The 72089-nt window shown below is 39.4% G+C and overlaps 1 protein-coding gene across 1 annotated transcript; it reads left to right on the forward strand.

Annotated features, from left to right (window-relative positions):
* Nucleotides 1-5277: 5277 nt before the first annotated feature.
* RAB3B (RAB3B, member RAS oncogene family) lies at nt 5278-57700 on the forward strand (the record flags this gene model as incomplete). Its single annotated transcript, XM_081308244.1, has 4 exons — nt 5278-5505; nt 43747-43865; nt 47399-47523; nt 57135-57700. 4 exons carry the CDS (start codon nt 5278-5280, stop codon nt 57320-57322), a joined length of 660 nt encoding a protein of 219 aa, XP_081164370.1. The 3' UTR covers nt 57323-57700.
* Between the last annotated feature and the right edge of the window lie 14389 nt (nt 57701-72089).

A 72089-nucleotide genomic window follows, 5' to 3' on the forward strand; every position in this document is an offset into this window, starting at 1 on the left:
GCACCCAAATAATGAAGCCCAGATGTTAGAGAGGCAGTTGAACAAGATTTGACAGCAAATGTGAATAAAAGGGGCTAGTGAAGTAATAATTTTAGAGTACCTCCTATAGGCCAATAAACTCTCAGATTGTTTACATATAGTAGTGCTTACTCTATTTGTACCATTGCTCTATGAAGTAGGTGGCAATTTCCTATTTTAAGGTAATAATGCTCTGACTTAGAGAGTCAATATGACTTGCTTAAGAATTCAACTGATGAGTAGAGCAGATTTTAAAACTTTCCCATAACACTGCAGGGTACTGAAGTCTAGTCTCAGTCATTAGCTATGAGACTTGGGTGAATCATCTTAATTCAAATGGGAATAATCCTTGTCCTTTCAACTTTATTTCCTAGGTTTAGAGGATAAAATAAGATAAAGGACATGAAATTAAAATGAAAATCAAAGCTGTGTTTTAGTGAAGTTGCCCTTTGACCACTTTTTGAGGAAATAATTAGGAAAGTGAACAAAGGTTTATGCAAAGAAGTGTTCACTTCAGGGTTGGGGCTGTAGCTCAGTAGTACAGTACTTGCCTAGCATGTGAGGCACTGGCTTCGATCCTCAGCACCACATAAAAATAAATTTAAAGAAAGGTATTGGGTCCATCTACAACTTAAATAATTAAAAAAAGAGAGAAATGTTCACTTCAATTTAATATATAATAATTAAGAATAGAAACACAACTTAAACTGAAAAACAACTCTCTTCTTAAAGAGAATGACAACATTAAAGAACTGGTCATAGGAAATGATTTTATGAAGAATTTTTAAAGTCTTAGTACTTTTTAAATTATTAAATCCTTTTTTTAACCACACGATTTTATTTTTTTTTAGTCATACATGACTAAATTATTAAATACTTTTAAAATTTAAATACTTTTGCCAAATGATAGCATACCATACATTTTGGTCTATACTTTCTGTGCAGATGATCTCAGCTATTAAAATATGCATAGAAATTATAGACTAGAATGTATGGTATGCTATCATTTACATATAGATAAAAAGTATATTTTTCTATGCTTGTATATGCAAAAAATGTCTCTGAAGGATATATAAATTGGTAACGTGTGCCTCTGGGGAGGGGAACTGGAAGTTGGGAACCAGGATGGAAGCAACACTTACTTTTCAGTATAAGATTTTAGGTTCCATATTACTTATTTTTTGTATGTTAAAAAGTAAGAAAATAATGCAAATTACAGATGATGAAAAGTAATTCTAGTAAATAATGAAAAGTTGATGAATTACCTTCAATGAGTGTGCATTGCCTTTTAAATTAATGAATAAGATATAGTTCTTGGCTGGGGCTGTAGCTCAGTGGTAGAATGCTTATTTAGCACATGTGAGGCACAGGGTTCAATCCTCAGCACCACACAAAATAAATAAATAAAGATATGTATCCATCTACAACTAAAAAAAATTTAAGATATAATTTTAAAAATAGGCATGTATGATGGTACAAACATTTTTTTTGAATGAATATATATTGGAAGAAATATACTATTTTTTTTAAGAGAGAGAGAAGAAAGAGAGAGAGAGAATTTTTTAAATTTATTTTTCAGTTTTCGGTGGACACAACATCTTTATTTTATTTTTTTTATATGGTGCTGAGGATCGAACCCAGCACCCCGTGCATGCCAGGAGAGCGCTGTTACCGCTTGAGCCACATCCCTAGCCCCTAAAATTTTAATAGTAGTCATTTTTGGGTAAGTGAGATATTAGATAATTTAAATTTTTATCTTTTATACATTTGCATAAATTTCAAATTTTTTTATAATGAATATGTACATTCATAGCAGAAATTTTCTTTTGTAAACAAAGACAAAGAAAGACGAATGGAGCAGAGTGAAAGATGGTATCATGTCATTGTGGTGGCTTCCCTTCTGTTAGGTAGAAAAAACAATTCTTTTGAATCACCAGTTCTGTTTTTGTTTTGTTTTGTTTTGGGGGCATACCAGGGATTGAACTCAGGGGCACTGTGGCACTGAGCCACATCCTCAGCCCTATTTTGTATTTTATTTAGAGACAGGGTCTCACTGAGTTGGTTAGTGTCTTGCTTTTGCTGAGGCTGACTTTGAACTTGAGATCCTCTTGCCTCAGCCTCCTGAGCCACTGGGATTACAGGTGTGTGCCCCCTCACAGGCTTGAATCATCAATTCTTGAAATAGGCTTTATATCTTGTATTATGACAAACTGAAAAGTGAAGTCTGTGAAACAATTTAAACAGCCAATTGCACTCTCCTTTCCAACCTCACTTTCTTCCTTCATGTAAATGATATTATGTCTAGCTGAATGTGGTGGTGCATGCCTGTGAGACAGGATGGCGATGTCAAGGGCAGCATGGGCAATTTAGTGAGACCTTGTCTCCACAAAAAAAAAAAAAAAAAAAAAAAAAAAAAAAAAAAAAAAAAAATTTAAAAGAGGTGGTAGAGCACCCCTGGCTTCAATCTCTAGCACTGGGGGGGGGGGGGGAATGCTGTTATCCTACTACAGGGACACAGCCACATCAATGTTTATAGCAGCACATTTCACAATAGGTAAATTGTGGAACCCACCTAGATGCACTTCAATAGATGAATGGATAAAGAAAATGTGGCATGTATACACAATGGAATATTACTCAGCAATAAAAGAGAATAAAATCATGACATTTGCAAGTAAATGGATGGAGTTGGAGAAGATAATGCTAAGTGAAAACCAAAAAACCAAATGTTGAATGTTTTTTCTGATAAAAGGAGGCTGATTCATAGTTGGGAGGGGAAGCATGGAAGGATTAGAGGAACTATGAAGAGGGCAAAGGGGTGGAGGGGAAGGGAGGGGGCATGGGGTTAGAAATGATGGTGGAATAAGATGGACATCATTATCCAAAGTACCTGTATGAAGACACGAATGGTGTGAGTATACTTTGTATACAACCAGAGATATGAAAAATTGTGCTCTATATGTGTAATATGAATCGTAATACATTCTGCTATCATATATAACAAATTAGAATAAAATTTTTTAAAAAATGCTATTATGCCTAAGCCTCCAAGTATCCTGGACATGTTTTATACCTCTTGAGCCTTGTCATGGGACTGATAATACAGGGATGAAGCTGAGGGTCTTATATAAAGGCAGGAAGAACAGAGGGCACTGAAGACTAGTGGTGATATATTAAGAAAGTTTTTTTGAATAACTATTATTAATTCTATATATGTGTCTCATTGTTCTTAAAGAGTGCTTTAAATTTACATTTGAGTATGGTGTGGTAGTGTAATCCCAGTGACTTGGGAAGCTGAGGCAGGAGAATTCCTGCATTCAAAGCCAGGCTGGGCAACTTAGCAAGACCTTATCTCAAAATAAAAATAAAAAGATCTGAGGATGTAGCTCAGGGGTAGAGGACCTGACTATTCCTGGGGTTTAATCCTTAGTACTGCAAAAAACAAAAACAACCTTCTATGTTCATCAGCTTCTTGTCTTTATAATTTATCTGAGAGTTACATAGAGCCAAACTCAACAATCTCACTCCCTTTCTTTTTTTTGGGTGGGAGTTGTAGCTCAGTGGTAGAACACTTGCCTAGCACATGTGAAGCACTGGGTTTGATCCTCAGCACTACATAAAATCAATCAATCAATCAATAAAGGTATTAAAAAACAGGAACTACCAAAGACAATGATAACCTGAACACTTTCTCACATTAGAGGTACCCTTCTACCATTCCCTGATTATTTACCCAGCCCATTTGTACCTAGTGTTAAGCAAGAGGAGAGACTTAAGGTGGAGAAGTAGGGCACTTGATATTTTGAAGCTGTAGAAGAAGCAACTAAAGGACTCACATCAGGTAATAGGACCATTGGAAGGTTGGTGACTCAAAGTAGCCAACTGACCATAGGTCTCTCTTGCAGATGGCTTCAGTGAGCAGTGACAAAACTGGAGTCAAAGATGCCTCTGACCAGAATTTTGACTATATGTTCAAGCTGCACATCATTGGCAGAAGCAGTGTTGGCAAGACCTCCTTCCTCTTCTGTTATGCTGGATCATGGAGTTCAGATTCAAAGTGTTCTAAGAAAAGGAGAGAATGGTAGTAGGCCTAGCACATACTAATATTTGCTGAATGAATGAATGAGTGAATGAACAAATAAAAGATCAAGGCTCAGAAAGATTGGATTATAAGGACTTAAATTCACACAACTGTGGAATTTATCAGTTTATGAAGGTCATAATCATTGTTATCTCATTCAAGCCCTATAATAGCCTCTTGAGAAATGCAAGGGCAGAAATTGTTCTCCCCATTTCCTATATGAGGATATTGGGGCCCCAAAGTGATGAAGTGACTTTCATTAATTCAGCACACATTTTTACTGAGTGCTGTTATGTGTGAGGATTTGTGCTAGAAGCCAGGCATGCAGAAATGGAGTATATTAAATCCCAGATGTTCAGTCTAAAAGAGGGGCCAGAAGAGTAAACAGTTCCAAAACGACAAAAGTACCATTAGAGTGTTGTGAGAACACAGGAGCAGAGTCATATCTCTGCCATGCACAGGGAAGGTGACACCCTACCTGGACCTACAAGGATGAATAGGAGTTTATTAGGGGGAAAAATCATTCTAGGCAGAAGGAATCCATATACAAAGGGACGAAGGCATATTGTGGAGTATTTGGAGTAAAGTGTAATTTAATATTAAGATAGCACAGGTTGATGGGGAGAAGAATTGGGGAACAAAAGCTTAGAAAGTTGATTCTTTGGTTAGTTGGTTCTTCATTAATCTGAATGGTTTGGACTTGATATTTAGAGATGTGGGGAGCCATAAAAGCTTTTGAAACAGGGAATGATAACCCTATACTGAGCCCTGCCTCCTACAGGAGACTCTCCTTGACCACCATGTCTTCCCGTTGGGTTAGGCTTCTTGTGGACTTTCTCAGTCAAGGTTTCCTTGTTCTTTTATTCTAGTGTCTAGCCACCCAGAGATCCGCCACCATGTCTGATTCATATTTGTACTCCTAAACCCAGCAAGGGCTTGCCTCAGATCAACATATTCAGTAAATATTTGCTGAATGGGATTGAAGGGGAGGAGTTGGGTTCCACCCTAGTCCTGAGACAACATTTGTAGCAGGTGCAACGATGGGGTGATTCTGTGTATTTCCTCTGTTAAGCTGGGGTGGAGAGTGTGTAAATGATAGTTGACCATTAGAAGGTTGGTGACTGAAAGTCACACTAGAGGTGTGTTCTCAAGTGACCATAGGTCTGTCTCTCTTGCAGATGGCTTCAGTGACTGACGGTAAAACTGGAGTCAAAGATGCCTCTGACCAGAATTTTGACTATATGTTCAAATTGCTCATCATCGGCAACAGCAGTGTTGGCAAGACCTCCTTCCTTTTCCGCTATGCTGATGACACTTTCACCCCGGCCTTTGTTAGCACTGTGGGCATCGACTTCAAGGTGAAGACAGTCTACCGTCATGAGAAGCGAGTGAAGCTACAGATCTGGGTGAGTCATGGGTATCTTCAGCAGTATTGACCTGAGATATAACTAATCTGCTAGTCTACAGGCTGGGAGGTGGAACCAGCTTGGAATCTTTAGATACCAACATCAAATGTTAATGTGGTTTTAGGTCTGACCCCTGGGCTTCCCCATGCTGGTTTTATGTAAGTTTGCTCTCCTCTGAGGGTTCATTTGTGTCTGATGCTTAGATGTTCAAGAGACTTTATCCTGACTATGTAAACAAGTGACTAAGAAACTAGGCTTTGGAGTTAGAAACTTGGGTTCAGTCAGATTCTATTTCTACTACTGAGTAGCCACAGAAACTTGACTAAATTATTTAATCTCTCTGGGCCATCCTTTCTTCTTTGGAAATTATTTTATTTTTTTTATTGTCTTCTTTGGAAATTATAAGAGCATCTACATATAGGGCTGTTAGATGCTTAGTGTAGTACCTGGAATACAGCAAATACACAATCAGTGTTAGTTACTGTATCAGTTATCTATTGATGCTTAACAAATTATTTTAAAACTTGGTGGTATAAATAAACAATAATAATTTATTATCTCTTAGTTTCTCTGGGTCTAATATTTGGGAGTGGCTTGGGGTTTCTTGCGAAGTGTAGCCATATGCTGGCTTGGGTTTCAGTCATCTGGAGGACTGACTGGGTCTGGAGGATCCACTTCCAAGGTGGCTTACATGTCTGGTGCAGACTGTTGGCAGGAAGCTTACTTCCTTCCTATTTGGCCCTCTTAGTATCTTCACAGAGCTGCTTAATCCTCTTCATTGCATGGTAACTGGCTTTCCCTAGAGTGAGCAATCTAAGAAACCAAAGAGGAAAGGGAAATGTCTCTCATGTAGCCAAGTATTCTCTTGGTCATAGATTCAGTGTGGGAGGAAGTTACACAAAGGTTTGAATACTGGGAGAGAAAGATCATTTGGGACCATATTGGAAACTGGTCACACAACCACTATTGTTGTTGTTTACCAGTGGTACTAATAAAGTTTATATATGCACACAATGTTCATTTATATACATGTGTACATGCTTTATTATATATGTTATATATACAACTTTATTTTATATATACACACACACTATTACATATATACAACTCCCCCTCATGTATATATTTTAAATTATATAATACTTACTCTCTCTATATATTTTGTATGGGGAATTGAATCCAGGGCACTTTACCATTTAGCTGCATCCCCAGCCCTTTTTATTTTTTATTTTGAGATAGGGTCTTACTGAGTAGCTTAGGACCTTGCTGAGGCTGGCCTTGAACTTGTGATCCTCCTGCCTCAGCTTTCTGAATTACTGGGATTACAGGTGTGTGCTCCTGCACCTGGTAAAACGTGTGTGTGTGTGTGTGTGTGTGTGTGTGTGTGTGTGTGTGTGTATTTATTTATTTATTTAAAATTCTTACACATATGGAACACAACTTTTCATTTCTCTGGTTGTATATGATGTAGAGTCATACCATTTGTGCAATCATATCATACCCACACATCAGGGGCATAATGTCCATCTCATTCTACCGCCCCCCCACTTCCTCATGTATATATTTTAAATGATGTAATACCACATGGATCATATACTCATCAATGAATTTGCACTAGGATTGGAAATTTTGAAAATTTGTGAACATATTCAAAACATATTGTTTATTATCTATTTTGCTTAGCATATATATATTGCATTGTACATTTATTTGGACAGTCTATATATAATATTTTTACAGATTGTCATAATCTCACAATTAACATTATGAGGCAGATACTCTTTATATACCCTATTTTACAGAAAAAAACAGACAGTAACTTTCCTTAAGTCAGCCACACAAATGGAGCACAACTTTTGTACCCTCTAGCTAATGACAAGAAACTTCTGTGCATTATTCAAGATTTCCCTGACCTCCAATCGGCTGCCTATGTCCTCTCCCGCAAATTTCTGATTTGAACTCAGATCTTCTGATTATAAATTATATGTTATTTTCTCTACACTGAACATCTGAGGTCTTATAGAGGCCATATTTCAATTTATGATAATGTTAAATGTTAACTTATAGAGATAAGTGTTTATTTTGTTCATTTAAAGGCACTGAGGAATTATAAATCATTAGAAATGAGAGAAGCTATACAGGTTGTCTAGTTGATTGATTATCAAAGTGTGGTTTCTAGACCATCTATATGAGCAACAGTTGGGGATTTTTTTGGAAATGCAAATTCTTAGACCCCATCTCAGATCCACTGAATCTGAAACGCTGGGAGTGGAACCCAACAATCTGTGGTATAAGAAGTCTTCCAAGTGGTTTTAAGGCAGGCTAAAATTGTGAAACACTGATCTAGTTTAACTCTGTGGTGAGAGTAAACAAGCATGTATTAAAAACACCTCTTAGAGCCTAGTGCAATCACTTGTGTTATCTGATGTCATCTTTGCAGCCAATCACAGAGAGGGGTGAGGGCACCGAGTATTTAGGGTATGGTGAGCAATAGAGTGAAACTGAATCAAGGCTGAGAAAGAGCAGGGAAGGGATGTTGAGAGAGAAATTTGCTGGAGAGGACATAGGCAGTCGATTGGAGGTCAGGGAAATCTTGTATAATGCATAGAAGATTCTTGCCATTAGCTAGAGGGTACAAGCCTGAAGACTTCTTGGGATCTGAAGAAATTATTAGAGCTTATTTTTTAACCTATAAATACAAAATAAATTAATGTTTTATTAACATTTACTTTGTGGATTGGCACAGACATCTTTGTTTGATCCCTGTATCAGATATATCCTACTCCGGAAAGAGCTTGTTGTAGGAGGCATTCAGCCCTTTTAAGGGGTTAGCAGCAGTGACTTCCTTGCTCTGTTTTTTCATTTTTAGCCTATCGTGAGCTTGGCAGTTTTCCTGTACCTGGTTAAGTGGATTTATTGATAATACTATTTAGTTTCAACTAAATGAAATCTAGTTATGTGGCCTTTAAAGAGTTCTGTAAGGAAATCTCTGAAGACAGTACCAAGTATAGTAAAACCCAAGTGAGCACAAGAAAATAGCTGAAGTGATATTCTGTGATTCCAGCACAAGTTCATTTTCAGTTTACATTTCGAGGTAAAATCAATAAAGATCTAATTAGATCTGACTTAGTTGCTTTGCTTAAAAAACATTGCTTTGCTTAAAAAATTATCAGAGGGTTTTTATATGTGTGTATGTGCTTTTACAGGGCAAAATTTGTTTTTTTGTGCTGTTCATAAATATATTAAAATTTAAACCTTTGAATATTCATATTGTTAATTTCATTTTTATATTTTTAAACATATTTTGTGTACAAAAGTGGATATTTATGTAATCTAATAATCATATATTATGTACACTATACCTGTATTTGTCTTACTTAATAACTTTTGGGAACTCTATCACAGGTATTGATTGAGGAGCCATTGAAGGGTTTTAGCAAAATCAGTTTTTGCATTTAAAAAAAAAATCTCTGGCTTCAGATGAAACAACAACAAATTGTAGTTTGGATCCAAACTAATCAAATTGTATATGTTAAATATGTATAGTTTTTAATATGTAAATTATATCTCATAAAATTACTTAAAAATTAACCAACTAATTTAATTCAATATTGACCAGAGAGAGAGAGAGAGAGAGAGAAAGAGAAAGAGAGAGAGAGAGAGAGAGAGAGAAAGAAATGCACCAGTGGTTTGTATACATTATAAGGGCCTGAACTAAAGTACATCAGTCCGCTTGGGCTGCCATAACAAAATGCCACAGACTGATTGGCTTAAACTGCAGAAATTGTTTCCTTACACTCTGGAGACAAGAAGTCCAAGATCAAGGTGCCATCAGGATTGCAGACAGTCACTTTTTCACTATGTGTCACATGACTTTTCCTCCACATGTGGACCTAGGGGAGAGAGTGTATGATCTCCTCAGTGTCTCTCCTTGCAATGACACTAATCCTGTTGGATCAGGGTCTCACCCTTATAACCTCATTTAACCTTAATAACTTTCTTATAGCCCTTGTTTCCAAATATAGCCACACTGGGAGTTAAGGCTCCAACACCTGAATTTTGGAAGGATACAAACATTCAGTCCATAACACTAAGACAGTGACAAAGTGACATAAGGGATGGAAATGAGTACAGATTAGAGATTTAGGACCAGAATTTACCAAATTTGATAATCAATTAGTTGTAAAGGGAGAAACTGATATATACTTAACGTATACAATTTGATTAGTTTGGATGCAAACCACAATTTGTTGCTGTTGTTGGGTGTGTATGCCTCAATTTCATCTCTCCTTCATCTGAAGCCAGAGTGGTTTTTTTTTTTTAATGCAAAACTGATTTTGTTAAAACCCTTCAATGGCTCTCTAATACCTGTGATAGAATCTAAACTTTTTACACAAAAGTTATGTGATTTTTTTTTTCAAACTGTAAGCTCTGATAAATCACTTGGCTTCTATGAATACATATCTCTGACTGTAAAATTCTCCCAGGCTTGCTGAGAGGGACTAATGTGGAGCCATAGTATTGTGTTTGGCACATATCAGGAATGCAAGAAATTTTAGATTCCTTCTTTCTCTATCTCCTGGCCTACATGTAAAAGGTGACGGGGTCCTCTCCCAAGGTTTTTCATCTGTGATTCCAGAAGTGCTGGAACAGCACCTAGTACTCACTAGCCATGTATGAAGTATCCATTCAGTGCTTCCAGCCCTTTTGAGCTCTCCCAGGGGATTTTGGAAATCTGTTATTAGTGTGGAAGATGAAGAGGGGAGAAGGGGAGGTTATGAGCATCAGTGAGAAGGACCACCCACAATAGAAGTTTCTGCATCTTTAGGGGATATTGAATGATGAAGGCATTGGGAGTGCCTTGTTCCCTGGGATCCTTACCACATAGGCCTCTGTGAACCTCGTTGGTTTCCTGAGAGGTTAATTATTGTGAATCAGAAAAGAAAATCTTGCTGGAGAGGTGGGGCTAGGGGAAAAGTCTCATTAATAGGGAGCGAGAGCATGCTTAAGTGTGAGGGGAAGGAAACTTAGTAACTTCACAGCAACAGACCCAGCTAGAGGCCACTTACTGCTGGGTGCTGGTTGCCAGGCAACCCCTGAAGACCTGTGGAAAGAGACAAGCAGGAGGGGCTTCCACCACTTCCACATGGGGCCCATCACAGATGCTGGCAGGTTCAATGTGGGTCAGGGAAAATATTTACAGCTCTGTGGGAAGACTGAACTAACCTGGGACTCTGAAGTCTTAGATTCTAGTCCTGTCTCTACCCTGCAGTGGTTGTGTGATCTGGAGTGATCTGGAGTGACCCTTCCCCAATCCTTGCTGTCCTCACCTTATGGGTTGTTGTGAAATTAAGTGGGGGAAATGGAAGGGAAAGCCCATGGAGAGCTATGAAATCTTATAAGAACTGTGGGTATTTTCAGCCATGTGAATTCTTCTATGTGGTTTTTAAACCACTTGTTCTGTCTTTCACACCTTCCCTCAGACCCTGGGAAGTGGGGATGAGGTCAGATATGTCAAGTTATCTATGTGGAGCCAAGTGGAAAATGTCATCATTTCATTTATTCAGTAGACATTTATCTGGTGCTTGCACTGTGCCAGTCATTGGCTGGGGTGGGGATAATTCCTTCCTGCTCACATGCTTTGCACCCCAGTGGAGAGATAGGCACTAAGTACATGAATGAAAAGAATCTCATTTCTTCTGTGGTATGGGTCCTGAAGGAAAGGACAGATCTTTTTCATCCTCAGGCACTGGGACTCAGAGCTTAGGAATTACTGAACTGTGACTTAGATCTCATCCCCAGGCTTGTAACTGGGGTTCCTGCTTAGCTCTATTCACATTTTAAAAGACTAACTTAGCTGATGACCTTCACTACAACAGTTTACTCCAGGCCTGATCCCTGCCACTGGGATGGTCCAGTGACAGGGGCAGCCATCATGGAAAGACAAAATCTCTTCTTTTCTACTCCCACTAGTGAAGCTTTTTTGGTGGCCTGCATGTCAAAGACTTTAAAGACAGGAATGTGTCTGGGGTTACTTGTATAAAGACCAGAAATGCATTGGCTGGTCTTTCCAACAAGCTTGTATTGTGGATTCAAAAACTCAAGAACTCTATCTTTATTCTTAATCTGCCCCATTCCCCACCCCCTGTACTTGGGGATTGAAGCCTAGGCCTCCAGCAGGCCAGGCAAATGCTCTACCACTGAGATACATCTTGAGCTCAAGAACTCTATCTTTGTGAAGGACATACAGGTCACTGTCCTTGATCCTGGGCCTACCTTGGATTGCTGTTTTTCTTCCTCTTTCTTTTCAAGTCTCTCCTCTGAAACTCTCAGTGACCATGCAATTGCATACACCTCTATTATTCCATTTGCTTTGCTATGTTGGCAATGATTTAAAAGAGATAATGCGGGCTCGGGATGTGGCTCAGCAGTAGAGCTCTTGCCTAGTACGTGCGAGTCCTGGGTTCGATCCTCAACACATAAAAATGAATAAATAAAATAAAGGTAAAAAAAAAAGAAAAAAAAAAGAGATAATGCAGGGTTGGGGGTTAAGATCAGTGGCAGAGCACTTGCCTAGCATGTGCAAAGTCTGAGTTTGGTCCTCAGCCACCAACATGGTACCTTAAATCCTGAACAAAAAATAGTTTTTATTGAGATTCTAGGGGGATCAATAAATGGCCTTCCTTTTCATCCCTACCTAAGGTTGGAACCAATTTAGAGACAGATGTGGGAGTCAGAGAGGAAGTCTCATTACTCATCAAAAGTAGGATAAGGATGGGTGCCATGGCATGCGCCTGTAATTCCAGTGTCTGGGGAGTCTGAGGCAGGAGGATTGTGAGTTCAAAGACAGTCTCAGCAAAAGCATGTCCCTAAGCAACTCAGTGAGACCCTGTCTCTAAATAAAATACAAAATAGGGCAGGGGATGGGGCTTACTGGTCCAATGCCCCTGAGTTCAATCCCTGGTACCAAAAACAAACAAATAAGCTAAGATGAAATGCATGACTAAAGTGGTTTGGGCAAGTGGGGCTTGCTAATAATACCTTATCCTGGAATCAGCATAAACTCATCCACAGGCCAGTGTGGACTCCTTCTGCTACCTTTAGGAAGGTGAGCTCTAGCCACCCGAACCTAAACTGGAGATCTAGATAGAGGCCAGTGGACAACACAGAACAGTCTGAAGGCTGAACAGGGTTACTGGGACTCTGACATGTTCCTATGGCTCCTGGAGTACGGAGACAGTTTCTGAGTACATCATCCTTTGCTCAGCTCTTGTGATAATCAGAATTGATTTTTCTAGGCAGCAAGTTTCCTGGTGTGGCTGCAGAGACATGCTGACACTTTCATCTCCCCAAACCCTGTAGGAGCCAGCTGCTGGAAAAAGGTTTAATCTGATTTTAAAAAATCACAACAAAGACTATGGGAAGTCAAATCAGAATTGCAGGCATAGTCTGTCTTGGTAATTTGTAAATGAATTAACCAGTAATCCTGATTGGCTATTCAACGAGGCCTACCACCCACTTCCAACCATTCAAATTGGTGTGGGAGGAAAAGAAATAACCTAGAAGCCCTTTACACATCTGTTCATTCAAAAAAACATGTCATGCACATAGTATGTGCTAAGCTCTATGATAAAAGGGCACATAAACAACTACAATATGGTATAAATTATATAATAAAGAGATGAAGAAAATATTATAGGAACATGGAGCAGAACAGTTACTTCCACCTGGAAAAATCATTGAAGGTTTCACAAAGGAGGGTACATTTGAGCTGAGTCTTGACAAATAAATACAAGTTTTTCAGGTCAATATAGGGAAAAGGCCTTATAAACAAAAGAATAGGCATTTGCAAAAGCATATTTGCTTTTGAGGACCTTTTAAGTGCCTGGCTGTGCTAAGCTCTGCAGGGATTGGTGAAATAACATCCCTTCTTCTAAGGAGCACTCAATGTAGGCAATGGGAATACACCATGTACACAAATATTGATACATTTTAGGCACTGAGCAGTGGAATGACATGGTCTGATGTAGTTTTTTTTTTAATATTTATTTTTTAGTTGTAGTTGGACACAATATCTTTATTTTATTTATTTATTTTTATGTGGTGCTAAGGATAGAACCCAGTGCCTCATGCATGCCAGGCAATCACTCTACCACTGAGCCGCAACCCCAGCCCCCTGATGTAGCTTTTTTTTTTTTTTAAATATTTCTTTAACACCTTTATTTCACTTGTTTATTTTTTTTATGTGGTGTTGAGGATCGAACCCAGGGTCTCGCACGTGCGAGGCATGTGCTCTACTGCTGAGCCACAACCTCAGTGCCCCCTGATGTAGCTTTTAAATAAACTTTTTATCTGGATAATTTTAAATTTATAGAAAAATTGCAATGATAGTACAGAGAAATTCCATATATCCTTTACTTATATATCCCATTTTGTGTAATGTTAACATATTACAAAACCATGGTACATTCATCAAATCTAAGAGACTATTATTGACATAATATGATTTATTAAACTAAGAACTTTATTCAGATTTCAGTATTTGTTTACTATATCCTTTTTACTATCCCATGATCCAACCTAAGCTACTACATTGCATTTAAAACACTTTGACATATAATTTATATCCCATAAAACTGTACTCTTTTAAAGTATACAGTTCACTGATTTTTAGTATAGTCACAAAATGTGCAACTATTACACTACTTACATCTTAATATTTAACAGGGTTTCTCTGAGACAGTGTTATGTCTGTTTCAATAATAAATTATGAAGAGCAAAGGGCAGAAGTAGGTAGAACCTGTCAGGATTTGCAACAATGGAAATGTCAGGATTTGCAACAATGGAGATTGGGAATGATGGTTTCTTCAACAAGGGGGATAGTGGCTATGGTAGGGAAAATAGTTAGATTCTATTCTATTCATATGTCAAAAATATTGCTGACAGGGTTTGAATTGGATGAAGTGGGAGAGTGAACAGGAGGGGTCAAAAGGTTGATCTGAGAGACTGGAAGGTTATAGCCCAGAGATGAATACTGTAGGGAAAACAGGATTGGGGAGACAAATGAAGACTCTGTTTGGTCATGTTATGTTGAAGACAGCTGTTAGAGAACCAAGAAGAGACACAGAATATGCAATTGAATGAATGAGTCTACAGGTCAGGGTAAAGGACTGACTGCAAATATAAATTAGCAAGTCATCATATGTAGATGGTAATTTAAAAATTGTTTTAGTTGTTGATAGAACTTTATTTTTATTGATTTATGTGTGGCGCTGAGAAATAACCAAGTACCTCACAGGTGCTAGGTAAGTGCTCTACCACTGAGCCACCATGCCAGCCCTGTAGATGGTATTTTAAACCATGAAATTTGTGAGGCACTGGGTTCAAGTCACAGTATCAAAAATAAGTAAATAGGGACTGGAGTTGTAGCTCAGCGGTAGAGTGCTTGCCTCGTACATGTGAGGCACTGGGTTCAATTCCCAGCACCACATATAAATAAACAAATAAAATAAAGGTCCATTAACAACTAAAAACAAACATTAAAAAAATAAGTATATAGGGGCTGAAATTGTAGCTCAGTGGTAGAGCTTGATAGTGGTAGGTTTGATCTTCAGCACCACTTAAAAATAAATAAATAAGAAATAAAGTTTAATTTATTAAACTTTATTTGGGACTGTAGCTCAATGACAGAGTGCTTGTCTAGCATGTGTGAGGCACTGGGTTCTATCCTCAACACCACATAGAAATAAACAAATAAAAGCATTGTGTCCAGGGGCTGGGATTGTGGCTCAGTGGTAGAGCTGTCGCCTAGCACATTCGAGGCACTGGATTTGATCCTCAGCACCACATAAAAATAAATAAAATAAAATAAAGATATTGTGTCCAGTTACAACTAAAAAATAACTATTAAAAATTTTAAAAAAGTAGTGTCCATTTACAACTACAAATAAATTAAAAAAGAAAGAAAGTTTAAAAATAAAGAATGTAAAAATAAAAATAAAAAAGTAAATAAAACCCCAACAAGACTGAATAAGACCAATGAGGGAGAAAGTGAAGATGGAGGAAAGATTTTGAGGACTAAGCCCAGAGATATTCTGACATTGAGATGTTGGGGAAATGAGGAAGAATTGGCAAGAAGGCAAAAAGGGTGATTGAAAAGAGAAAGTGTAGTGTCCTGGCAGCTAAGTGAAGATGGTTTTACAAAGAAAGGGACCTCTGTATTGAATGTAGCTGACAGGTTATGAATATGAGGACCAAAAATTGACTACTGGATTTTGCAACATGGAGTACACTGGTAACCTTGATACACGCTGTTTTGGTAAAGTGATGGGAATGAAAACCTGCTTAAGAGAGAGAGAAAAGAAATTGGAGACGTTAAGTAATTCATAGCATTTTCAAGGATTTTGCTGTAAAGAAAAGGAAACAATTGGGATAGCAAGGGAATTGAATTAGAAGAGTTTTTGTTTTTAAGCTGGGAAAAGTAACAGAATCTTTGTGTGCTAGTGAAACAATACAATGGCGATCAACAAATCAAACAACCAATAAAGATACAAAATCACAAAACTGGTATGACATAGGACAGAGAGGAGAATTCCTGGGACAGTATCTGAGAGCTGATGGGAGGGTGAGTCCTTGCTAAGAGCACATCCATGTCATCAGGAGAGAAAGCAGAGGGCTTGGGCACAGGTGTAGCTTCAGGTTGCATGTACTGGTGGGAGTCCTCTTGGATACAATTTTCTGATGAAGGAGGAAACAAGGACATCAACTAAGAGTTAGGACAGAGGAGAAAGATTAGAGATTTGAAGAGAGAGGAGGCTGTCTTATAGGAAAGTGGGAGAGTGAATAGACTAGGGAAATGTAATTTGATTGCTAATTAGCATTAAAGCTCCACTTGAAATTAGTGATCATAAGTTAGAATTCATAAGTTTGAAAAATGGTTATGTTTTTCTCCAGCTATATTTTGCTTTGTGGATACATGCATAAAATAGGCAGAGATTGCTTTAATGAAGGTAAGTAAAGTACAAAAAAAGCAGTAGAGGGCCAAGGGTGTCAGAGGCATTTGTGGGGAAGTTATTGTCATGACTGACTGTAGGATTCAAGCTGAGCTGGGAAGGAGGTAAGGATCAGAGGGGTGAGGGCTGGTAAAGAGATGGTAGGGGATGAACACTATTGAAACAGAATCTCGGAGTGGGCTGGCAATCATAGTGGGCTGAGTGTGGGACACTTGAAATTACTATTGGGAAAGTTGAGGTCCAGGGTGTGACTGTGAGAGTGACGGATGAGGTGGGGTTAGAGATCAACATTTCTGGAGGAGAGAAGTTTAAGGAAATGAAAGTCCAAAAGGTTGAAAGGCTCATCTATATGAGTATTGAAATCATTCCTATCTCCAATTTCTCTTCTCCCTCTATATGGGTATTGAAATCACCAAAAAATTATGGAGAAAGTAACAGTGAACCAGCAGCTGTGCACTTGACAATAGGGGGATGAATGGGTGACATAATTTCATGAGATGAGATTCAAAGCTGGAGGTATTTTGTTTTGTTTTGTTTTTTGAAGGGGGGAATTGATCTGGATACAGGGGTGAGAGGCTACAACATATATCCCATCTCCTGGCCTAGTGATTGAAGGGTGATGAGAAAGGAAGCAACCAGAAATTTGGAAGCTTTGGGGGAGCCATGTTCTCAGGGAGAGCTAGGTTTCATTTACAACAGGATGGGGATCCGGAACAAGACAGGGATGCCCTCTATCACCACTTCTATTCAATATAGTTCTTGAAACACTGGCCAGAGCAATTAGACAGATGAAAGAAATTAAAGGCATAAAAATAGGAAAAGAAGAACTTAAATTATCACTATTTGTGGATGACATGATTCTATACCTAGAAGACCCAAAAGGGTCTACAAAGAAACTACTAGAACTAATAAATGAATTCAGCAAAGTGGCAGGATATAAAATCAACACACATAAATCAAAGGCATTTCTGTATATCAGCGACAAAACTTCTGAAATGGAAATGAGGAAAAACACTCCATTCACAATATCCTCAAAAAAAATAAAATACTTGGGAATCAACCTAACAAAAGAGGTGAAAGATTTATACAATGAAAACTACAGAACCCTAAAGAGAGAAGTAGAAGAAGATCTTAGAAGATGGAAAAATATACCCTGTTCATGGATAGGCAGAACTAACATCATCAAAATGGCGATATTACCAAAAGTTCTCTATAGATTTAATGCAATGCCAATCAAAATCCCAACGGCATTTCTTGTAGAAATAGATAAAGCAATCATGAAATTCATATGGAAAAATAAAAGACCCAGAATAGCAAAAGCAATTCTAAGCAGGAAGTGTGAATCAGGCGGTACAGCGATACCAGATTTCAAACTATATTACAGAGCAATAGTGACAAAAACAGCATGGTACTGGTACCAAAACAGGCGGGTGGACCAATGGTATAGAATAGAGGACACAGAGACTAATCCACAAAGTTACAACTATCTTATATTTGATAAAGGGGCTAAAAGCATGCAATGGAGGAAGGATAGCATCTTCAACAAATGGTGTTGGGAAAACTGGAAATCCATATGCAACAAAATGAAACTGAATCCCTTTCTCTCGCCATGCACAAAAGTTAACTCAAAATGGATCAAGGAGCTTGATATCAAATCAGAGACTCTGTGTCTGATAGAAGAAAAAGTTGGCTCTGATCTACATATTGTGGGGTCGGGCTCCAAATTCCTTAATTGGACACCCATAGCACAAGAGTTAATAACAAGAATCAACAAATGGGACTTAATTAAACTTAAAAGTTTTTTCTCAGCAAGAGAAACAATAAGAGAGGTAAATAGGGAGCCTACATCCTGGGAACAAATTTTTACTCCTCACACTTCAGATAGAGCCCTAATATCCAGAGTATACAAAGAACTAAAAAAATTAGACAATAAGATAACAAATAACCCAATCAACAAATGGGCCAAGGACCTGAACAGACACTTCTCAGAGGAGGACATACAATCAATCAACAAGTACATGAAAAAATGCTCACCATCTCTAGCAGTCAGAGAAATGCAAATCAAAACCACCCTAAGATACCATCTCACTCCAGTAAGATTGGCAGCCACTATGAAGTCAAACAACAACAAGTGCTGGTGAGGATGTGGAGAAAAGGGTACACTTGTACACTGCTGGTGGGACTGCAAATTGGTGCGGCCAATTTGGAAAGCAGTATGGAGATTCCTGGGAAAGCTGGGAATGGAACCACCATTTGACCCTGCTATTGCCCTTCTCGGACTATTCCCTGAAGACCTTAAAAGAGCATGCTACAGGGATATTGCCACATCGATGTTCATAGAAGCACAATTCACAATAGCTAGACTGTGGAACCAACCCAGATGCCCTTCAATAGATGAATGGATAAAAAAAATGTGGCATCTATACACAATGGAGTACTATGCAGCAATAAAAAATGACAAAATCATAGAATTTGCAGGGAAATGGATGGCACTCGAGCAGATTATGCTTAGTGAAGCTAGCCAATCCCTAAAAAACAAATACCAAATGTCTTCTTTGATATAATGAGAGCAACTATGAACAGAGCAGGGAGGAAGAGTAGGAAGAAAAGAGTAACATTAAACAGAGACATGAGATGGGAGGGAAAGGGAGAGAAAAGGGAAATTGCATGGAAATGAAGGGAGACCCTCATTGCTATACAAAATTACATATAAGAGGTTGTGAGGGGATTGGGAAAATAAACAAGGAGAGAAGTGAATTACAGTAGATGGGGTAGAGAGAGAAGATGGGAGGGGAGGGGAGGGGGGATAGTAGGGGATAGGAAAGGTAGCAGAATACAACAATTACTAATAGGGCATTATGTAAAATTGTGGATGTGTAACCGACGTGATTCTGCAATCTGCATTTGGGGTAAAATTGGGGGTTCATAACCCACTTCAATCTAATGTATGAAATATGATATGTCAAGAGCTTTGTAATGTTGTGAACAACCAATAAAAAAAAATAATAGGAAAAAAAAACAAGATGGGGAAAGGAACATTCAATGAGAGATTGACAAAAAGATTTTTTCTGATAACTGATTTTTAGAAGACCCAGGGAATTTTTTGAATGGGGAGGGGAGGAGATAGGTTTAGAAAAGATGATGAACTGAGCTCTATGGGAATCAGAGTATAGTAATTGGGGATGGTCTGGACTTGTTCCCATAATTTTTAAAAATTAATTTTATTTGTTTTTCTTGCCATGATTGACATGAGCAGAGGAACAAAGGTCAAATGAAACGATTATAATAAAGACAGATGGACCCAGGACAGACAGACAGTGGTTTTGTGTTGGGTATGGGAGGATCCTTACTTCTTTTTTTATTTTTATTTTTTTTAAGTTATAGTTGGCACAATACCCTTATTTTATTTATTTAATTTTTTGTGGTACTGAGGATCAAACCCAGTGCCTCACACGTGCGAGGCAAGCGCTCTACCTCTGAGCCACAAACCCAGCTCCTCTTGCTTCTTTTTGATCCCTGTTTTTAGAGGCCCAGAGACTGGATGGACGGGGAGGGGGTGCTATTCTTATTCTGAATGCCACTTTATACATCAGTAATTATTGGGGCAATGAAAAACAGCTACCATTTATGTAAATAAGGCTAATAATCCTTCCCCTAGGGCTGATGTGAACTGGCAGTCACACGGATGTCATGTCAGCACTGTGTCAGTGTTTCTATCAACTCATATCATCCTCAAAATAAACACATGAGCTAGGTATTATTATTACATCTATTTTGCAGATAAGTAAACTGAGGTCCAGAGGAGTTAGGTTACTTACTCAAGCTCACACAAATAGTAAATATCAGAGTCCAAATTTGAATCAAGTTCTCTCTGACTTCAAAATCCTGGTATGCCTATGCCCTCTCCCCTTCTTCTCCTTGTTATAGTTTCACATGGAGTAAGGACTTTGGTAAAGCACACATTAAATGGTGAAAATGTTAAACATTATATTTATATATAGCAACTATATATTTTTCAGATGTTTTACCTCCTTTTTTATCACAATGTATGGTACTCAGAACAGATGAGGATACAGACTCTAAGTTGAGACTTGACCAAATCATACAGACTAGTAAATGGCACAGCTGGGCTTCAAAATTAGAGCTTTCTACTGTGTTCTTATCACACCCAGCTGCCTTCACCATTCTTTCTAATGCGCTGTGATACTCCGAGGACCTCACAGGAAATTAAGAGTCAACACCATAGCTAAAAATTGTAATCTCCAAGCAAACATTCTTGAAAAGGGACACATCTGTTGTAAACTATTACCTGTTAGCTTTCCAGACTCCCCTCCCTTTCTATCAACTCTCCTGTCTCTCTAGTCCCCATGACTTCCTAAGTGATTCTAATAAGCATCCCAGGTTGAGCAACACCGGTGTACAGATATATAATTAAGTGATTTGACACTTAATGTAATTGTCTCTAAGGATCTGCTACACACTGTGGCCCAGGATGAGGGGAGGCATGAGGGACTCAGTTCAGCTGTGGTAGAATGAACACATGGCATAAGTAGTGTCTCTGAACCTGTTTACTCAGCTGTAAAATAGGAAAAGTGTTAATACTTCTTAATATTGTAGTAAAGATTAAATGTGACAATATAAGGAAGAGACCTAGCATGGTGCCTGTAACAGATGCTCGATAATCAAACACAAAGTCCCATAGTGGGAGTGAGGGGTAAGTCAGGATTTGTTTGTTCCTGTCCTATTATGCCTTACTGTTGTGACTGATCTTGGGTGATAGCTATCATTTTTAAGACTGAGCTATGGGGTTGACGATATGGAGTCATCAGCAGAGAAATTAGATGTGCATCTTCCCTCTTCACCCCCATATTCAGTACTCTGCCCCTGCAAATGTCTAGTTGCCTTTGAAGATTGGAAATGATTTAGCTTCCTTAGAACCTTCCTGATGTATTGCTAAGGGCAGGGGTTGGAGTAGGGGAGGCCCTTCAACTGAGGGTTTATACCCCCCTCCCTCCTGCGACTCCTCCTTCCCCCACACAATTGCCCTGCACCTTGAGTTGCAAGGTGACATTAGAAACTCTCATTCTCTCTGTACTCTAGTGCTTCTCACCTTCCTTGGTGAAGTCTGTCAACTCTGAGCTAATGACACAGAGTCTCTGGCTCAGGCCTGGATGAATAGGAGGTCAAGTCTAAGGGGATATCTGTGTTGCTTGTCTTGAGCACCCTCACCAACACTGCCCCCAGCTCAAAACAGGTCATCCTTTATTCCCGTTCCTATTCATTCCATTGTTCACGAGAACCCTCAATTCTATCTCCCAAATTTCTCCAAAACTCATCCCAATTCTGTTCTATAAACCTTTATTCTGTTTATTTGTGTTGAGGGCGGACTGTGAGCCTGGCTCTCTTCTCTCCCCCTTTCCTACCTCAGATTCCCATTTTCTCTCCACTTAGACTATAGCAGCAGCCAGAATGGAGCTTCTTGTCCTCAGTCTTGCTCTCTCCAAGTGTTTTCTGATCACTGTCACTCCAGTGCTTAAAACCTGGGAGGGAGGGGGTCTCCCCATCAATATATAATAAATCCATTAGACTGGCACTCTATTACAAAGCGGCCAGCACCTTGCCAGGGTAATTTTTCCTGCGCAGGAGAGGATAAGCCACCTGAGAAAATAAAGTCTGAAGTAATTAGTGAAGAAATAAAAGACAAAGTCAGAATTATAGTTTTAAGGGAACACCTGATAGATTCTTCTAGTTCTAGAAGGAGCTAGAACAGAACAGTTAAAAAATGGCTCTAAGTAATCTCCATACTGCTTTCCATATTGGCTGCACCAATTTGCAGTCCCACCAGCAATGTATGAGTATGCCTTTTCCCCCACATCCTCGCCAACACTTATTGTTGTTTGTATTCTTAATAGTTGCCATTTTGAGTGAGATGAAATCTTAAGAGTAGTTTTGATTTGCATTTCTATAATTGCTAGAGATGTTGAATATTTTTTTCATGTATTTGTTGCTTGATTGAGGGCAGGGGCCAAGTCTAATCATGTCTACAGCTCCAGCACCAGGCACAGGCACAGGCACAGGCACAGAAACTTGCCAAGAATAAGAGTTCAATAAAGACAGAATAGCTGGTCATGGTGGTGTATGCCTGGTATCCCAGCTACTTGGGAGGCAGGAAGATGGCAAGTTTGAGGGTAGCCTGGGCAACATAGCAAGAGCCTGTCTCAAAATAAATAAATAAATAAATAAATAAATAAATAAATAAATAAATATTTTTTTTAAAAAGGAAATGTAGCTCAGTGGCAGAGTAGCCCTGTGTTTAATCCTCAGTATTGCCACAATAACAACAATAACAATAAACAAGCAAAATCCCCAAAACACTGCCAAAATCAAAGCGAGTGATAAGTCCCGAGTCAAGGTCTCCCTCCTTCTCCATCAGTTCTGGCTGGCCTTGAACTTGTGATCCTTTGTCTCAGCCTTCTGAGGAGCTGAAATTACAGGCATGTGCCATAGGGCTGGGTTTGCTATAATAATTATTTTACATATGACTTCAGGCTGAACTTTTCACAGTTTTCTCAGCTACACTTGGGGAGGAATAGATAATGAAGGTAAGGGGTGGGGGACAAAAAAATCCAAGGTGTTCCTGAGGTTAGACATTGTGTTCAGACTACCATGAGGTGTCATTTTGTGAGGGGAGAAAGTACTGTCCTGCTCCACTGGTTGTTGTCAACTGATTGAGCCCAAAGGCTGGCTTGGAAATTTACCACCAGTGGGGGTAATAAGTCTTTTCATTTCCTTGCAGCAGAAGTTTGTTGAGGCAGCTCCCATCCCAACTTTCTTGGACTCCTCCTTCTGTACACTTTCCTACACCTCCATCTCCCCAGGAATCTGAGACATGGCCTGGAGCTGGTTCCGGGGGAAAGAACAAACAGGGCTGGGGATGTGGCTCAAGCGGCAGCGTGCTCGCCTGGCATGCATGCGGCCCGGGTTCGATCCTCAGCACCACATACAAACAAAAATGTTATGTCCACTGAAAACTAAAAAATAAATATTAAAATTCTCTCTCTCTCTAAAAAAAAATAAAAAAAAACAGATTGAGGGCAAACTGTAAGCTGAATGAACACAACTGATGTTTATACAGAGCTTTAGAGCTGACAAGGCACTGTCACAACACTTACCTCATTTTATCCTCCCAACAATACGGAGAAAAGGATATTATTATTAACACTGTTTTGTGGCTAGTCTGTAGTTGAGAAAGTCAAGTAACTGGTCCAAGGTTACATGTCAGGAAGTGGTGGAGCTGGAATTGGAACTCTGTTGGGCTTCATTCTCAAATCCATAGTCTTTCTGCTGTCCCTCATAGTACCTCTTCATTAAGGTTTATAGTGTTTAATTAAATGACACCTATGTGCTAAAGGAACACTAAAGTTAAGGGAATGATGAGAATTAGGGTAGTTTCAATAGGCTTTTTGGAGGAGGTGATCTCACTCCTGAGGTGAGAACAGAAGTGGGTGCCAAGGAGCATAGTTTTTTTTTTTTTTAATTTTTTAAAAAAAATCTTGTTCCAAAGGAACAAGTGGCAGAGAAAGATTAGATATAGTGAGGGTCTTAACCTTTTTGTTTTCTGTTTGGTTATGATTCTAGCCTGATTCCCCACTACCTCCCTGGTACACTGTTCAAATGATCTCTCAGCTGTTCATTCAAACATTCAAAATTGAATCAAACAAACAAACTAAACCACTACAAGAAAGAGTTTATATGGAGAGTTTATATGGAGAGTTTTTATAAAAGTCACTAGGAGAGTTTATTATCTCATGGAAGAGACAAACATTGTAGCAATTCATGTACTGCTTAGTTAGAAAGTGGGGGGCTGGGATGTGGCTCAAGCGGTAGCGCGCTCTGCGTGCGGCCCGGGTTCGATCCTCAGCACCACATACCAACAAAGATGTTGTGTCCGCCGAGAACTAAAAAATAAATATTAAAAATTCTCTCTCTCTCTCTCTCTCTCTCCTCTCTCACTAAAAAAAAAAAAAAAAAAAAAAAAAAAGAAAAAGAAAGTGGGTAGAACAGGGGTAAGGAAGACTGTCAGATCAGACCATAGGGTTCATCTATATGACTTCAGGTAAGATATTTAGTCTCTAAATCTCAGTTATTTCATACGTAAAAAGAGCATGAAAAAGGAACTTCTCCCAGAAAGTTGTAGTAAGAATTACCATGGTGCCTGGCACACTCTGTTACAGCAAATGTTACCCAGTCATTACTTCTGCCTGTGGGTATTGGAAGAAATGAGTCATAGAGGGGGATGCATTTGTGTTGAAGTCTGATTGATAGGTAGGGACTGGTTCATCAGGGCAGGGGATAAGGCTTTTCCAGGCAGAAGGAACAGCATAAGCAAAGCACCGAGATAGGGGAATACAATGTTTGGAACTTCAGGAGTATCCCATGGTGGTGGGAACCTAGGGAAAAAAGGATGGAAAGGGGTGATATGAACATAAATCCCTGAAACCATTAGGTTAGAAAATCAGGGATAAGTTTAGCATCCTAGCAACCTGGAAGACAGAATAGCATAGGGGTTAAATCCCCAGCTCTAACACTCTTTAAATGGGAATATTTGCAAGTACTCTGTAAACATTCTTCGTAGTACCTCAGTATCTTTGAGTTCCTAATCACCTCAAAGAGCTGGTTGTGAGGACTGTTGAAGTAATGTATGAAAAACACTTGTCACAGTGCCTGTCACTTAGTAAGTACTCAATTCATGTTAAAATTATTATTTCATTATAATAATAATTATTTTGTATCCTGATGCAGTATACATAATATCCTTATAACTCCATAGAGCTAAAAGGGGCCCTAAAAATCATCTAGTTTAATATCCCTATTTTAAAGATGGAAGGTCCAAAGCCCAGGGTATAGGTTGTTCTTAAGCCCACAAAGCAAATGAGCGGCAAAATTAAATGATCCCAGGACTCTTAACTCCCAGCCTGCAATTATAGGTTCCTGTTGTTAGGCTGCTCCTGAGAGGTTCCTCCTTCTTCCTCACATGCTTGCCCCACCATTCTTTATAAATATATTTCAAGGCTTTTGCTTTGTGGAGCCAGAGTGTTGATCCTATTTTTAGAACACTTTGGCACCTGTATGCAAATGATCCTTAGGGGATTTGTCTGCTATGGTTACTGGGGCCAAATCCCCAAAGAAAGCAGCTCTGAGACACAGAGGGAAAGCATAGCCCAGAGCAGGCTGGAGATCCTGAACTCCTGATTTCTCTTTCTAGTTAAGTTCCAGATGTCCTGAGAAGTTCAGTTTAATCTCTTGCCTGCCCTGTATACATGAACTCCTTTTATCTCCATTCGGGAATGAGTTCAGTAGTAGGTCCCTGTGCCAGGCATCAAGCGGAGGTTTTTTGGCTTTAAAATGTCACATCAGAAGCTGCTGTGGGGACTCAGGACTGTGGATATTTACATCAGTGATGGTGCTGGCTTGGGTTCTAGGAAAACAATTATGCTTTCAGGAAAATGAAAATAATGAAAGATTTGAGGAAGAAGAGAACTGGGACTCATGAGTAGACAAGAGAGGAGGGCAAGTCCTCAAACACTTTTTCCACAAAGGCCAGTGTCTTCTGGCCCTTGATATGCGCAGCAGTGTCCCAATAATAGCACCCTTACCATTTAGCACATGCTTTCTGAATTTCCTCCCCTTGACGGGAGCCTCACTCATTCTCCTTAGAACAGTGTCCCAGCGCCTTGGCCTGGTGTTCAAGACAGCCAAAATCTAGCTTCAGCCTCAGTTCCTACTTCCTCCCCCATATGGTGTTTTAAGTATTGTGTTTTAGAGAATCTAAGGTATTGTCAATTGTAAGATACATCCTTATTTCAGAGATGCTTAAATGCGGCAAAGTAGGCATTTTAACATCCATGAAATATAGAGTTTTATATCCCATTAAAAATGGAACTCTCAGGGCTGGGGTTGTGACTCAGCAGTAGAGCACCCACCTAGCACGCAGATCCTCAGCACCACATAAATAAAATAGAGGTGTTATGTCTAATTACAACTAAAAAAAAAATTATAAAATTAAAAAAAAATGGAACTCCCTGTATTCTTTCTTCCCAGATAGTGTGTTGTTTCAGGTCTTCTTATTTTTTTTAAGCTGTTTATTATGGAAAATTTCAAATGTATTTAACTCAAGCAGGAAGAGTAAATAGTACAAGAACTTCACTATCTAGCTATAATATCAACTTATTGTTGATCTCCCATGTTTTTTCCCATTTTTCCTTCTCCCTGGACTATGAATAGTAAGAATAGTAACTGCCAGCTCTTACTAGGGGTTTAATTTCTTCTGAATTAAAAAAATATATAAAAATATTTCTAAATTACAGCCAAGTTTAAAGAAGAAAATATGATTGATATTTTTGTTGATTTCTTTCCAGTTTCTTTTCTGTGAACTTTTATTTTACATGACAACATAAATATATCTAACATTATTAGAAAGTCTTTATGTTTTTAATGACTTCATTATACTTCATAGGAAGGGAGTACCATATCCATTCATTAATTAATTCAGTCAACAGTATTTCTTACAGTTATGTTGTGCTGAGCTCTCTAAACTGGTGAGAGAATGAGGTCTTGTCTCTAGCCCCTCAAAGCTAATTTCCTCCCCATTATTTGACTACTTATAACTGCTTTCCAATTTGGGACTGTTTTGAATAATATTGCCATGATCATTCTCAATTTGCAAAACTTCTCATAGGTTTCTTATTTATTTCCTTTAGACATATTCTAAATAGTGAAATCTCTATTTTGTTTTATCTGTGTGGAAAGCTAATATCATGGAGTCTTAGTTTAACTAATTCAATAGGTAAAAAATTATATTTTGTCATTTCACATTGTATTTCTCTGATTACTTATTGGATAGTCATCCATTAACCATTTCTTTTCTGTGAATTGTCTGACCAGAGAACTATTTTTAGCACCTGTAATTTTCAGTGCCAGACCTGACTTTCTTCATTTCCTCTTACTTGCTGTGACCTGACGATATATTAAGTATAATCTTGTTCCAAGATTCTCTTTTTCCTCTTGGCCCTCTCCCACCTCACTTTTCTCCCTACATCTTCCTGTCTTGAAGGGAGTTGGTGAGTCACATAAAGGAAACAGCAGGTGGCAAATTAAATGAATTCCCCAGAGAGATTTCTCAGAGTGCTGTGAATGGTGCTGATGTCAATTTGGAGGCAAGAAGAGTGAAGAGGAAATGGGTTGGCAACTCTGATGCTAAATTTGTCCATGCACAGCATTGGAATATTATAGTTCATTCAGCAGACATCTTTAGAATACCTGCTGTGTGTCCAGACATGTGTGAGGTGTTCATGAGGACTTATTTGTGAGAGAAGACACAAATGAAATAAGTGATAATGAGTAATTAACCATGTACATGCCAAGGGATTCAGACTAAGTGAAGATGTCCAGCAGACAACTGGAAATTTCCATCTGTAACTTGAAAGTGAGGGCCCAGGGGAGGATAAGAAGCCAGTGTAGGAGATAGAGCAAGAACAGGAAGAGCTGATGGCAAAGAACCAGAAAAGTACAGTATCCCCGAAGCTAGGAAATAGAGGGTTTCAAGAAGATGGGTGTGTGTTTGGGGGATGTTATTTAGGGCAACAGAGAGATCATATTGTCCACTCTTCTCTCATTCATTAATTTCTTTGTTGCTTTAAAGCACACCATCACCACCCCTGCTTCCCATAGTAAGGATTGAACCAGGGCTGTGTGTCTGCTAGGCAAGCTCTCTACAATTGATCTAGCTTCATCTCCCACCCTTTTTATTTTTATTTTGGGATAGGGTTTCACTAAATTGCCCAGAATGGCCTCAAACTTGCAATCTTTCTGCCCAAGTCTCCTGAGTAACTGTGATTACAGGCATGGACAACAGCACCCAGCTTGATTAAATAGTTTTGCTGGCAGGCGCCAAGCAGTGCTCTAGATACTGAGGGTACAGAAATGACGAGGCACAGTCTTTCTTCCACAGTCTAAATAAGAAGTATAGGTGGGAGTGGAAACACATTCCTGACATAGGTGCTGTGATCCATTCATTCAACAAGTATTTATTGAATGTCTGAGATATGCCAGATACATTGAAAAACAATGAAAGGAAGCTCTATAACTTTCAGTTCATCTGCTTGAAGTAGAATGTGGTGCCTATATCTTTATGGAAGTTGGTGGTCACATCTGTGAGAGGTTTTGAGGGTTTTGTTTGAGAGAACAATGTCAAAAATAAGAAAACAGGTTACTTGTTTCTCGGGGGTTTGGTTTCCCATCTGTAAAATTAGGGATGTTATGGTTTGGATGTAAGGTGTCCTCTAAAAGCTCATGTGTGAGACAATGCAAGGAGGTTTAGAGGAGAAATGATTGGGAGTCTTAACCCAATCAGTGAATTAATCCCTGATGAGATTAACTGAGTGGTGAGTGAAGGTAGGTAGGGTGCAGCTGGAGGAGGTGGGTTATTGGAGGCATGCCTTTGGTGTATATATTTTGCATCTGTCAAGTGTAGTCCCTCTCTGCTTTGTGATTATCATGTAAGCTGCTTCCCTCTGCCATATTCTTCTGCCATGATGTTCAGTCTCACCTTGAGTTCTAAGGAATGGAGCAGGCCTTTGATGGACTCAGACCTCTGAAACTGTGAGCCCCCAAATAAATTTTTCCTCCTCTAAAATTGTTCTTGTCAGGTATTTTAGTCACAGCAAAAAAAAAAAAAAAAAAAAAAAGAAAAAAAAGAAATAAAAGAAAAAAGCTGACTAAAACAAGGGAGTTGACTCTGTGTGTACCTATCATAGCATTTGTCACCTGTATAGTAAATTCCCCACTGGACTATGAGAGTTCTGAGGGTAGGAATCACATAGGTCTTATTCACTGGCAGAGCAGACTCAGTAAATACATGTGAAATTGATATTCTCCCAAGAATCGTCTAGCTCTCATAGTCTGTGCTCTGCTACTGCTAAAAAAGAAGCCAAAGTACATTCCAAAAGGAATGGTGATGAATTTTGAAACTGCATCAGGAAGGACTTCCCAAGATAGGTACCCTTTGACCTGAACTTCAAAGCCCAGATAGGATCACAGAGCACAGTGCAGTGCTTCATAACCCTCAGTCCTGGACTCCAGTGGCCTCTTTCTTGCCTTTTTTCCTGAAGGATATAACCTGTTGCTACTTATGTGTCCTTGGGCTCCAGATTTTTTTTTTTTACTTGTTTTCTCCCATTCCCATGAGACATAAAGCCTTGATTCCCAGCTGCTACAAAATACAAAGGACTTGACACTGAGCATCTTTGGTTCTGAGAATGGGTATAGGGAGAGCCAGCCCGAATACTCCCATTACCTACCTCCCTGGTGCCTATCATCCCTACCCAACTCTGGCTAGGAGGGAGGGAATTGAAGAGGGGCAGAAAGAGAAGACTCACTAGGTATGTTAGTCAGCTTTTTCACTGCTGTGACTAAAAGACCCAACCAGAAAAACTGCAAAGGAGAAAAGTTTATTTTAGACCTCATGGTTTCAGAGGTCTCAGTCCATAGACAGCAGGCCCCATTCCTCAGGACTTGAGGTGAGGCAGAAAAATATGGGGGAAGAGTGTGGCAGAGGGAAGCAGCTTACACGGTAATCAGGAAGCAGAAAGATTCCACTTGCCAGATACAAAATATATGCCCCAAAGGCATGCCCCCAGGGACCTATCTCTTCCAGCCATATCCTACCTGCCTTCAGTTGCCACTTGATTAATCCCATAGGGGGATTAATTCACGGATTGGGTTAAGACTCTCATAACCCATTCATTTTACATCTAAGCCTTCTTGCATTTTCTCACACATGAGATTTGGGAGGTCACCTCACATCCAAATCATAATACTAGGGAAGTATAACACTAGGGGAGTATGTTGCAGGACTTGGTGGAGGCACCAGAGTTAACTTCTCACTCATTGTGTGGCTTCCCAAGTTCTGTCACTACTCTGGGTCTCCCTCTTTTTTTTTTTTTTTAGTTGTAGATGGGCACAATATTTTTATTTATTTATTTTTATGTGGTGCTGAGGATTGAACCCAGTATCTCACAGGTGTGAGGTAAGTACTCTACCACTGAGCCACAACTAGCCCTCCCTCTACAACAATGAAAGGGACCAAAAAGAGGTGATGGTATGTATGATGTCACAGGGCTTATTTCATTCAACCCTGAAGTTCTAAATAAGTTCCCAACTCAGTACATAGTCAACCTTTGAGTTTCATTCACCAGCATTCTTATTAAGTGCCTACTATGTGCCAGGTGCTATAGTTGAAGGTCTAAATACAATTCCATGTGAAGGTCCTCACAGTCTAAAAGGGAAGACAGACAGATGAGCCAGAAACTATAGTGAATATGATATGTACAATGATACAATGCCAAACCTTCTATAGGCAGGGAAAGAAGTTACCTTGTGTGTTGGGGTATCAGGGAAAACTTCAGAGAAGACCTGTGAGTAAGGTCCCATATTATAAAAAGGAAGGGACAGTATAAGCAAGGATTAGCATATGCAAAGGTGCAGAGGTATGAAGGAGTACTGTGTTTGGGAGACCACAGATATTTAGGAAAAACTGGAACTCATTGGTCCCATCAAGGAATGAGACACCAGAAATTGGCAGGGAAATCTGAGTTAGATCTTGAAGGGTCTATAACTACTGAGAAGCTGTGGGCTTTAGAAAACCAAGGAAGATATTTAGACTCAGAGGGAGATGATGAGATTTGAATTTCAGAAAGACTCATCTGACATTCAATGTGTTCTATCCACAATGTTGCAGGCACCCAATAAATTCATCCTTTCAACAAATATTTATTGGAACACTCCAGCCTTATGTGCCAGGTGCTGTGCCAGGCACGGGAGACACAATAGTAAGTGAAACCAGACATCCTGTTCTTGTGGCACTTGCAGTTTGGCAGGGGAGACAGATCCTAATCAAATAATTATACAAATAAATACAAAATTACAGTGGGGATGAGTGATTTTCAAACAAGAAGCACATGGTGCCAGGAAAGCATATAATTGGGGAGCATTTGATTTTGCCAGGATGGTGGGAATGCTATGCTGAACTGAGCTCTGAAAGAAGGATGTTACTTGAAGGAAAGGCACAAGGAAGGCACAGGAAAGGGGCCTTTCCTACGTCAGAACTCAATCCAATATAGGTTTATCTTCTACAGTAAACAGACACTGTAGACTTTAATGCTAGATACACTGTGGTGTATCTATCTGTGTATCTATCTTGGCACAAAATCAGTGTCCAGTAAAGATTTGAAAGAAAAAGAGATAGTAAACCCTTTAGGCATTTTAGATATCTGAAGAGAGCCTACTATTCCCCATCCCCCCAGGGCTTAACATCTTTAGTAGGTTTCAAGTTCCCTTCACTGTTCTGGTCATTCTGCTAATTGTCAAGGTCCCTGTGACAGGTGACTGAAAACATCAGTGATATAGCCTTGTGAAAAGGGCGCTGGTCTCTTGGAGACTTAAGACCTGGTTTTATTTAAGCTCATTTTCATCAGTCCCGGTCTTGCTTCTTTAAGTCTCAGTTGCCCCTTTTGTGGAATGCAGATATTAGATCTCTCACATTTCTGTGAATTAAGACAGATAATAAGAGGAAAAAACATTGTAAACTCTAAAATAGTTAAACGAAGACAGGACTTAAATATTTGGATGGCTGCCACATGAGTGAATCAGTAGATTTATTCTTCATGTCTCCAGAGAACAGAGTTAAGTCAATGGATAGAAAGTAGATTTCAGCTCAATGAAAGGAAGAAATTTTCTAATAACCAGAATTGTGGTCAGTGGAATGACTGCCTGGAGAGGTGGTGTGAGTCTGATACTGGAAATATCCAATGTAAATGTGGCATGGAATATTACTCAGCAGCATTAAAAGAGAATCAGATCATGGCATTTGCAGGTAAATGGATGGAATTGGAGAATATCATGCTAAGTGAAGTAAGCCAATTCCAAAAAACCAAAAGCTGAATGTTTTCTCTGATAAGTGGATATTGATCCATGAAGGGGAGCATATGAGGAATGGAAGAACTTTAAATAGGGCAAAGGGGAGGGAGGTGAGGACAGGGGGTATTGGGGTAGAAAAGATGATGGAATGAGATGGACATTATTACCCTAGATACATGTATGAAGACATGAATGATGTGACTTTATTTTGTGTACAACCAGAGAAATGAAAAATTGTGTTCCATTTGTGTACTATGAATCAAAATGCATTCTATTGTCATATATAATAAATTAGAACAAACAAATAAATAAACAATGTACATGTGGCATGGAAGGAATGCCTACTTTGATTGAGGGAGTAGATTGAATAACTTATGAGGTTCCTTTTAACTTTAGAATTCAACAATATGATGGTCAAGATAACTGGAAAAGCTGGGAGAGCACATGTAGCAGAGTGTAGCCTGGGCAGAAATGTGAAGCAAACATGATTAGCGTGTGTATGGGTGACTGTGAGGGATCTCTGTAAAGAAGTTAAGGGTAGGAGTGAATATTAGTTGAGCACTTGTGTTCTAGACACATTATTTCATTTAATATCTGCAAGAGATTTCCAGTCTTATACTCTGGTGTAAGGAAAGTCCTTGGAAGAATTCCTGGTAGCCTTAGCCATGGTTGGAGGACCTCCTGTCTGGGAAGCTGTTGGGTGAACTGGGTCCTGTCCCAGGGAGCAGAGGAACAAGTATACACAGTCTGGTTGGCTGTAGGCTGTATTGAAAATGCAAAGGCTTTGATGGAATTTGTATCCTAACTCAGCTTTTTTTCTTCTTCTTCTTCTTCTTGTAATACTGGGGATTGAACCTATTGACTCTGCTCATTTATAGCTTGTGACTAGCAATTTTCTTAACTTCTGTGATCCTCAGTTAATTGATATATGAAAAAGAGATGCAAACTTGACTTGCTTCAGGCTGAAATTATAATTAATAGAAATAATGTAGGAGAAAAGTTGTTCTGAAAAGAGCATTGGCTTTGCAATCAGAAAGAGTCCAAGTTTGATTCTGAGTTTGCCATGAACTGACAAATGGTAGAGTGTTCCTGGATTCAAGATCTTATGGCAAGTTATTCGACATTTCTTTATCTGTAAATGGAGGTAAGAGTATTTCAGAAGGCTGTTTTGAAAATTAAATCAAATGAGAAAAGTACTTAATCTATGGCACAGAGCAATGCTCAACTAGCAATTTTATTTTGTTGCCTCAAATTATGAAAAGATCCCATATGTAAGGCACTTATCAAAATGCCCTGGCACATAATAGGTGTTCAGTTGACATTAGTCTTCATCCCCTTACCTGTGTGTCTGTCTGCCACACTGACAGAGTTGCTGGAGGCCTGGGCAGTGGCTTGCTCACTCTGGTGTCCATTCTTTGTCATAATGCTTTCTTCATATGAAGAGTTCAATGAATGTCTGTTGCTTAGAAGCGACTTGATTGTTCTTGATGACATGGTCTCCTTCCTCAAGTAGCCAGTGAGTCATTCCTCTTTCTTTCTCCTTCCTGTCTCCTCTTTGGTTCTATTTTTGACTCTCATTAGTGGGAGAGGAATCAATGTTCGTCAATGTGATTTTTTTAAAAATAAAAGAGGGAGGTTCAGGAGCAATTCTCTAGACTACCTTCCATTGAGCAGAGGATAGTGAGAGCTGGCTTGTTGTTTCTAACCTTGCTTTTCTTTAAATGAAATAGCAATGGTAATATCAACAGTAACAGCAGCTACTATGAACTTTTCTGAGAACCTACCATGTGCTCAGTGCTCTGCCAGGCTCTAACTCTTACATTATCTCTCATATTCACAAAACCACTTCAAGGTTGATATTATTATCACTACTTTACAGATGAGGAAATGAGGGCTTAATAATTTTTAAAATTTGACTTTAAAAGTTAAATTATAATGATACTCACATTTGATTACCTCTTATGTACCAGACATTAAAAAAAACATTTAATTAGAAAAACCTTACAAAACTGTAAGCATTTTATTTCTATTCCATATGTGAGGAAATGAGCCCCAAAGAGATGAAATAACCAACCTGTCCAAAATCACATGGCTAAAGCTGGGTGTCATGGTATATGCCTGTAGTCCCAGCTACTCAGGAAGTTTGAGGCAGAAGAATTGTAAGTTCAAGGCCAGCCTGGGAAACAGAGAGGCCCTGTCTCCTAATAAAAAGGGCTGGGGATGGAGCTTGTCAATAGAGTGCTTGTCTAGCATGTTCAAAGGTCTGGGTTCAATCCCCAGTACCAGTAAAAAAAAAAAAAAAAAAAAAAAAGAAAGAAAGAAAGAAAAGAAAAAAGAAAAAAATCACATGGCTGATAATGACAGAGCTAGGAATCAGACTATGGCAAAAGCTCATCCATTTCCTTTCTGTTAGGCCACATTGCTGTTCATTAAGGGAAGCATCACATTGAGACTCTGGAGGAATCCCAGGACAGTTTTGAATGAGAGGAAAGTAATACATGACATGAGACCTGTCTAATCATGCTGGGCAGATCCTGGGAAGCTGGCCCAGGGAAGCAAAAAATCAATAACTGATGCCTGTATGGAGCTAATTATGCACCCAGAGCTCTTCCAAGCATTTTATATGTAACATTCTTAATTCTCATCAAAACTATGAGGTGGGTATTATTATCTTCCAACTGTATACATTAAGAAACAAGGTAGGGATGGGGTTGTGGCTCAGTAGTAGAGTGCTTGCCTTGCATGGGAGAACCACATAAAAATAAATAAATAAATATATTGTGTCCACCTACAATTAAAAAAAAAATTAAAAAAGAGGCTAGGGATGGGGATATGGCTCAAGTGGTAGCACGCTCGCCTGGCATGCGTGCGGCCCAGGTTTGATCCTCAGCACCACATACAAACAAAGATGTTGTGTCTGCCGAAAAACTGAAAAATAAATATTAAAAATTCTCTCTCTCTCCCTCTCTCTCTCTCTCACTCTCTCTTTAAAAAAAAAAAAGAGAGAAAGAAATGTGATATTCTCTTAAAAAAAAAAAAAGAGGCTAGGTGTGGTGGTGCACACCTGTAATCTCAGCAGCTTGGGAGGCTGAGACAGGAGGATTGCGAGTTCAAAGCCAGCCTCAGCAACGGCAAAGTGCTAAGTAACTCAGTGAGACCCTCTCTCTAATAAAATAAAAAAATTGGGCTGGGGATGTGGCTCAGTGTTTGAGTGCCCTTGAGTTCAATCCCTGGTACCACCCCACCCAAAAAAAAAAAAAAAAAAAAAGAAAAAGAAAAAAGAAACTAAGTGCCCCAAGGGTAAATTGTCCAAGGAGGGGATTGCCTAAGAGTATGAATACCAGGAGACAGTGATCACTGGAAGACATCATAATTGCATAGTAAGTTGTAGAACTGTGGTTCACATTCAGAAGTCTAACTCTAAAGATCATACTTTTAATCTTAAAACAATATGACCTTGCTGGCTTTGGGGAGTGCATGCCTGTAATTCCATCTACTCAGCAGCCTGAGGCAGGTGGATCAGAAGTTTGAGGCCATCCTGGGCAGCTTTGCAAGATAAAATAATAAAAAGGGCTGAAGATGTAGTTCAATGGTAGAGTGTTTCTGGGTTCAGTCCCCAGTAGCTCAGTGATAGAGTGACTCTGGGTTCAGTTCCTAGTACCACAAAAAGGAAAAATTAAAAAAATTTTTTTTGTACTGGGGATTGAACCTAGGGGCACTTGACCATTGTGCTACATCCAAGTCCTTTTTTATTTTTCATTTTGAGACAGGGTCTCACTAAGTTGCTTAGGGCCTCAATAAGTTGCTGAGGCTTGCCTGGAACTTTTTTTTTTTTTTTTTTTTTTAAAGAGAGAGAGAGAGAGAGAGAGAGAGAGAGAGAGAATTTTTAATATTTATTTTTTAGTTATTGGCAGACACAACATCTTTGTTTGTATGTGGTGCTGAGGATCAAACCCGGGCCGCACACATGCCAGGCGAGCGCGCTACCGCTTGAGCTACATCCCCAGCCCTGGCCTGGAACTTTTGATCCTCCTGTCTCAGCCTCCTGAGTCACTGGAATTACAGGTGTGCATCACAGCTCAGCTTGGCCTTTTTGTTTAATAAGCAGTGATTGAATCTATTGCATGCACAGCCCTGTGATAGGCACTGGGAGTACAGATATGAAACTGACTCCATGTACAAGCTCCTTTATGATTACATATTAGGGTTTATAATTAGTTGGATATCAATTGGGCTACAAGACTCTCCTGTTAAAGAGCTGGTGCATAGGGCCAGGCTCCAGACAGAGAAGGGGATTAGATACTCTTACAGAGGAATAAGACATGGCTTGGGAGGAGTGAGGAGAACTGAGACCTGGTAGCTGTGCAGGAGCTCAGACCTGTCTGGACCTTTAGATCAGGAAGGGTGAATTAATTTTAAATCATGCAGGACAGTACTTAGGGACTAAGCCTGCAGATCAGCAGGGGTCTGTAGGAGTTGGTTCTGAGAAGTTCAGGAAGCAGAGGCAAAGGCATGGGAGGAGTAAATAAAATATTGCTGCAGTGTTTCTTAGACATACACAAAGATTTTGTGCAGATAGGGCACACAACAAACATTTCTTTCTATAGCACCTAAGATTGCAAATGTTAGATGTTCCTTTACTCATTAATTCACTTACCCATCTATCCATTCATCCATTCTTCCACACGTTTATTTATAACCTGGAGAAAATTTTATTTGCCAGAAATCCTAAAGAGAGGTGCTATATGTGGCTTAATTTTAAATCATGCAGGACAGTACTTAGGGACTAAGCCTGCAGATCAGCAGGAGTCTGTAGGAGTTGGTTATATTCTGATAAACTGAGATGAAAAATAAGATGCTTAAAGACTTTGCTCAATGAATGGGAGATGGTAATTCATGTGCTCTTCAAGAAGAGTCAATATGCTAAATGCAGGTTTTGTTTTGCTGAGTCAAGTTATGCAAGTCTGGGCCAGAGCTGAATTGCTACCTTGGAGAAATGGAGCCTTGACAGAACATAAGTATTACTCTTCATTTTTCATCTCTTCACATCTATTCTGTCAACATATCTTACAATTCACCTTTTAAATACCTAATGAATCTGTTCCTACTCCATCCCTGTTGCTACCACTCTAGTTCACACCCTTATATTAGATCCTACCTGAACAAATATAAAGATCTTCTGTTCAGCCTTCCTGTCTCCCATCTCTTCTCCTTCCACTCCTTTCCCCACATGGTGCCAGAGTGATTTTTCTGTTTCTTTGCGGTGCTGAGGATTGAACCCAGGGCTTTGCACATGCTAGGCAAGCATTCTACCACTAAGCCACATCCTCAGCCTCTTTTTAAAAATTTTAATTAATTTTTTAAAGAAATTTTAGCAGTCTTTCCCCATATTTTTATTGATGTATTATAATTGTAAATAATAGTGGGATTTGTTGTTATATATTCATACCTGCACATGATAAAACAGTATAACTTGATAAAATAATATAATTCCCCAGTTTTTCTCCTTTCCCTTCTCTCCCTTCTTTCCTTCCCTCATCCCTTTCCATTACTCTGCTGAACTCCCTTTGATTTTCATGAGATCCCCCATCAACTCTTTCCCCGCTTTTCTTCTCTAGCTTCCACATATGAGAGAAAACATATGATCCTCCACTTTCTGAGTTTGACTTATTTTGCTTAATATAATACTCATAAGTTCCATCCATTTTCATACAAATGATGCATTTTTATTGTTCTTTATGACTGAACAAAACTCCATTGTGTATATATATCACATTTTATTTATCAATACATCTATTGAAGGACACCTAGGCTGGTTTCATAATTTGGCTATTGTGAATTGTGTTGTTATAAACATGGGTATGCTTGTATCCCTACTGTATAATGACTTTAATTCTTTTGGATCAATACCAAGTATTGGTATAGCTGGGTCATATGATGGCTCCATTCCTAGTGTTTTGAGGAACTGCCATACTGATATCCATAGTGGTTGTACTAATTTACAATCCTAGTAGTATAAAAGTGTTCTTTTTTTCTCCACATCTTCTCTAGCATTTATTATTATTTGTATTCTTCATGACTGCCACTCTAACTGGAGTGAGATAAAAACTCATTGTAGTTTTGATTTGCATTTCCCTAATTGCTAAAAAGGTTAAACGTTTTTTCATTTGCTGGTCATTTGTATTTCTTCTTTTGAGAACTGTCTGTTTATTTCATTTGCCCACTTATTGATTGTGCTGTTTGTTTTTTTGGTGTTAAGGGTTTTGAGTTCTTTACATATTTTAGATAGTCTCTGTCAGAATGGTAGCTGGCAAAGATTTTCTCCCATTTTATTGGTCCTTTCTTTTTTTAATATTTATTTTTTAGTTATAGGTGGACACAATATCTTTATTTTATTTTATGCATTGCTGAGAATCAAACCCAGTGCCTCATGCATGCCCTAGCCCTATAGATCCTGTCTCTGAGCCCCAGCCCTATAGGTCCTTTCTTAAAATTCTTAATTGTTTCTGTTGCTGCACAGAAGTTTTAAAATATCCCATTTATTAATTCTTAGTATTATTTCTGGAGTTTTAGAGGTCCTATTTGAGGAAGTTGTTGCCTGTGCCTGCACCTACATGTTTGAGTGTTGACCCTATGTTTATTTCCAGCAGTTGCAAAATTTCCAGTCTAATCTCTAGATCTATGATCCATTGTGAGTGGACTTTTGGTTAGAGTAAGAAATAAGGATCTAGTTCCATTTTTCTACATATGGATAACCAGTTTTCCCAGCATAATATCTTTAAAAAAAAAAAAAAAGCTCTTTTCTCCTTGACCAGGATCAGATGACTGTGTCTGTGTGGGTTTGTCTTTGTCTTCTATTCCATTGGTCTATGTGTCTGTTTTTATGCTAGTACCATTTTGTTACTATTGCCCTATAGTTTAATTTGAAGTTGGGTATTATGATGCTTCCAGCATTGCTTTTTTTTTTTTTTTTTTTTTTGCTTTGAATTGCTTTGAATATTCTGGGTTTTATTCTTTCAATGAATTTTAGAAGTTTTTTTTCAGTCTTGTAAAGAACATCATAGGTATTTTGATGAAAACAGCATTAAATTTGTGTATCACTTTTGGTAATATGGCCATTTTAACAATATTAATTCTGTCCATGAGCATGGAAGATCTGGTGTTTTCTTCAATTTCTTTCTTCCGCATTTTGTAATTTTGATTGCAGAGGTATTTCACTTCCTTAGTTAGATTTATTCCTTTTTTTTTTTTTTGAGGCTATTGTGAAGAATTGTTTTCCTGATTTCTTTCTAAGCAGATTCATTATTGATGCATAGGAAAGCTGTTGATTTTGTATACTGATATTTTATTTTTTAAAACAGGCTCTTGCTAAATTTCCTTGGCTGGCCTTGAACTTTTGATCCTCCTGCTTCAGCTTTCAGAGTGACAGAGACTACTGGTTTGTGCCACCATACCTGACTCTGCCAATGTGATCTTTTAAAGCTAACATCTAATTATGTTAATCCCTGCCTCAAAATCTTTGTTCCTAAAAGATAAAGTCCATACTCCATAGCACAGCACTCAAAGCTCTTTCTAGCTTTGTCATTTACCCATTTCCCACCATTCTTTAAATTCTTCTGGAGTACACATTGGCAAAAATCCTTCCTGTTGCCAAAATATGTTTTCTCTACTTTTCTGTTTAAAAAATTCTTTAAGAATTTCACTCCAGGGGCTGGGGTTGTGGCTTAGTGGTAGAGTGCTCGCCTAGCATGCATGAGGCACTGGGTTCAATCCTCAGTGCCACATAATGTAAAATAAAGATACTGTGTCTACCTAAAACTAAAAAATAAATATATAAAAAAAGAATTTCACTCCAGCATTTTATCAAGAATACAAGTAATAATAAGTGTAAGGATGTGGGGGAAAAGGTATATTCATACATTGCTGGTGGCACTACAAATTAGTGCAACCAATCTGGAAAGCAGTATGGAGATTCCTAAACTTGGAATGGAACCACCATTTGACCCAGCTATCCCACTCCTCTGTCTATACCCAAAGGACTTAAAATCTTAAAATTTAAGAATTTCATTCCAGGGGCTGGGGTTGTGGCTCAGTGGTGGAGTACTCACCTAACATGCATGAGGCTAAAATCAGTCTACTGTACTGACGCAGCCACATCAATGTTTATAGCAGCTCAATTCACAATAGCTGAAAAGTGGAACCAACCAAGATGCCCTTTAATAGATGAATGGATAAAGAAACCATGATACACACACACACACACACACACACACACATATACACACAATGGAATATTACTTAGCATTAAAAGAGAATTAAATCTTGGCATTTACAGGTAAATGGATGGAGTTTGAGAATATCACGCTAAGCAAAGTAAGTCAATCCCCAAAACCAAAGACCAAATGTTCTCTCTGATAAGTGGGGTGTGGGGAGAATGGAGAACTCTGATTGGACAAAGGGAAGGGAGGGGAGTGGAGGGAGCATGGGGGCAGGAAAGATGGTGGAATGAGAATATCATTACCCTAGGTAAATGTATGACTACACATATAGTGCAATGATACATCGCATACAACCAGATAAATAAAAAGTTGTGCTCCATTTGTGTACAATGAATTGAAATGCATTCTGCTGTCATGCATAACAAATTAGAACAAATAATAAAAATAAGAAAGTCCCTATTGTCCTCATTGTATTGCCAAATAAGCTCATCCTCAGGCAATGCTCCCGGGCTCAGTGCAGAGTCTACCTATGGAAATAGGTATGCTGTCTTCCACATATTTCTGGTTCTACTCCTGGGTATGTTATGAGATTGTATTTTTTTACCCCCTGGAATTTGGGTGTGGATACCTGACTTGCTTTCGTTAGTGAAGTAGGAAAGTAGAAATTTTACAGGCCAACACATGACTCATGCACTATCTTTCCTTTTGGAAGTTCTCTGTCAGTCTTTATCCTGGAATCAGAAGGACACAAAGCAGAACACCCATCCAACCCTTAGTGGGCATATACCAACAATGAAAAATAAAACTTTGTGTTCAAACTGCTGAAATTTGGAGATTGCTTATAACTGAAGAGTCCTAACTAGTATAAAATATGTTACCTCTGCTTTGATATCTTCCATAACTTCCCCCAAACCACTATGTTTCTCCTTACCTGAACTTATATTTCACATTTTCTCTGTGTCATTTATCTGGTTCTGATGACATGCTGTCTCATATTGCTAATTATCAGTTCACTGGTATGTCTTAACCACTTTCACAATTCTACAGAGGCTTCCTGAGAACAGGGGTGGTTCTTGTTCCATTTAAAAAAAATATTGTTTTAAACATTGATGGGCCTTTATTTTGTTCACTTATTTATATGCGGTGCTGAGAATCAAACCCAGTGCCTTACACATGTTAGGCAAGCACTCTACCACTGAACCACAATCCCAGCTCCTCTAGTTCCATTTTTGTATCACACAAAGTATGGTTGTGGCTAAGGCAATATATTATAATGGATATAGGAATAGGATAGACTTGATTTGAATCTTGGTTCTGACATGTATTGGATAATCTCTCTGAATCTGTTTCCTCATCTATCAGATGAGTATCATAACACATCTACTTGATTTTTCTTAAGTTTCTTGATACAAGTGCAATGCATATACAAATAATGACACTCTGTAATTATTATTGTGATCATTTCTTATTTTTATTATTATTATAGATGGTATTCAATAAATGCCTTTGGATAAATCATTAGATTTAGAATCAGATATCCTGCATTCAAGACCTCATTTTTTAAAAATTATTTTTGTTTTAGTTGTTGATAAACATTTTTATTTTTTAAATCTATTTATATGTGGTGCTGAGAACCAAACCCAGTGCCTCACACATACCAGGCAAGTGCACTACTGCTGAGCCCCAGCCCCAGCCCTCAAGTCCTCATTTTGTCAGCAGTAATTCTTGTCTGTTATTCAGAGATAATATCTATTATTGGTGTGTTTTCTTTAATAGTTTTCATTTCCACATATAAATTTGTGGTATTGATACTATATCACATCTATAAGCATTGTCCCATGTCAATAAGTATTCTTATATTCATTTACATAAAAATTCTTATATTTTAACCATTTTCCTCTTGTTGAATATATAAATTGATGAAAAATAAGGCCATAACACATTTGTGTGTAAATATTTATCTGATTTTTGTAGGAAAATATTTAGAAGGAATATTCTGGGGCCAAGGGTATTAACATTTTCAATGGTATTGAAACTTCCAAATTGCTTTCCAAAAAGGTTTAACAAAAGTTCTGCTCCCACAAACAAGTTTGTACATTTCAATGCATCTTCATCTATTTTTTTTAAAGAGAGAATGAGAGAGGAGAGAGAGAGAGAGAGAGAGAGAGAGAGAGAGAGAGAGAGAGAGAGAGAGAGAATTTTTAATATTTATCTTTTAGTTCTCGGTGGACACACATCCCTGTTGGTATGTGGTGCTGAGGATCGAACCTGGGCCGCACGCATGCCAGGCGAGCGCGCTACCGCTTGAGCCACATCCCCAGCCCCCATCCTCATCTATAATGAGAACTATTATTAAGAATAAGATTAGGGGGGCTGGGGATGTGGCTCAAGCGGTAGCGCGCTCGCCTGGCATGCGTGCGACCCGGGTTCGATCCTCAGCACCACATACCAACAAAGATGTTGTGTCCGCCGAGAACTAAAAAATAAATATTAAAAAAAAATAAGATTAGGGCTGGGGTTGTGGCTCAGAAGTAGAGCACTCGCCTAGTATATATGAGGCATGGGGTTTGATCCTCAGCACCACATAAAAACCACCTACAACTAAAAAATAAGTATTTTTTTAAAAAGAAAAAGATTAAAGCTTTTGGGGTGGAGCTGAGATTGTGGCTCAGTGGTGGAGTGCTTGCCTTGCATGTGGGTTTGATCCTCAGCACCACATAAAATAAGTAAATAAATTAAAGGTATTGTGTCCACTTAAAAAAAGATTAAGGCTTTTAACATAATAATTATTTATTATATTTGTATTTCCTTGTAGAAGCTATTCATGTCTTGCCAATTTTTATTGGGATTTTAATTATTTCCTTATTTTTATGAGGTTTTAAAAATCATTTTATTCTAGTCACAAGCACAATACATAATAAACACTCCTTAAATATGCCTTAGATTATGAGTTAATTGTCTTGGGGGACATTTTAGGAACCAAGGCAGACTTTCTAGGAAGCTGACTTTTTCCTTTTCCCCCTTTTCCCATCTAGGACACAGCTGGACAGGAGCGGTATCGGACCATCACTACAGCCTATTACCGTGGGGCCATGGGCTTCATTCTCATGTATGACATCACCAATGAAGAGTCATTCAATGCTGTCCAGGACTGGTACAAAACTCATTTATTCATTCATTCACTTGGCAAACTGTTCATGAAAATCTAACGTGCACTAGGCTTTATACTGTATGTTAGGGAAAGCCAGATGACTCATACATGGCTCCTGCTCTCACGGAGTTCTCAGATGAGAGAAGTCAGAGTAGGAAGCAGGCTACAAGAATATTATGTGACAGGTACAGTGATGAATTGAGACATCAGGATTGTGGGAACCCAGGGGAGGGCTGTCTATCTCAGTTTAGAGAGAGAAAATGTCTTGGGGTTGATGACACATACACTACATTTTGTAAACTGAACAGGAGTTAGCTTGAGGGATAAATAGATAAGAATTTTCAGAGAAAGAATATAGATGTGCAAAGATAAGAAGTTGGTGAGAGGGAAAGAAGAGCACAGATCACGAAAGATTTTATATGGTGGGGTTTGGATTTTATCTCATAGGTGACAACATTTGAAATGAAAATCAACAAATTCAGATTTATGTTTCAGGAAGATTATTCTATAATCTCCACTGTCTATAGTGGAGAGTGAATTCACACGACACTTCACTATCCCTGGGCTAGGTTTTGGGCCTAATAGCAAATCTAGTTCAAGTTCATGAAGGTTCAATTTGCAATAGAAATCAGTACACTGAGCAAATAATGTCTTTTTTCTTGAGGAGTTACTTACATGGAGAAAGGAGGAGAAGGGAATGGACATGTGACAGGGAAAGGCCAATTCCTAGTGCCTTTAATCAAAGGAGGATGTGAGAAGGTGAGATGTCTGTGCCATGGCTGTTCTTCAGAATCAGAGAATTGGGTGAGCCAGGTACCCAGCTAGAATGCTGGCCAGTGCCAAGCCTTTCTCTTGTTATCTTTTGCCCATAGCTGCTATATTAGTTAGTTTTCTGTTGCTATAGCAAAATACCTGAGGCTGGATACTTTATAAAGAAAAGAAGTTTATTTTGCTCACAGTTTTGGAGGTTGAAAGTCCACACAGTATGTCACTGGCTTTGGCATGGGTTCTCCTGGCTACATCATATCATGACAGATGGCATCAAGACAGGAACATGAGCAAAAGGGAGAGAGTGCATGGTAAGAAAGGAAGCCAGAGAGAGATTGGGAGGGGACTGGTCTTGCTGCTTTATGAAACCTCTCACAAAGAACTAACCAGAGTCCCTCAAGAATTATATCCATTCCTTTAGAGGGAAGTGCCCTTAATGACCTAATTATTTCCTACTAGGCCTCACTTATTAAAGGTCCACCAGTTCTTAACATTATCACCCTGGGAGCCAAGCTTCCAATTCATGAACTCTTTGGGGACAAACTACATCTAAACCATAGCAGCTTGAGGACTTCCCTCTTCCCAAAGAGTAGTTGTCAGGATTATGTGAAGCATTATTGACTACTTGGAGCCTTGAACTGGGTGTGATCTTATAGGCTGCCTGCTCCATTCCTCTGTTGTGACCAACAGTCCAAGATGCCATGTCATTCCTGGGAACCTGAGTTCTTTTTTCTGCCTCTCAGTCATCATCCTCTTTCCCCTTTTCTCCCCTTTCTTTTTAACAACTTCTTCACTCTACTGTCCTTCTTTCTCCTTTCCTTCTTCTCTTTTCCCTTCCTCTTCTCTTTATTCTTTTCAGTTATGTTTTTTTTTTCCTCTTCTTTACTCCTTCCCTCTCCATTTTCTCTCTCTTACCGCACCTCCCACAGAGTGATTAGCCTTATAAGTGTCTCCACACTGCTCATTCCTGGCCCCTTTTCTCCCCTCCATTAGTCTCTGTTCATTCTTTCTCAAGAACATGGTGACTTTAACACCTGGTGACGACTTTTCCAAGAATAACCTGAGCTTGTTTCTAATCTGGGAGCTGAGAGAGGATGGCGTGGGTGGGGGGAGGAAGATAAAAGTAAGAGTAACATGGAGAGATAGGAGAGTTGCCTTGAATCCAAAGACTCCAAAGCTCTGGCCTTTGAGTTTTCCTTCTAGGCAACTTGGTCTTAGCCTAGTCTCCACCTGCCATCAAAGCTCCAGTGCCCAAATGAGGCCTGAATCTTTGTGGGCCTACAACAAATGGTGATTGAGTGAATTCCATCCTTCAAGGGAATGGCTTCTTACTATAGATGATGATTGCTGATGGGACCTGTTTTAGTAGCAAGTTCAATAATAGGTCTAGGTTGCAGTTAGGGTTCATGTAGATTGAATCTCAGTATCAGAATAGAGTCAATTCAAGATATGATTCAGGATTAACCATCTGCTGATCCAGACATTCACCAACACCATGTCTGTTCTGTACAAGGTGCTGGCATCCCAAAGATGAATACACTTATTCCTGCCCTCAGACAGAGACAGATAAATTTAACCAAGTATAATAGGTGCCATGGTGAAGGTACAGGGTTTTCATGTGATGAGGTGGTTGGGACAGAGACCCATCCACCCACACAAAATGATGTCTCTACAATGTTAGGATCCTACTTTATTCCCTCTGCTAAAATTTTGTTTCTAAGGTTAGAAATAATGGCCGTTTACTTTTAAAAATTTAAGGACAAACATTTGACATATATTTTTAAAAATTTTCATAATCATCTTATATGAAGGAAATCACTGTTGATATTTTGGCATCTACAAATAATCATGACCTAATGCCTTATTTGAGGAAGGAGTGAGACTTGTGAGGCACGATGAAGTACAATGAGCTAGGAGAGACCTGACATGAATGGTTTTGAACTGAAGAACCTGGACTTGATCACAGCTAGTCTGGAACCCTCTAGAGAAGATTTTTTAAAAAGGCCACATTGTAGGTCTGGGGATGTGGCTCAAGCGGTAGCACTGCTCACCTGGCATGCATGGGGTGCTGGGTTCGATCCTCAGCACCACATAAAAATAAAGATGTTGTGTCCACTAAAAATTAAAAAACGATAAAGGTCTAAAAATATTTTTTAAAAGGCCACATCGTAGTCAGATACACATTTTAAAATGAGCTCTCTGCCCAGTGAGAAGATTGAAAAAATATTAAAGGACTCCAAAGAGATGGGTGAGTTTGCAGCCAAGGTTTGGGGGTCAGATTCTGTGACAGCCAGCGTGGGTAGGTATGTGTGTGTCTGTCCTCAGCTAAATAAATTAGCAGCAACTCACTAGTTTTGTGAAGGGAAACTGCTTCTTGGACTTTTGAAATTCCCTTTTCAACCTAGGAGGATGTGTGCCTTAGTCATTTTGAGCTGTTATAACAAGAATATCAGTGGTTTAAATGACGAACAGTTATTTCTCACAGTTCTGAAGACTAGGAAGTCTGAGACCAAGATACCAGTATATCCATCCAGTGTCTAAAGACAGCCTCCTTCTGATTGTATCATTACATGGCTGAGAGAGAGAGCACATTCTATCTCTCTTTCCTTGTAAGGACACTAATCCCATTTACTGGGGCTCTATCTTCATGTCATTATTAGCTTCAAGAGGCTCCACCTCTAAAACCATTACAAGTAGGGTTGGGCTCAACTTGTGAATGTGAGAGACACAAACTTTCCATCTATAGCATATTTCTCTCTCTATTTTAGGGCTACTCAGATCAAGACCTACTCCTGGGACAATGCACAGGTTATTCTGGTGGGGAACAAATGTGACATGGAAGAAGAGAGAGTTGTTCCCACCGAGAAGGGCCGGCTCCTTGCAGAGCAACTTGGTATGTACATGATGCATGTGTGTATGTGTGCATATATGTATGGATATATATGTGTTGCATAAATATATTTTATAATAATTTTCTTGTGAACTTGAAAGAATTGGGCCAAAACATTGCCTTTAAGCTTCCTAGAGAACATTGCAAAGAGGGAATGTTCTTAATATAAAAACAAACCTATTTTTCCAGAGAAGCATTGGTCTTCATTGGCAAATACAGAGAAGACTCTCTATACTGAATGTGACCATGTCCTTGATATTGTACATCCTTCCAACAACACTGAACATCATAGATTGTTTCTTAACATTTCTTTCAATGTAAACTGATGGTTCTCACCAAACCACAATTCACAACAAAAGTAACTATATAGAAGGCAAATCTATGTGGTTTGCATATGAAACTCAGTGATGCTTTTTCCAAGGTTGGAGCATTTTGTTCCTATACTCCACTGAGGCCCCGGTACCCAGGCATGTTTCAGTGGCCACATAGAGGAACCCATACCTACTTTGCCTAAAAGAGCAGTTTTGATTTTATTTTATTGTAACTATTGGAATTCAATCTAGGAGTTCCATGTCTGTAGAATATATGATATATTCCTCTAGAGGAAAAGATGGACTGTTGGACTTTTAGCCAGTCTAAGTATGTATTTGTCACACCTTAAATGTTTTGTTTGTTTGTTTGTTTTGAAATACTGGGGATTGAACTCAGGGGCACTCAACCACTGAGCCACATCCCCAGCCCTATTTTTTATTTTTTTTTAGAGGGTCTCACTGAGTTGCTTAGTGCCTCGCCATTGCTGAGGCTGGCTTTGAACTCATAATCCTCCTGCCTTAGCCTCCTGAGCTGCTGGAATTACAGGCATGCACCACTGTGTCTGGCAAATGTTTTAAGTGTTAAGGAATAGGGAACATAAAGTTATATTCTCTGACAGTTTCTGAAGCACAAATGTGAATTATGTGTTATATATTTGTATTATGTGTATTAGAAGAGAGAGAGAGAGAGGGAGAGAGAGGTGTTATGTGTCCTCACCCTTATTCTCCAAAGTGGACTGGACTAGAAATTAGCATACTGTAAGGGCCTAATAAATGGGGTAGTTGGGTCATCTTGGGCCTTGCTGTTCCTACTCTATTACAAAGGTTCTCGGGTTCCAGAAAGTGCCTCCTCTTGGTTCACAGAACAGTAAGCATGTGGTAAAGCCCACACTTGGATAACTTCAGGTTATCCCATTATACCTTCAATCCACAGTCCCCTGAGACACTGCCAGCACACAGGAATGCAGATAGAAAATGAGCTAATTCTTAGTGCAGGATATAGGGAGGTACCTGAAGAAGGCCTTAATGAATTGGTTAAATTTGGGTAGATCAAAGTTACCTATATCTGTCCTACACAACTTTCTGAGCTTTCCTCTATTGCGTATTAGAATTTGCCTATTTACATATTTATCTCTTTCTTCCTAGCCCTTAAGAAAAGAGAATATGTCTGATTTGTTTCATTATCTCAAGCATCCAGCACAGGGTAGATAATCATTCATATGTTTCACTTATTTATTGAAAAATATTTATTAGACACATACTCTGTATCAGGTTCTGTCCTGTCACTCAAGATATAATAGTGAACAAAACAGTTGTAATTCTTACCATCATGGAACTAGCATGGAAAGAGACATTAAACAAATAACTATATAAATAAACCTAGATGCATGTTAAGAATTGCAAATGGGGGGTGGGGGCGGCTGGGTTGTGGCTCAGAGGTAGAGATCTTGCCTAGCATGCATGAGGCACTGGGTTTGATCCTCAAATGGGTGAATTGTGGGGTATGTGAATTATATCTCAAAAAAAGATGTTAGTTGTGATAAGTTCTGCTTGAATTAGGACTCTTGTTATTACAAGTGATAAAATTCCAAGTCAAATTAGCTTTTCTAAAAAAAATATAGAATTTATTAGCTCATGCAACTAGGAAGTCTACTAGACACAGGATTCAACTGTACTCTGTTTCTTAGCTTGACATATCCTTTTTTCCTGCATCTGTTTGGAAATAACTCTGGTTAGAGTCCAGGGAGGCTAGTAAAAAAAGAAATGTGCTTCTGCCTATAAGAAAAAGAGAGAGTGTTTAAAATGTGGGCTTGAAATGTATACTAGCATAGTGTAGTGGGAAAGTGCACCCAGACTAGGAGTTAGGAGCTTTTTGCTTCTGACCTTGAACATCTTGCTTCCTCTCTCTGGGTCTGTTTGTCTGTTTGAAAAATGAGGTGTGGATTAGTTGAATGAGTGGCTCTATTTAGATATATCCAACTTTGATTTTTTTTTAAATTTTTGATACCAGGGATTGAACCCAGGGGCACTTAACCACTAAGCCATATACCCACCTTTTTTGTATTTTATTTAGAGACAGCGTCTCACTGTGTTGCTCAGAGCCTCACTAAATTGCTGAGGCTGGCTTTGAGCTCTCAATCCTCCTGCCTCAGCCTCCAGAGCTGCTGGAATTACAGGCATGTGCCACCATGCTTGATTTCATTTTTTAAAATTACCTTTATTTTGTTTATTTAGTTTGTTACATGGTGCTGAGGATTGAACCCAGTGTCTCATGCATGCTAGGCAAGGGCTCTGCCACCAAGTCCCAGCCCTGATTTCATTTTGATTCACACAATTCCCCTACTTATTACTCCCCCACAGACCCTTTTTACTTTGCCTTGCTTATTTTATGTGTTCACTAAATATTTGGAGGGTTGAGATGAATTATAGAAACCTTATATCATTGAGCCTGGTTGAAGAGAAACAAAGACCTAGTTGGCATTGATAATAACTAACAGTGATGTAACTCACAATGTGCTTTCATAGCAATTTTCTTGTGCCCTTCATCCTCACACCCAGCTAGTTAGATGGCATTATCATCAGTTGTGTCTGTACCTGTACAGTTGCATGTTACCAGCCCTGCAGTAAATCAGTGATTTTACTGAAGAAGAAGCTGAGTCCAGACCACTCATATTTCTTGCACATATCGAGCCATGCCAGATCCCATGTCTATTTTTGAACTTTAAGATAATGTAGCTATTCTAAGCCATATTAGTAGTAGATGGCAGTCTCAGTATTCAAACTCAGTCTTTAGACTCAAATCTTAATATTGTTATTTTGTCATTCAATAGTGTTTCCCCCAAAGCCTGCCATGATTTCTCTTTAAATTTTTACCTCAGTCACAATATTAATGATATTTCTTTAGAATATGTTGTGGTAACAACAAACCAGGTGAGCTTACATGATAAGGATCTACTTCTCACTCATATTATGTACCAGCTGCAAGTCAGTTGTGACTCCATTCCTGTGCCTTCCTACTCTGAGATCCAACCCAGAATGGCTAAACTATGCAGCTTCTTTTGGGACTTGGGTCACATTACTTTTGCCCATATCCATTGGTCAAAGTAAGTCCTATCATCAACCTAATGTTGATGGGATGGGAGATATATTCCTCCCACAAGGAGACACAGCAAGCCAGTTTCCAATAGGTAGAGATGTAAAATCTCTTGTAGGTTAGGCAGTGTATAACTGAATGCATGATGGATTGAATTGAATTCTAGTCACTGAATGCATGATGGATCCTGGGGCCACAGAGGTGAATGGGTTCCCTGCCCATAAGAAACTTATTGACGGGCTAGGGCTGGGGCTAGGGCTCAGCGGTAGTGCACTTGCCTGGCATGTGTGAGGTACAGGGTTTGATTCTCAGCACCACATATAAATAAATAAAGGTCTCTCGACAACTAAAAAATATTAAAAAAAAAGAAACTTATTGACTAGGGAAACAAAAATCTTAAAGAGAAAATTTTAATATTCTTTGAGTAGATGGTTGTGCCAGTCCTTAAACTGTTTGTTATCATTCCTTCTCCCATTCTTTCTTTCTCCTGCAACCCTCTCCAAACTCTTATTCTGTGGGCACTTTTCCCACTACCCTATGCTGGTATACATGTGTTTCAAGACCACATTTTAAACACTCTCTTTCCCTTGCAGGCAGAAACATGCTTCCTTTTTACTAGCCTCCCTGGGCTCTGGCCAGAGTTATCTCCAATCATATCCAGGAAAGGGATGAGAAGCCCCTTTCTGAAGATCATGTGGAGGCAAAGACCCTAAAATATTATGCTTCCTGGAATTGGAGTCCCTGGATGGCTACTTCAGCAGTGGCTGCTCCTCTTCTCTGACTCTTACTCCATTGGTTCTAGCTTTCTTTGCCTCTAATAATACTATTTTTTTCCCACTGGTAATCTCTGGGTTTCCTCTATTGTATTCAGCTTCTCAGTTCTTCCATCACCTATGTAACCAATGTCCTCTGGATTATATGCTAAGAGTAGTTCCCATTTCCTTGGTTGAAATCTGATTGAAACAATGAGCAAAGTGCTAATGGGGGTAGAGGGGAGAGGTACATTGTATGCAAAGATGAAGCTGGAGAAGTATACAGAGGCCAGGCCATGCAGGGTTGCTATGGTGTGGATGTAGTTTGAGGGCCTTCCAAGGGTCCACTGTGATGGAAGACTTTGTCACCAGGGTGGCAAAATTGGAAGGTAGTGAAATCTTTATGAGGTGGAGCCAGGTAGAAGGTTTAGGTCATTGAGGGTTTGCTCTTGGAAGGAAGTTTTCAGGACACTCTTGAGTTCTCTTGAGAGGGTTGTCATAAAAGTAGCAAACCTGGCCCCACCCAGCTCTCACTGCCTCCTGGTTCAAGATATATAATTTTCTTGCTCCCACACACACTTCCACCATTGTTATTGGCCATAAAATGATTAAGGGACAGTTAAGGGACAGCCCTCACCACAAAGCCTAAGGACTTTGAACCTCCGGAACTGTGATCCAAATAAACCTCTTTTCTTCTAAGAAGTTTATGTCAAATATTTTGTTATAGTGATGAAAAATTGACTAATGTAAGGGTCTTGAGTTTTGAGCCAGTATGGCTGATCTAAAATTAATAAGACCACTTTCAGTTCTAAAGCTGCAAATCCAAGTCAAAATAGTTCAAGTTATAAGACAAGGGCATAGCTAAAGCAAAATGGAAAAGACAATGGAAATTAAATGGTCAAGAAATTAATAGGCCAAGGTATTGGATCGATTGTTAACATGAAATTCAGGGTACCTGAGAATAAGAGTAAGCCTAGGGTAGAAAGGAAGTGAGTCCCTTGCCAAAATTGTCAATGACAAGAGAATTGTGAGTTGAAGAATGATAAATGATGGAGATGAGGAGGTATCAGAGTAGGATGAAGAAGGGATTTGAAAATAATAATAGTGGAGAAATATTTTAGAGCAGTGTCAGAATGAGGAGAGTTAAATTTAGCTAGTTGTGAATTTCTGAATAAAATCTGAGGTCCAGTTCAGAAGAAAGCAATGTAGACACACGGTCTGTGGATCCATAACAACTGCCTTTGGACAGGAAAGGTAGACACCATCATAGGGGAACATAATAGAGTGATTTAAGAATTGGGCTACAAATAAGACAGCAGAAATCTCATTGTTCTGAAGCCAATTAGAGGGAAGAAATGAATGGGGGTGAGGAATGGCTAGTCTGCTTAATTGGTTGTCAACTTTCTAGCCTCACTAGATTCTCAGACCATGAGAATCTTTATTAATGAACCTGAGGAAAAGGTTACCACCAGGGCCTACTGATAAAGGGCCTTCCAGGAGTCTGACAGTAATTGGGTGGGGGTAATTGGGAGTTATTCTGACCTGACTAGACCCATGAGTTGGTAGCTTGAATCAGAGTTCTCAGTACTTTGGGTATCTTTGAGAAGACAGTGAATTCATCTCCTTGGCATGACATATAAGCTCTTTACGTTAGCTTCCTACTGATTTCATCTCTCACCATTTTGGGTTTTTGCTATAATGATAATAAACTACTATACTCCTTCTAGCATATATCAATGCTGTGTTTTTGCCCACTTATTTATGCTCATGCCATTTCCCCTGCCTGGTGTGCTACACATGTATGTTCTCATGTGAATACTCAGTCATATGTCTTCATCTAGCTGATATCTGGTTTCTTGGAGAAATCTTCCCTAGCCCCCAAACTTGGTGAGGAATTTTCTCTGTACCCTCACATCCCTTACCTTTCCACTGTTTTAGCACTTAATCTCTAAAATGTTGTTGAAGTGTCTCTCTTACACACTAGACTAGGAGCTCCTCAAGGGTAGGAACTGTGTCTGATTCACTTCAGGGTCCCCACAGCCCAGCACAGGATCTTCCATGCTGAGCTAAGCTTTCATGAGCCCCAATGCCTGTATCCCCTCAGCCATGCCCTCCCTGCTCATTCCAACCTCCTTCATTCAACAAATACTCACTGAGCACCTACTACTCCACTGGTCTTGAGCTCTGATGATAACTGGCACAGTCCCTGCTTGGGGAGCTCCCAGTCAAATGGATTTTTACCACACAAGGAATGAGTTATAAGGCAGAGGGAATCACTGGGGAAATGAACCACACCGAAGCTGGGTCCTAAAGAATGAGAAGTTAGGTGAAGAGTTTTGTTTAGTTCTGACATTAAAATTCACATCCCCAGTAACTTCAGAAAATTTCCTTTCCCTCTCCTCTCCTTCTCTTCTGAATTCCTGTATGGCCTCTGGTTCTTCTAATTGTGTTAGAATGTTATGGCTTGTTCTGTTACTGTTCCAAATGAGAGTGAGACAAAGAGGCATAACAGAGTCCTCCTTTATGCCCCATCTCTGAGCTTCAATTTTCCTATCTACAAATTATGAGTGATAAACCCTGCCTTGGTTTACCCACCTCGCAAGGTTTTCTAAAATTGTATTTGTGCACTGTTAAGAACAATGCAGAAGTGAGGAATGGACTCTCTTATTATCGTGGCTTCTCCACAGGTAGATTTGATCTCTTTGTGTTCCTGACACTCAACATCAAACCTGGTGCAACATCTGTACAGTTAGAACTGGTTTATTGATTGACTATGAATGATGAAGAACCAGAGGGCTTCCCCAAAGACAATGGAAGGGTAGAGACTATAGTGGGAGGAGAAAATATGGGAAGGGGAATTGCCATGTATTCTATGTGAATCACTTCACGTAGTTTTGTGCGTTTAATTCTCATTAATATTCTATGAGGTATATAGCACTGACCCCATTTTACAGAAAAGGACATGGAGGCTGAAGGTCATTAGGGAATTTCCCTGAGGTCACAGAGCTAGTAACTGACAGGCTGTATTAAAATCCAGGCTGGCTCTCAGGCCTTTTCTCAATGCCCACCTTCCAATGTGTCATGTCCTTCCCTCAGAGTCAGTTCTTCAGAAGGAATTGGTGCCTTTGGCTTTGACCTGTTTTCTCACCTTCATCTATAGTGATGGTGAAAGCCTACTTACTATTTTATCTGTTTGCTCCTTTCTTAGGTGAGCAATACACTCCCCTCCACATGCCCAAACACTGCCACTTGTCATAAGCCAGTCAAATACCAAGGAGCTAATTTTTGTGATATTTATTAAGGAAAAGCTATATGCTGAAGGGTCTCTGACGCTGAGGATAATGAGCCAGCAGTTGCCTTCTTCTTCTTTGTCACATATCCACAATTAGCGAGCACTTCTGCAGCTTGCTTTTCTCAGGTCAGGAACTCAGCCACCGGAGAGGCTAGCAGCTGGAGCTGGGCTGGCAGGAGCTGTGAGTGCCTTTATGCTGGGAAGGCTGAGAAAAGGAGCCTCATTTGTACCTAGGGCCTCAGGCTGCTCTGTGGATGGTGGAGTAACAGGTGGGAGGAAGAAAGATATTCTCCCCTTTGTGGGAAGAGATGATAAAAGAGGGAGAAAGATATAGAGGTGAGAGGAGCAAGATGAAAGAAGAGTAGAAAGAAATGTTATAACAGGCAACTTTTGTTCAGCAATTTATCCATTTTCTCACTCAATCCTCCCAACTGCTCTCAGTAGGAAGACTCTGTTGTTATTCCTACTTGACAAATGAGTAGCCTGAGAATCAGAGAGGTTAAGTGATTCAGACAGGTGCAGTGACTCTCCCAGATTCAGACACTGTGGTAGTAAGATCAAGCAAACAGACTTTAAAGGAAGAAAAAAGATATGATCAAGAAGAAAGAATGCCAAGTGAAAAGGAAGAAAGAGGAAGAAACGAGAGGCAGGGCTCTATATAGACTTCAGATTAAGGCAAACACAGGTATAAACCTGATTTCCACTAACACAGCCACATGTATGAGTGTTACACAGAACTTTGAAGCCTTCATCTTCTCATTTGTAAATTGGAGATGATGACAGGCTCTTGTGAGGATTAAGTAATGATATTTTAAAGCTCCTAACATAGATAGTAGATGCTCAACAGAAAGTGCAAGGAATATAGGGGGAAATGAGCTAAATGAAAAGAAAAAGAAAAAAGGAAGAGAGGCTTTTGAAAAGAAATGAAGACTTGGAAGGAAGGAAGAAAAAGGGGAGGGAATGGGCTGCCCTGGGGACATGATGGGAAGGGCAGCTTCTGCTTCTGAGGGCTGCCACCAGCCTCTTCAGGATTTCTCAGGTGGGACAGGCCACATTGTCTGAACTAGGAGGGCCTTGGATTGTTTCTCTTGGGACAACCAAGTGTTATTCATTGTCACAGAAAGAGTTGTCAAAGATCTCAAAAACCAGACAAGAATGTGGCACACCTCAGGCAGTTTCCCCTGGGCATTTAATTGGGCTTTTGAGGGGAAGGAAAGATCTATAGAATCATTTTAGTGGATTTTAGGCTTTAGGGAGGAGGAACCTCACTGAATGGAGACAAGCCAGTGTGTTTGTGGGTAGAAAGGATCAAATAAAACTTCACTTATTCATTGTGGTGCTTTTTTTTTTTTTTCTACTGAGAACTGAACCCAGGGGTACTGAGCTGTATCCCCAGTCCTTTTTTATTTTGAGACAGGGTTTCAAGTTATTGAGGCTGACCTTAAACTTGTGATACTCCTGTCTTAGCCTCCAAGTCACTGGGATAACAAGCATACACCACCATGCCCAGCTCATTGTGGCTCTTGGGCTGCCTCCCAGAGCCCAGATTAGAGCTGGCTGGACTGGGGTGAGTGAGAAGCAGGGGAAAGAGGAAAATCCCTGGTCAAAAAGTCCAAAACTGAGGCTTCTCATACTGGTGTTTTTACTTATTTTGGGCAAGCCAGCTAAATTCCCTAGGCCACAGTGTCTGCACTAGTGATATGGAGAGGATAATGTGAAAAGCAAATGAGATAATGGATGTACTCAATGCTTTAAGAAGTATAAATGCTCAAATATTTAAGCAAACACCTTATGACACTCTTTCTGTGTCAGGAATAGGGCCATATACTTCACATGCATTATCTTGTTTTGTACTTGAAATAACTCTGTGAGGTAGGTAAAATTATCACTATTTACAACCCTGGTTGATTTGTAAAGAGAACAAGTGATTTGCATGGGACTAAATAGCTGGGTCAATGGTAGATTGTCTGACTCTACAACCTGTACAGGTAACCCCTGCCCTATACTGTCTCCTTGAAGCAGTACCCTCTGCCTGTGGAATTAGGCCTCCTCAATTCACTTCTGAGTGCAGACCATATTGATCCAGAGTACCCCCTGCTGGGGGCACAAAAAGGTTCCAGCTGAAGGAATGGGGAAACTATGTACTTGTGTCTCTTCTCTCCTAGGGTTTGACTTCTTTGAAGCCAGTGCCAAGGAGAACATCAGTGTGAGGCAGGCCTTCGAGCGCCTGGTGGATGCCATTTGTGATAAGATGTCTGATTCGCTGGACACAGACCCCTCTGTGCTGGGTGCCTCTAAGAATACACGTCTCTCGGACACCCCACCACTGCTGCAGCAGAACTGCTCATGCTAGGCAAGGCCCACTCTCCAAGCCTACCCCTGTTGTGCCCCCATGTGTACTTTGCTTCTCCTTGTTATACATTGTCCATTCCTAGCCCCCAGCAAGCTGAGTTGCTGCTGTTCTTTGCCATCCCCTGGGGAGTTCTCTGCAGGTGGCCCCAATTACAGATAGATGCTCAGTACTAGACTAACAGCACAGGACATGGCATGGGTGGAGATTCCCTTTAAAAACTCCATTTTATGAAGAGGATTTAAATCAGGGACTTGTGAAGAGTTTACTTTCTGCCTTTATGATGACATTTCCTCCATTTACTAAAATTTGTCACACACCCACACTTTTCAGGAGCTGGCCAAATGTGTAAAGTGAGTCCTACCTCTACAGCTAATCCTATTAAAGAAAACTTCCCAAAGTACAACCTTCTTGCTTCATATCAGGCTCCCTGTGGAGTGTTTTCTCACCACAGTCAAGCTTTGGCTCACAAAGTCCCATGCTTGTTACAATGGATGCCTACAGGGCCTGGGCAGTTGCTGTGGTGACAGGCCAGCACTAATCTCTGGAGAGCTCAGACTCTCTAGTGATGCTGAAGGAGCAAAGGCTGAGTCAGAAATATACTTAAAAGAATTATCTCCTGCAAATGTCAAAGGTACCTGCTATATGAAATAGCAAGCAATGAGTGCAAGAAAGAGAAAAAGAAATAACAGGCAAGATAAAGAATGGGTCATAAGTTTCATATTTTGCTTCTTTCCAGCTGGTTCTTGATTGTGGGGACTCCATGAAATTGATCTTTGGATCTTAGGCTCCCAGGACCTGAAAATTTTAAGAGTTGGTGAGATACCTAAATTTACCTAGTCTAATTAATCAGTCCCAACCTTCCCATCTCTTGATAAGTGGCTGTCAGGCCCTACAACCAATTCTCTTTCTTTTAAAGCACAACTTTCATGCAGGGATCCCATCCTTGCACAGCTCTCAGACTCAGAAAATTTTCCTTGCTTCAAGCTGTCTTGTAGATTCTTCTTCCCCTTCCCACCCCAATGGTATCAGCTTTGCTGTCAGAGATCTTGCTGCCTCTGCTCTTTCTGCCCATGATACCCTCCAATAATTTGAGAACAAGAATAATGACCTCTAGGACTTACTTTTTCTCTAGATCAAATCCCCCTAAACTTCTGTTGTTCTTCATAGGGTCTTTCTCCCATCCTGCCCCTTTCCTCTAACCCACTTGTCAGCTACTTCTGAGCAGTTCCACTGAGAAATGTGAGCCAAAGCAGAATAAAAGAAAAGGGGAATGGCCCTGAAAAACTCGGGAAAACTGAACACAGAGGTCCAAATATCAATCCTGTTGTCCTGGGAGTGACACCTTGGTGTCTACCAAAGAGCCCATTCTGGTGGAAGCCCCTTAATTAAGCACCTGAAGAAAACAACAACAACCAAACCAACCTAACCCAAAACAATAGATACTCTGAAGCCTGAATGGATTAGTTTATGATTCCAGCTTGTGGACACAGGGACACATTTGGGGTTATCTGAAGTAATGACATGGAACTAGCAATGATTTCTGAAAATGTTTCCTTTCAACCATGGCCCAAATCCTCAGCCTTCTCTCTCCTACTCTAACGTGCCACTTCAAAAGTCAGTGTGTGTTTAGGGAAAGAGCCTTTTCTCAGTTTTCTTTCTATTTCAAACACATTTCATTGTCCTAGGAAAATGCATTAGCTGGCAACAGGTCAAATGACCACATAAAAGAATCATCCAGAGTCATCTCTATGGAAATGTTGCTTTTTTTGATGCAATGCAGAGGACAAAATTTGGACTTGCAGTTAGGAGACCTGGACCCTGCCATTTAATTATGTGTGGCTCTGAACCAGCTACCTCCCATCTCTGAGTCTTGATTTTTCACTTATAAAGTGGGGATTTTATTTGCATGATCTTAGGTCTCTTCAGGCACAAATAATTCTGTGATTTTTTTTTTACCTTCAGCATTTTAGTTCATCTTCAGAACGAATCTGAGCGATCAGGATTATCATCCCAATGCCATTTCAACTAACACAGATGACATACTTACTCTGCACTAGACATTGTTCCAAGCACTTTATACATATTAACTCATTTATCTACCTAACATCTTTGTGAGGAAGGCATTGTAATTGACCTCATTTAAACATGAGGAAATTGGGCTAGGGGTGCGGCTCAGAAATGTATTTGCTTTAGCATGCATGAGACCCTGGGTTCAATCCTCTGCACTGCAAAAATAAAATTAAATTAAAAAGATGAGGAAAAGAAGGTACAAAGAGGTTCTTGTTTGCCTAAGGTCGCATAATGAATAAATGGTTGGGGGGGGGTTCCAGGTTGTGGGCTACAAGTTCTGTGTTCTTAACCACATTTTATATTTCATCTCCTTTAGATAGATATTATTCAGACAAGTTAAGAAACTTGAGCAAGATCACACAAGCATGAGAGACACATTAGGATACAATGCCAGGGCCATCAGATTGCAGATACACTGGAGAAAAGACTTATGTCTTTAATCTGTTAACAAATTGCTCAACTACTCAGACTAATCTGAGGTGATGGATATCTCATGCTCAGGAAAGCAGAGTTAGTCTCCCAGGCAACCAGATCCCATGGGCCTAAATAGAAAATGCCCAGTGCTTCTCAGGGCCAAGTACTGGCTTTTCCTACATTTGCCTCTGTCAGGTTATACTTATCTGACTCTCATGCAATGATTTGAGCAGCCTCCATGCTACTGCAATGGGGCATGTTAGGGGTTTGACTTGATTGACTTCTCTGATCATGGAAATATATATTCCCTTCTCAAGGGTTTGGTTCTAGATGTGTGTGTGTGTGTGTGTGTGTGTGTGTGTGTGTGTGTGTGTGTTTTGTTTTTTGTTATTGTTGTTTTGGACTTGGGGATTGAATTTAGGGATTCTCTACCACTGAGCCACATGCCCAGTCCATTTTATTTTTTATTTTGAGACAGAGTCTCACTAAGATGCTTAATGCCTCACTAATTTGCTGAGGCTGGTCTACAACTTGCAATCCTCCCGAGTTGTTAGAATTATAGGTGTGAACCACCATGCCCAGCCTGGGATGTGCTTTAAAATTTTAATTTAATTTAATTTTTTTAGTTGTAGATGGATACAATACCTTTATTTTATTTTATTATTTATTTATTTATTTATTTATTTATTTTATGCTGTGCTAAGGATTGAACCCAGTGCCTCACACATGCTGGGCAAATACTCTACCATTGAGCTACAACCTCAGCCCTGGGATGTGCTTTTTACTCCATAAAATTGCATACAGTGTCATGGATGATTACTATTTTCTCTGGGCATCTACCTTAGTAGTAGGATTTCAGGCCAAGGTCCCTACTCTGGATATTTTAGTAACTATATCCAATAGTCTGTTCTCTCCTACTGAACATCCAAAGATTAACTGTTTTACTTAAAACTGTTATAAAGTCTTTAAAAGGCAGGAGCCAGTCAAGGGAGCAAGAATCTTCACAACAGATGGAATCAAGAGTTAAATGTTCTAGTGGCAAACTCTTCTACTGGGCAACAAACAGACCTGCTTGTTAGATAGCGATTCCCCAGCCCTGCTCTGTGACCTCATTTCTGTTGAGTGGAAGGCAGCAGCTTCCAGCTGATTGCAGTGCAATGTTCATCAATCACAGTAATAGCGCAATTAACCACCAAGGTTCAAGCAAAATAATATGTGCTAGTGGCAACTTGTCCTGGATTTCATCTTTCTAAACAATCCAAATAAAAGAAGATTAAAAAAAAAAACCTCTTGACCTTTAAAGAGGCAAAAATAGGCTGTGAGTGCAACAGTATTGTAGTTGTTTTATATACTTTGTTGTAAATGCATGTGTATCTGTAAATACAAAATTATGTGTGACTTATTATGTTTCCTCAGTCTGTAGCATTACTAATGGGGAGCAGCAGTGGGGTAGAGTTACTGAAGGGGCACAAGTTCATCAAATACTAAAGTTGGAAAGAAACTAAGAGAATATCCTGTGTTACAGAAGGGAATGTTGAGTTCAAGAAAGGGAGGAAATCTAATTGCCCTAAGAGTCCATTATTAATGAAGCTAGGACTAGGTCTTGGATCACTTGCAAGAAGAAATTCACCTATTCTGAGTATCTACTATGGACCCAACATTATTAAAGACTGAATAAATATAAACAAATCAAATGATCCCTGCCTACAAGTAACTGATTAATGGAGATGCTTAGAAGAATATTTTATTTCTAAGATATTATTATTTCAATTTGGCAGGCAAGCAACATGGTCCTGGAAAAAATTTAATATACATCATTTGAACCCACCTCTGTCTGACTCATACTCTTTAAGTTTTCTTCTTTTGTCTCAGATGTATAGTTGATGGGTTGGTGGTTGTGATAGACTCCCAAGGATTCTCAGAGTTAAATAACCTTAGTTAAACCATTGGTTTCCAATTGCTTTGTAACTATAGGCTTGTAACACAGAATGAGATGAGCATCCTCCAGAACCAGACTCTCCCACTCTTATCACTTAATCCTGCCCCAAAGCTCCTTCCTTGGATGTTGAATTTCCTGAAGTGTTTGACTTTGTTTGCCAACAGTTTGGGGGAAGGAAAAGAAATTACAACAATCAGTGTCCTGGGATCTCATCAATTTCAGATTTTCTATCCTAAGCTTATACCCAACTATCTACCATAGTTGAAGAATCATGTAACATCCTGAGGTTGGAAGTATGAACAAAAATTGGCCTGTGAGACAAAAATACAGTTAAGTGATTAAAAAAAATTTTTTTTAGTGGGCTGGGGTTGTGACTCGGCGGTAGAGCGCTCGCCTAGCAGGTGCAAGGCCCTGGGTTTGATCCTTAGTACCACATACAAATAAATAAATAAAGGTATTGTATCTATCTACAACTAAAAATATTTATTTTTAATATTTATCTTTATTTGTAATTAGACACAATACCTTTATTTTATTTATTTATTTGTATGTGGTGCTGAGGATCGAACCCAGGGCCTCGCTCCTGCTAGGCGAGCACTCTACCGCTGAACCACAATCTCAGCCCCAAGTGATGTTTTTTTAAAGGATTAAATCCTTTATGTTAAGTAGGCAAAACTCAAATTTATTCAATCAACAAATTATGTGCCAGGATACAGTCAGTGTCATTTTAGACACAGTCCTGACCTTGAAGCATATAACTTCATAGTTTAGTCTAGACATTGTCAAGTCATCACTCAAATATGGTTACCAAGTATCTCTGAAGGAAATCTACATAGTACTTTGAGAACACATGCCTAGGAAACCTGAATCACTTTTGTGGAGCTTTCTGATTTCCAGAGACCTAGGAAGACTCCACTGCCTCCAAGTTATTATACTACCTATGGGCTTTGCTTTACATTACTCAGTTAATCTGTCATCTTTTAATCCCAACTTTTTTAAAAAATATTTTTGAGTTGTTGATGGACTTTATTTTATTTATTTGTACATGGTGCTGAGAATCAAACCGGGTGCCTCACGCATGCTAGGCAAGTGCACTACCAGTGAGCCACAACCCCAGCCCCAAGTTTCAACTTTTGATGACTGATCAAATACAAATTTCCCAAGAAGAGTAAGGATGAGAGAAAGCTTATCTGTGCCTGTGGAGCACCTTTAAAATGCCTGGTTAAGGTAGAGAGCTTGCCTAGTATGTGAGAGACACTAAGTTTGATTCTCAGCACCACATATAAATAAATGAATGAAATAAAGGTCCATCAACATCGAAAAAAAAGTGCCTGGTTAAGAGTTAATTGTCTTCTGAGGGATCTAACCAACCACTTCAAAGCTTCGTGGCTTAAGACAACAAGCATTTATATTATTTCTCACGATTCTGTGTTGGCTGGGTGCTTTTTCCAGCTAAAGCTGGATAATCTGTAATGGCTTGTTTCACATGTCTGGATCCTAGGTCAGCAGACTGGGGTGGTTAAGGCCTCTGTCAAAGTGGTCTAATCCCCTGGAAGGCTACCCAGACTTGTTCATATGGTAGCAAAAGTTTTCCCAAAAGCAAGGGAGGTCACACTCCAATGCAGAGCATTTTAAAGCACTTTTCAAGCCTATTTCTATCACATTTGCTAATGTCCCATTGACTAATGCAAGTCACATGGCTAAGCCCAATTTTAAGGGGTGGAGAGATAGATGCCATCTCTTAACAGGAAGAACTATGAAATACTGTGGCAAATTTTTTAATCCACATGAAACACCCCTGAATCATCTGAAACTCAGACTGGTGAAATTTCCTGGGGTCTTAAATTCTGGTACTACAAATATCCCCAGAGAAGTGTCAAAATGGTTTAGAGCTGGACAGCCTCATCAATTGTTTAGTTGTCCAAAGGGTCTACTTTGGAGTAATCAAGAGATATCTAGATGAGAAGTTCTGATGCTTGTTAAGTAGTCTATTTGGTTACTTCTTAGCTATCCTTGAAGAATGAAACTGGCTTCTCATTCCATGAGATTCACTGTGAATAATGATTGTGATTCTTATCTGACTTGGCCTGGCCAGAAGCCTAGCTGAAGCTTTCAGTACATTCAGAAAAAATGGCTCAAAAAACACTTGGGCTCTCTGTTCCTGCTACATTCACTTTTCTGGAGAACTCATCTAGTTTTGAGGTTTGGGATGCCAAGACTTTGGTAATGACATGTGTACCCAAGAACCTACCAGACATTTCCCTGTCTCAAACTTAACATGTCCAAACTGGAACTTTATTCTGCCCCACATATGTTTTGGCACTAGCCTTGCCAGAAACTTAGGTGTTATTCTTAATTTCTTGATTTTTCTTTTTTAAATCTCCACACCTAATCCAGTAGAAAGTCCTATGGTTCTACTTTCAAATAGATTTTAAATCTATCTACTCTTCTCCATTTCCATTGCCATGACCTTGGTTCAAGGCACCATTGTGTTTCCCTAGAGTGCTATCACAGTTTCTCTATATACACACTTACTGATGATGACTTGGTTCTTCTCCCCTGTAGTCCATTCTCTACACAACATCAACCTCTTAAGAAAAAAAAAAAAAAAAAAAAGAATGAACGGGAGCTGGGGTTGTGGCTCAGTGGTAGAGTGCTTGCCTAGCATGGGTGAGGCACTGGGTTTGATCCTCAGCACTACATAAAAATAAATTTAAAAAAATAAAGGCATTGTGTCCACCTGCAACTAAAAAAAATTTAAAAAAATGAATGAACAGCTCAGTAAAACTGAGATTTATGTTCATAGAACACATTAAAATAACTCAGAAGTAGCCATTAGTATTACTATTTATTTATTGCCCTCTGGGAGTGAATCCAGGAGCACTCGACCATTGAGCTACCTCCCCAACCCTTCCACCTTTCGTATTTGCTTTTCAGACAGGGTCTGGTAAAGTTTTCCAGGCTGGCCTCAAACTTGCAATCCTCCTACCTTAGCTTCCCAAGTAGCTCAGATTATAGGTGTGCACCATTGTGCCTAGCTTCCATTATCACTACTAATAATTTTCTTTTTTTTTTTTTTTTTTTGGTACCTGGGATTAAACCCAGGGTCGCTTAACAACTGAGTCACATCCTCAGCTCTTTTTTTACATTTCATTTTGAGACAACTTGCTGAGTTGCTTAGGGCCTCACTAAGTTGCTGAGGCTGACTTTGAACTTGTGATTCTCCTGCCTCTGCCTCCCGAGCTGCTGGGATCACAGGTTTGGGCCACTATGTCCAGCTAATAATATATTTTTTTTAATTGATTCTCTTTCTAGCCCTGAGTTTGCCCCTAACTTGCTATAGGATCTCAGGTAAATCATTTCCTATTATAGCCCAGCTATCCCCCACCACCCTCCAGCCCCCATCTTCAGGAATTAGCAATCTCTTCTTTTGTAGTATCACTATTCTGTCACCCAAACCAGGGGCTTCTAGTGAAGACTATCAATAAGGGGACCATGTGTTTAAGCAAAGCTAATCAGAATTCTTCCCTAAGATTTTTATTTAAAAAAAAAAAACCTGGGGCTATTCTCTTCCATTTTGAATGGCAAATAAATACGTGAGGACATGCACTCTAAAACTCTGATGGACTGTCCTCAACTCACGTACAAATGTTAGTCTATACTAAGAGACAAGGCCATTACACAGAGACATAGATATAAGGTGAGAAAGAGTGAGGCCTCTGGTTCTTTGGCTCCTGATCCTGACTATTTTAATAATGGGGATTTAACACAGGGTGCTTTACTATTGAGTTACATCCCCAGGCCTTTTTTATTTTGAGACAGGGTCTTACTAAGTTGTTGAGGGCTCCACTAATTTGCTGAGGTTGGCCTCAAATTTGTAATCCTCTCATCTCAGGCTCCCAAATCATTGGTATTGCAGACATACATCACCATGCCTGGCTAATCCTGGTTTTTTGAGACTCAGCCAATCACCTCTTCTTTTGATTCTGTTAGACAGCTCAGTTTATCTTTCTAACAAAGATCCATTTAGCTCTGAACATTAGAGTTAGGTTCTTATCACTTGAAACCAAAAATATATTGTCTCTTCTTTGGTTCTCAGTTTACTTTTCATATAATCTTCCAAGTTCAAAGTGTAGAAATTCTAATTTTTTTAAATGAGGTCTTTCAGGAAATCCCTTTATCATGGACTTTCTGATGAAGACTGTAAAATCTGGGGCTAGAGTTGTAGCTCAGTAGTAGAGTTCTTGCCTAGAATATGTGAGATACTGGGTTTGATCCTCAGCACCATATAAAAATAAATAAAATAAAGGTATTGTGCCTATCTACAACTAAAAAAAAATTTAAAAAGTATAATCTGGAAAAGAAACATACTGTCTCCATGGTTCTTTCTTCTTGTACCTGGATGCAGGGGGAAGAAGGATTTCTCAAGATTAGAAGCAGTTCTCCAAGGACAGACTGATGACAGCACAGGCAAAGTTCCTGTGACTAAGGGTCACTAGTCCACACAGAGACTGGTTTTCCAAGATCTCAAGAGCTAATCAAAACAGCTAACACCATTGCCACTCCTTCCTCCACAACTGTTCCTATTCCTTAGCCATCTTTATGACACCATCATCTTGAGTCCACTACTGACTGGACTGGGTTGTGTGGCATAAGCTTTTGCATATTTGTCTCCTATCATTTTGAAGTGGCTAAATAGCAAATACCTAAATTAGAAATCTCTGGGAGACTTGAATAAAATACTTCCCTTTGCTTGGTACAAAATCATGTCAGAAATGCTAATGGAGAGCAAAGTAAATCAGCCAGTCTCTAAGGAGGATGATTAGGAATCTAGGCTCCCTTTAGATTCTAATGCATCTCTTCCTGGTTTAGCAATGTATAAAGCTAAAAGGTTGTACATCTTGCTTAAGTTGCTCCATCTCTGGGCTTCAGGAGCTAAGACCAGATGGTATTTGTGGGCCCTCTTGGCGCAAATGCTCTTTGATTCTATGCCCGTTTTCTGTAAGAACTGTAAGTGGAAAACAGGATTTTGGCAGGAATCCTTTTTTTTTTTTTTTTTTTTTTTTTTTTATGAAAGCCTCCTTTCTTCTTGGGTACAATGAAAATAGCCAATGCTGTGTGACCCCCATCACCAATCAGCCAGGCTTATGACCCTGGTATCTGAGACTGCCAGAAAGCATTGCAGCACTTAAGTGCATCTAGATGATCCATGTGCTGTGGGTTCCTCAAGGGTAACAAAAGGAAGAGCAAAAATAAGAATCTCTGAGTAGACTTGTTAAGAATGGAGCACAGTCTCATGTGTTTGAGAAAAGACCAGGCAGCTGTGCTTAAGAACGAGAAATGCATTCCAATTCAAGAAGGACTAAATTTATCAAGCAACAAGTGCTTGTGAAGCAGAGCAAAATCTTTCTGAGGACAAATCCACCATACAACTGGAAGCCTGGAAACGAAAGTGCAGAGAGAGTTGCACAAGGTAAATGATCTTCAAATCCCTGTAAACATTATGCCACAGAATAGGATCTGAGAAGGTAGTATAGTACAGTAGTTAAGCACACAGGGCTTACATTCTGACATCCAGGTTTAATTCTTGGTTCTTCTTCACTAACTAGTTTTGTGACTTTGGGCAGATTACTCTTGGAACTTCAGTTATAGCATATGTAAGTGGAAAAATAATATCTATCTTGTAAGATTGTTGAAAGGATTCAATGAAAGAATGCATGTAAAGCCCTTAGGTCAATAACTGGCACACTATATAGCAAGCTGTAAATGTGTATTGTTGACTGTTGTACTACACAAAATCATCCCAATCAGGCAGTGACAGGGAGGCAAATCTAATCCAAGATCTTTGTAATGGCACTGAAAACCAGAGACTGGAGAGAGCCAGCGTAAACATCCTGAGCAAAGGGACAATGGAAGGGAGTTATTAGCAGGAGATTGAACCTGGACTTAGTGATCAGGGTATAAGACTCCAATTAAGAACAAGAGAAGTTCAGGAAAAAGGCCTTCAATTGCTCTTTTTCATGACCTTTTTGGACTGCTTACAGTAGGGCCTGCCACCACACACTTTACAAAATAGTACTACTTATACTTTGTTTTTCCTCTAGCAGCTATTTTCAGGAATGAAGAATAGTCCAAAATGAGGGTTTCAAGTATTCTAGAATATTTTTTAGAAGTTCCCTCCAGCACTCAAAATTCCAAGATTCCAGGGATCTGGATCTGGGTTTTGACTCTGCAATATAATAACTGGGTCTTGGACAAACATATTTTCATCCATAAGATGAAATTAAATAACCTTGCCTGCTTCACAAAATAGTTACAAGAATCAAACAAAAATGCATTTTAGAAACTGAAACTTGTGGACTTACGATAAATGAGGGGTGAGACATTGTTGGGTGTTGGGGGTGGATGGCATTCAGCCTGGAATTCAACTGAGCATAATCCTCTCATCACCATTTCCAAGGATTCCCTCCTCCAAAAATCTCCTAGGAACTGAACCTCACCTAAAATTATCAAGGCCAACATACTTTGATATTGGTGGCTTCAGAAAAACTTTTGGAGGCTAAAAGTAGCCAAGAAAACTCATGCTGTGGATTAGATGAACAGAGCTGTGAACTGAAATGGAGTTGGCGCCTACGAGAAAGGAGCAGAGAGGAGGGTCCATATAAATTTTGATTAGAATAGCATAAAAAACATTAATTATGTGTTCAGTACTTTACAGTTCCCAAAGCACTTTCTCATCTAGGCCCTGTTAATCTTTGATACCCTGTAATGCAGGTTTTATTAACCCTAATATTTTTTTAAAAAATATTTTCTTAGTTGTTGATACACCTTTATTTTATTTATTTATTTATATTGGTGTTAAGAATCAAACCCAGTGCCTTACACATGCCAGGTAAGTGCACTACCACTGAGCCCCAGCCCCAGCCCCAGCCCAGTATTCCCAGTATTTAGACAAGGAAAACTAAGACCTGCATCAGTGAAGCACCAAGACTACATAAAGAATGGCTTGGTTTGTCTCAGAACAGGGTAGTCTGCCCCCATGTGTGGGTAGCCCTAATTCTGAACCCTGCATATGGTAGGGAGAGGCAGGAGGCTGGAGGAGGGAAGCTGAAGAAAAAACCTAAGCATCAGTTATGTATACATCTGGTTTCCTCTCTGCTTATGGAAGAGAAGGAAGGAGAGGAAAACTACTCCTCTTTCAGTCCCCCACACCCACAACAAAATTAATTCTTGGAGCAAAGTTGAGAAGCAGGGCTTTCCTTATATCAAGAGCTAAAGGCAGATGGTCTCTGTGGTCACAGAGACATGTTATCTTATCCAGTTTGCATACTACCTTCAATTCCCCCAACTGCTCTTTCTAATTTATTCAACCAGGGAACAATCTGGTTTCATGCCAACTTAGAAAATGTACCATAACAGGCTGGGCAGAATTCCTCAGGAGGAGCAATTAGTAAAAGTTAGAGTCATTCCTCTATATGACTGAGGAGAAAGAAATAATAACCCTTACATCTCATACCATCAGATTCTAGCTAAGCAGATGTTTTCATGCCTTTTTTTTTCCTACCTATGTTCTGTATGCTGACAGCTATTTTTAGAAACATTTATGATATGAAATGTTATATAGTAGTATTGAGTTTGTACAAATATAAAGGATAATGGATATATAGTGGTATAACAGTAGCAAAGGGAGGATCCCATTTGTAAATATCTATGTTTAGTATCTCTTTGTTCTGTGTTGATGTGTTTTCTTAGTACAAACTGTATCCTCACAATAGTTAAAGTTCATTTGAACTATCCTCTTAGCTTTTTGTCACTGTGACCAAAATACCTGACATAAACAACTTAGAGAAGGAAAGATTTATTTATTTATTTTTAAAATTTTTTTAAAAATATTTTTTAGTTGTAGATGGACACAATATCTTTATTTTTATTTATTTAATATGATGCTGAGGATCAAACCCAGGGCCTCACGCTTGTGAGGCAAGTGCTTTACCACTGAGCCACAACCCCAGCCTGAGAAGGAAAGATTTATTTTAGCTCACAATTCAGAGGTTTCAGTCCATGATCAGGGGGCTCCATTGCTTTGGGCCTGAAGTGAGACAATATCATGGCGGAAGGGCATGGTGAAGGAAAGCTACTCAGTATGTTGCCATCAGGAAGAAGAGAAAAAGGAAGGGCCCAGTAACACCCTTTCAGGGCATGCTACCCAGTGACCTATTCCTCCAACCATGTCCTACCTCCTAGTTTCTACCAACTTCCAGTAATTTATTCAGCTATCAATAGATTAATGCACTGATGGGGCAGCCCCTGCATGAGCCAAACTTTTCCCAGAAGCCTACCTCTGAACATTGCTGCATTGGGGACCCAGCCTTCAACATGTGAGACTTTGGGGTGCATTTCAGATCAAACATAATAACAAGTAACATTTATAGAGCGACTCTTTCCTGAATTTGTGCTAAGAACTTTGGGAGGAGACTCTAGCCTTTGAGACCTTAAAAAGGAATTGTGAAAATAGGTCCAGTACAAATACAAAAAAAAGTCATAGTGCAATGCAGAGGTTCATGATAGATTCAGAAAAGGGGGAGGTCATTGTGAATTCCAACAGTTGGGGAAGGTGTCATGGTGGAGGACAGTCTAGTGCTACATGAGCTCAGGGAGAGCCAGTCCAGGTGCTGGTTATGCCTTTGTGCTGGTGATGCAAAGAATAATAAGGAGCATTGCATGCTTCCTAGCATTGTATTAACTCCCAACAACCGCTGAGCTGGAAAATGGTGAATCCCTAAGAAAATGAAACAAAATGTAGACAGAATTGGCAGCTCCAAGAAGGGGCAGAACCCACTTCCTACCCTGGCCCCTTACTCCTTGCAAGTTTAACAAGTTTAAGCAGGCAGCAGAGTCAGTCAGTCCTATATCCACCCTTACCACGTTGTGTTTGGAAACCCTCTTTGTTTTCTTTTACCTGGTTGACTCCTACCCACTATGAAGACTTTGATGGGCCTAGAAGAACAGAGCAGAGAAGAATGTCAAGATACTGCATTTAGTCATAATTCTTTCAATTACAAGGAACATAAATCCATTTAAAAATTATGAGAAGAAAAGAAGAGGGGGTCATGATGGGAGGGGAATTTGTTAGTGTTTGATACTATAAAGTCCAAGGGGTATATCTGGCTTCAGATATAGCTTATCCAAATAATTAAATTATATTATCATGATTCTCTGTCAATTTTACTCTCTTCTGGATTGTTCCAGTTTACCCAACCAATAAAACCATCTGGATAGGGAGAGAATACCTCTGCTTTGATAGTTTTGGCAAAAGTCTTGGGTCATGTATATAATTCTCTTAGATAAATCATGCTGCTAAGAGATGAGGTGGTCTGGATGGCCAAGCTTAATTCCTGTGCCCGTCTCTGGAGTAACAGAGTAGGGTCAGTTCTATCCAAGCTACTTGAACTGCAAATAGGAGATGGAGGGTTGACCCAAGGGAAAAGGGGGGGATCATTGTGAATTCCAACAGCTGAGGAAGGTGTCATGGTAGAGGACGGACTAGGGTGATGTTTCCAGGGGAGAAGGAAAAATATGAGGAGATACAGAATGAGATCATTCCACAAGATATATTTTAAAAACTGGATAAATGGCTGGAGTTGTATCTCAGTGGTAGAGCACTTGCCTTCCAAGTGTGAGGCACTGGGTTCAATCCTAGCACCACATAAAAACAAATAAAGCCATTGAGTCCATTATTATGACAAATTAAAATTATGACAACTTAAAAAAGAAAAAATATACGTATATATACATGTGTATGTGTATATGTGTATGTATGTGTGTGTGTGTGTGTGTGTGTGTGTGTGTGTGTGTATGTGTGTAAAACTGGATAGAGAAAACAAGAATGTATTGTATACCCAAGATGTAGGAATGGAAGGAAGAAGGTGGGCCGGAATGGAGGGAGGGGCAGACCAGAGGCAGCCAGCTGAGTGCAGATCAGGCAAGGTTGTGATTGAACAGGTTGTGTCCTGCCAAGAGGGGCACAGGTGGATAAATGGCGTTGAAATCCAGCTTAATGTCCAAGTACAAAAAAAAAAAAAGAGCCTTTATCCTGGCATATGGAGATGCTTCCTTCCACTAAAAGAAAAGATTCTTTGGTGTAATTCACATAAAGATGCTGTCTGCTCAGTAAATCATAGGAGAAAGACAGCATACATCCAGAGGGGCGTCTGTCTCCAACTTGCACAAAGATGCTATCGTGAATTGAATTACATCCCCTCCCAAAAGATAAACTTAAGTCCTAAAGCCGGGGATCTGTAACTGCAGTCTTATTTGGAAATAGGGTTGTTGCAGATGTAACCC

The sequence above is a fragment of the Spermophilus citellus genome (assembly GCF_964194105.1).
Source record: "Spermophilus citellus genome assembly, chromosome: 9".
Taxonomy (NCBI): Eukaryota; Metazoa; Chordata; class Mammalia; order Rodentia; family Sciuridae; genus Spermophilus; species Spermophilus citellus.